Below are 64721 nucleotides of genomic sequence, written 5' to 3' on the forward strand. Positions count from 1 at the left end.
GTGAGTGAGGGGGCGAGAGGATGGGCGAGTGGACGGGCGAGCAAGCAGGTGAGTGGGGGGGTGAGTGGACTGGCGAGCAGGGGGGCATCAGATATTGGGGGAAATAGGGGGCAGGGGGGAGCAGGGAACCCTTTATTTATTTTTTTAAAAAGTTGCCTTCTCGTTGGTGCGCTCCTGCGCACATGGCCCTTTAATTTTTTAAAAAATGGCTGACGCGACGGGGCTTTCTCTTACCCTGTTGCATGTTACGTCTAGCTAGGGGCGACGGCCCACGCTAGCTGCAGCACGGTGTCACCCCTACTCCCCACCGGATTACCAGGTAGGTCTAGCAAGGCCCCCAGTTTTTCCTATGCTCCCGGAATGATCCCGAGACTGTGGGACGTGTGGCTGGACATCCCTTTTTCATCCTGGCTCCTCACAAGTAACCGTGAGGAGCTGGAAACCGGGCATGGGGCACAGAGCTCCTCAGGAGCTCCGTGCCCGTCGGGGGGCGGGGGTGGGGGGAGCAGAAGATTCTTTTTTTAAAGAAAGTACCTTTTTCATAGGAGCGCTTGAGCGCTCATCTTGAATTAAAAAAATGGCGGACATGACGTTCTTTTCCTGCCAAGACATTGCATGCTGTGTGTAGACTGAGGGAAAGGATCTCACGATCATCATATCGCGAGATCCCCGCCTCCAGCCCGATGGTCTAGCCATGCCCCTTGTCTCCCTCCCCAAGGAGAAAATTCTCTGAAATTCCCCCCCTCTCTGAAAAAGATAAAAATCAATGCCTCTTTCACAAGGAGGGGAAAGGTTCCTGAAAATAGGGCCCAGGATCCAGCATAGCACTAATTTTTAACTACTTTTCTTTTGGGGTCACCTACCTTCCTGGGTGGAGATGGTCCCTTCTGCGCAAGGAGCACAGCCATGGCAGCAAATTGGGTGTCCTTCCTGAACCACCTTGTCATATCCAGGGCGGCAGCTTTCAACACACCTTGAAGGGGGCAGCGTCTATTCATCAAGACATTGGCCATCAAGCAAAAGGTATTACTGGTCATTTATCTAGAGAAAGGAGTCTTATAGATTCTGATGGAACCTAGAGCTCCAGGTGTGCTTCAACTGCAAAGTCACTGCAGGACCTGGATGGCATCCAAAGAGAGAATGATGAGCCAAAGCACAGTGACCAGGATCAAGGAGCTGTTTGAAAAGTTATGGGACTGGGCACTACCATTCAAGGTCATCTTCAAAATATGAATATGAGCCAACAGTGTGATGTGGCTGCAAAAAAAGCAAATGCTATTTTGGGTTGCATTAATAGAAGTATACTTGAAAGGTTGTCCATTGCCATACTGCTCTAACAGTCAGAAAGTTTTTCCTGATGTCCAGCCGGAATCTAGCTTCCTGTAACTTGAGCACGTTATTCTGTGTCCTGCACTCTGGGAGGATCGAGAAGAGATCCTGGCCCTCCTCTGTGTGACAACCTTTCAAGGACTTGAAGAGTGCTCTCATGTCTCCCCTCCATCTCCTCTTCTCCAGGCTAAACATGCCCAGTTCTTTCAGTCTCTCTTCATAGGGCTTTGTTTCCAGACCCCTGATCATCCTGGTTGCCCTCCTCTGAACACGCTCCAGCTTGCCTGCGTCCTTCTTGAAGTGTGGTGTCCAGAACTGGACGCAATATTCTAGATAGGGCCGAATAGAAGGCAACCAGGACCTCACGCAATTTGGAAGCTATACTTCTATTAATGCAGCCCCAAATAGCATTTGCCTTTCTTGCAGCCATATCGCACTGTTGGCTCCTATTCAACTTGTAATCTACAACAATTCCAAGATCCTTCTCATTTGTAGTATTGTTGAGCCAAGGATCCCCCATCTTGTAACTGTACATTCGGTTTCTATTTCCTAGATGTAGAACTTGGCATTTCTCCTTCTTAAATTCATTGAAGAATGGAGAAATCAACAACAACAACATATGTGCATGTTGTTGTTATTTATTTCTGCATTCTTCAAGGAATTGAATAGGGATAAAGGCTTCCTCCATACCTTGTTGAGCCATCTAGGCCACACAATGGCATCCTGGTCGATGGAAAATGTTTGGTCTGGAGATCCCTGTTTGCCTACGCTCCCAAATTTCACCCTAACAACAGAGTTATTGGAAAACACCACCCAGTTCACGATGTCGAAGTTGCCTGCCAGTTCGCCCTTTTCATTCAAATATACTCCGTCCATGGAAGCATTGTAAAATTGGGGGTTTCTCAGGAAAGGGTGAAGCTAGAAGAAGAAGAAAACAGCAGTATTTTGAATACGGGACACTAGATTCACTATCTTAGCCCTACTTGAGATGAGGTCTCTCATCACTCCTTAAAGAACTCTACTGAGGCCTAGGCTGTGTCTACACCAGCCTGATAGTCTGGGCTGGTCACAGCCAAGTTCCTGTGCATCCTCATAGAATCATAGAACCATAGAATTGTAGAGTTGGAAGGGGTCCATAAGGCCATCGAGCCCAACCCCCTGCTCAATGCAGGAATCCACCTTGAAGCATCCCTGACAGATGGTTGTCCAGCTGCTTCTTGAAGGCCTCCAGTGTGGAAGAGCCCACAACCTCCCTAGGTCACTGGTTCCATTGTCGTACTGCTCTAACAGTCAGGAAGTTTTTCCTGATGTCCAGCTGGAATCTGGCACACTGGGACTCGCAGGGGAGTGGGCATGAGTTTTCCCAAGGATAAAGAAACTCTGGGCAAACCTGATTCTTCCCAAAGTTTCGGGACCGTCCCAAGACCGTGGGAGGTGTGGGCGCCCATCACACCTGGTGCTGCACTTACTTGTGAGTAACTGCAGCACCAGAAATGAGCATGGAGCCACGCCACTCAGCTCCGTGCCCGTCAGGAGATGGGGTGGCAGCAATTCCGCCATCCCTGCGATGGGTTTTTTTAAGGGGCACACAGTCATTTCCCCACCACCACTTTTTTCGCTGAAGCAGGGCCTCACTCTTGCACGACCAGCCCTGTTCAAGGGGGAAAAATGGTGGCTGTGATGTGCCTCTTTCCTTCTGGCATGTCACGCGCCACGTGTGGACCCAGGGGGAGGATTTCGGAATTAGGAAATCCCAAGATCCTCTCTCATCACTCCTGGAAGGTCGGGAGATGTAGAAAGGGTATTTGTCAGTTTGGGAGCTACATAAAAAGAATCATTGCTGTCAGTCAGTGGACATGGGACACACCACGAAGCCTATATTGCCACATATACATGCACAAAAGAAGCAGCGAAGCAGAGGGCTTGTGGTGGCCCCTGAAGGGATCTACACTACTGCTTTAAAGCGCTTTATAACAGTTTTGACAACGGTTGGGGCCCAGGACACACTGCATATACAGTTTTCAAAACGTTTTCAAAGTGCTTTAAAGCGCTTTAAAAGCAGTAGTGTAGATCCCCCCGAAGACTGGGCAGCCATCTGTCAGGTTTGCTTTACGATGGATTCCTGCATTGAGCAGGGGGTTGGACTCGATGGCCTTAGAGGCCCCTTCCGACTCTACTGTTCTGTGGTTAAATGATTCTAATGACAAGGAAATCCGAAAACGGCCCCCTGAAGCTGCTCATTCCAATGTGAATAAAAGCACAAAAGCACACTCAATGTCTGGCCCCCACCTTCGTGCCTCCATACAGAGAGACACAAAAGTGCCTTGTCTTCGTCACCCTCTCAAGGTTACCCTAAACCCTTCACCTGCTCATCCGCCCTGCTAATCTGACGAAAGGGAAAGGTTACAGTTTTTAAAACATATCAGAAACAAAGCCTTGAGGCTGGAAACAAGTTTCCATATTCCCCGAACATAGAGGTATCTCTATGCCTTATCAAAAAGACCACCCCCCTCCAAGTAGGCAACCAAGAAATGGCTCCCAGCTGGCTGGAGACAATTTCGGCTGAACTCGGCAAGGGTCTTATCAAAAGTACAAGGAGTTACATACCCTGGACACAGTTGTCACAACATGGGGCATTGTTTTAAGTAGAATCATAGAATAGCAGAGTTGGAAGGAGCCTACAAGGCCATCGAGTCCAACCCCCTGCTCAATGCAGGAATCCACCCTAAAGCATCTCTGACAGATGGTTGTCCAGCTGCCTCTTGAAGGCCTCTAGTGTGGGAGAGCCCACAACCTCCCTAGGTAACTGGTTCCATTGTCATACTGCTCTAACTATCAGGAAGTTTTTCCTGATGTCCATCCGGAATCTGGATTCCTTTAACTTGAGCCCGTTATTCCGTGTCCTGCACTCTGGGAGGATCGAGAAGAGATCCTGGCCCTCCTCTGTGTGACAAGTATTTGAAGAGTGCTATCAAGTCTCCCCTCAATCTTCTCTTCTCCAGGCTAAACATGCCCAGTTCTTTCAGACTCTCTTCATAGGGCTTTGTTTCCAGACCCCTGATCATCCTGGTTGCCCGCCTCTGAACACACGCCAGCTTGTCTGCGTCCTTCTTGAATTTTGGAGCCCAGAACTAGACACAATACTCTAGATGAGGCCTAACCAGGGCCGAATAGATTGGAACCAGGACTAGGGTGACCATATGACCGGTTTTGCCCGGATTTGTCCGGGTTTTTGATGGAAAATCCTGGGGGGGAGGAGAAATCCAGTTTTTTTTCAAAGAGCAGCTCTAACGGGAATTAACAAAAATGCTTATAACGCCATCATTTTTTAAGATAAAGACATGAAACTTGGCACAATGGTAGCTCTTAGGAAGGGCTTTATTCATACCAAATTTGAAACAGATCCGTTCATCCATTGATTTTTTAGGATTTTTTTAAAAACTGAGGTTTTAAAATTATTATTTTTTAAATTGTCATTTTTAAAGATAAAGAGCTGAAAGTTGGCACCATGATAGCTTTTAGGTAGAGCTTTAGCCATACCAAATTTGAAACAGATCTGGGGCCAGTAGCAAACCCTGTTAACAACAACAGCAGCTTGCAATGAGTGAAGATACAGTCTGAAAAGATATTTGAGGGAAGGGGAGAATGTAACACACAGAATATAGCAAAAGCTTCAAAGTACAGCAAAACCTACAAAAGTAGGAGTGAAGTTAATTTCAGATACATTGAATCTCTCACTTGTTCTTTATTTCAGTGATTTTAACATTATGATGTTATGTAGAACAGATTTGTCTTAAACATGTGCTGTAAAATCAGACATGTGACCAAGGCTATGTTCGGGTGGGCACGCCCCCTTGGGGGCGGCCATGTTGTCCTCCTTTTTGGTTTCCAAAATATGGTCACCCTAACCAGGACCTCACGTGATTTGGAAGCTATACTTCTATTAATGCAGCCCAAAATAGCATTTGCCTTTCTTGCAGCCATATCGCACTGTTGGCTCACAGTTTCATTTATGGAAAATGTTAAAAAATATGCAATCGATAGAAGATGGGAGTTGGGATTCTGGTATTACGTGTGGGAGGTTATAAAAGTATGCTGATGTGGATGATGGGTAGGGAGTCTTCACCATCGGTTTGTACGAGGTGAGCCTTTCTCCTACATGTGTAGTAAAATAAAGGGTCTCTGTGTCTGGACCGGCGAATTTCCCTAACACTGATATTGCAACCTCATCTGCAAGTTACTGGAAGGAGGAAGTTAGCTAGTTAATGTGTGGGAATTTGGGGGATTAGCTATGTGGTTTCCTATTCCCCCCTGCTTCCACCTTCCCGCATGGCTGGGGGCACATGGTGTGCTTCCTCGCTCTCCTGCCTCTGTAATGGAACACCAAGAAATGGACTGAACTATGAACGAACTCTTCTTGAAATCCTACACCGTGTCTGCATTTATAAATGCAAGAATATGCATGAGTGAAGCTGCTTTATTTTCTTCACTAAAAGAATAGTGTGATTTCGTGTGTGAGTGTGAGCTTTATCACACCAGCGCTATGCTGTGCAATCACTGCGAATTGCATGCAAAGGACTCAGAAGCTTTCCACCTTAAAATCTGCTTTGATTGTGAAGTACTCCCATGCATCCTGCTTTAATTTTCCTCAGCATTTGAACAGTCTATTAACTTAGTTTTAACTTTGCTGTTTTAAATTTGCATTTTAAATCTGTATTAAATTCTGTATTGTTGCTCGATTTTATCCTGGTTGTGTTTTTATACTGCATTTTATATTATGCTTTTATGCTTTTTAATATTTTGAATGATTTCCATGGTTTTAAATTTTGTAAGCCGCCAGGAGAGCTTTGGCTATTGGGCGGTGTAAAAATGCAATAAATAAATAAATAAATTGTGCTTCATTTGCAAAAGATTTGCCCTAATTTGCCCCTACTTAAGAAGCATATCTTTCGAGCGCTGCTGTGAGGGCAGGAGCAGGATTTTAAACAAATGCATACATCTGTGTAAGCTTTAAAGATAAAGACACCAAAATTGGCACAGTAATAGATATTAGGGAGAGCTTTAAACATACCAAATTTGAATTGAATTGGGTCATCTGTTGATTTTTTATGATTTTTTTTTTTACATTTCCCCCTTCAAACCCTTTGCAAAGGATCTGAGGAGCGCTAAACTAACTTCCTGGAGCCCGTCTACACTTGTCTAGATGAAACGTAACAAGTTGGCAGAGATGACGTCAGCAGTCACGTGATGCTGTTGTTGTTACGTTTCTTCTGACTTTTAAAACCGTTCCACTTTCTGTTAAAATCGTTTTAAAACTAACAATGTGCCCCAACATTTCGTTGTTTTCAATGCCGTCTTTCAAAGTCATGTCTCGTGACCATGGTCTTTGCTTCCTGATTAGGACGTGAGGGCTTTTCTAGGGGAGGGAGAGCTGGCACAACGCGACAAGGGGGAGGGGGAGAGGGAGGGAGGGCGGTGAAAGAGGGGACAGAGGCTTAATTTTTCGGGGCGCACGTGGCCCCTTTAAGACGCTGCAGGGCTTCCCTCGTCCCTACGCGTCGCCCCGCCTCCCTGCCGGCTTATCCCGGCAGGTCTAGCTCAGAGTCACCGGAAGAAGGAGGTTTACTTCAGAGCTAATGAAGAACGTTCTAAAGAAGAGTGTGCCCGGGTAAAACGATAGAAGAAAAGGTATTTCGATTGACTGGGCTCAAGTTGCATTTTGTAACGTAGCAAGGGAGGATGCAACAATGCACTTAAACAACGGTGTAATGAATAGTGTAGATCCTGCCCCGGTATACAAAGGATCGCTGTAGCTCTGTGCAGCAGCTGCAGCAGCAGCAACACAATGGCGAAAGCAGGTAGGTGTGATAAAGCTCTCTCTCTCTGTGTGTGTGTGTGTGTTTTATTATTTGAGCCTTTATTTATTTATTATTTATTTAGAATATTTATATACCGCTCCCCATTGAAAAATTTCGGAGCGGTGTACGAGGTAAAATGAAAATAAAAACAGAATAAAAACAGTTAAAACAAAATTTAAAAGAAGCAATAACAGTAATCCAAGGCTGCATGCTAAAGAAAGGCTTCTTGGAATAAAGATGTTTTCAGGAGGCGCCGAAAGGAGTACAAGGTTGGCGCCTGCCTGACCTCCAGAGGCAGGGAATTCCACAGGAGGGGGGCCACCACGCTGAAGGCTCTTCCCCTGGTGGACTCCAGTCGGAGGATGGATCTAGGTGGAACCACCAGGAGCAGGCCCTCGGATGACCTCAGTGACCGGGCAGGTTGGTAAGGGAGAAGGCGCTCTCTCAGGTATCCTGGTCCCAAGTTGTTTAGGGCTTTGTACACAAGTACAAGAACCTTCAACCTGGCCCGGTATTGAATAGGCAGCCAGTGCAGTTCCCTCAGCAGAGGAGTTACATGCTGGAAAGGGGCAGCTCCAGACAACAGCCGAGCTGCAGTATTCTGCACTAGCTCCAGCTTCCGGAACAGCTTCAAGGGCAGCCCCACGTAGAGCGCGTTGCAGTAATCTTTGTGTGGTGTGGTGTGGGAGTGGTAAAAATTCAATCCGTTTTGCCTTTCTCCACAAGCCAGGAACTCTTAAAGGTAGTTCTAGGCAAGAAGAACACCTTTTTTTTTTTAGCACAACAGCTAAAAACCAATGTGGCCCACATGGGTTATTGATCAGGGTAAGAGGCCCCAGAGATGAAACAGACCAAGACGTTTCTTTAGAGGGCTTCCCACCGAAGTGTGCACCATTTTATTCACCGCATCATCTGAAATGTTCTCAGAGTCTGATTCCAAGACCATGAGTCTGGAATGGTACAACTGTTTCTGGTTTTCATCTGAGTTACCTGTGAGGGAGAAAAAACATACCTGCCATGGCTGGACCCTTTGAGATTCCAGTTGGCTGCCACCCACCAAAAGCATCCGCTTGGATCTAGATGAATAAGCAGAGTCTAAGGCACGGGCCACAGCCCAGACAGTGTTGTAAATGATGTAGTTGTCTAGAGAGAGGCTTCTGTCATATATCTCCTGGGGTGGTAGAGTCTCCAGTTCCTCTCTCTCTTTGCATCGTGTCCAACCTTTCACAGACAACGCTTCCCTTGAATCAAAACAATGAAATGCTTTCTCCACAAACTGCACCATAGCATAGAACACTTCTAAAAAATTATGATATTTTGTTTTCTTCTTTGTCTGGATGAAGAAGGAAAAAATCCCATGGATGTTTTTGAAAGAAAGCTGGTTATACATCAACTCCAAAGTGAGGTCCCATGTAGCTGTCATGACCCAGACTTTCCCTACACTGGGATTTATCAAGGGTTCAACATAGTGTTGTATAAATAACATCCCATCTGCGAAGGATCGCGTCTCAGCATAGTAAAGAAAAACATTGACTTGTTTCCAATTGGGAAAGGAAGAAATGTGTATCAAAGGTAATTGTGTTGATGTTTCTGGGAAGCTCTGTGAGAAAGCAACACAAATACCGCCCATAATAAGAAGAGACATCAAATTCCTCATGGACCTTTCTCCGTTGTCAGTGTCTGGAGCAATGAGACCAATCCACGTCCACTCAAAATGCAGGAGCAGTTTGACAAAATCTGGATACTGGGTTTCTTCCTTGGGGACCATCCGGTAGAAAAAAGGGAACTGGGTTTCATCGTCCATAACGTGGGAAACAGAAGCGTAAGTGACCTAATAAGGAAAGTAAGAGACAGAATGAAATTTAATAGCGATAAATGCCAATTTCTACATCTAGGATAAAGAAACCAAATGCAGAGTAACAAGATGGGGGATACTTGGCTCAGCAATACTACAAACGAGAAGGATCTTGGAATTGTTGTAGATCACAAGCTGAATAGTAGCCAACAGTGCGATATGGCTGAAAGAAAGGCAAATGCTATTTTGGGCTGCATTAATAGAAGTATAGCTTCCAAATAGCATGAGGTACTGGTTCCTCTCTATTCGACCCTGGTTAGGCCACATCTTGAGTATTGCGTCCAGTTCTGGGCTCCACACTTCAAGAAGCTGTGGAACCTCTTCAAATACTTAAAAGGTTGTCACACAGAGGAGGGCCAGGATCTCTTCTCGATCCTCCCTGAGTGCAGGACATGGAATAACTTGCTCAAGTTAAAGGAAGCCAGATTCCAGCTGGACATCAGGAAAAACTTCCTGACTGTTAGAGCAGTACGACAATGGAATCAAGTTGCCTGGTGAGGTTGTGGCCTCTCCCACACTAGAGGCCTTCAAGAGGCAGCTGGACAACCATCTGTCAGGGATGCTTTGGGGTGGATTCCTGCATTGAGCAAGGGGTTGGACTCGATGGCCTTGTAGGCCCCTTCCAACTCTGCTATTCTATGATTCTATGATTCTAAGGACACAGGCCGTAGCTAGACCTAAGGTTTATCACAGGATCATCCTGGGTTCGATCTTGCCTGAGCGCTGGATGCCCTTTGTGGCACTTAGATGAACAGGTTTGACCCCAGGACAATCCTGGGATAAACCTTAGGTCTAGCTATGGCCACAGACAAGCTGGAGGGGGTTCAGAGGAGGGCAACCAGGATGATCAGGGGTCTGGAAACAAAGCCCAATGAAGAGAGACTGAAAGAACTGGGTATGTTTCGCCTGGAGAACAGAAAACTGAGGGGAGACATGATAGCACTCTTCAAATACTTAAAAGGTTGTCACACAGAGGAGGGCCAGGATCTCTTCTCGATCCTCCCAGAGTGCAGGACACGGAATAACGGGCTCAACTTAAAGGAATCCAGATTCCATCTGGACATCAGGAAAAACTTCCTGATGGTTAGAGCAGTATGACAATGGAACCAGTTCCCTAGGGAGGTTGTGGGCTCTCCCACACTAGAGGCCTTCAAGAGGCAGCTGGACAACGATCTGTCAGGGATGCTTTAGGGTGGATTCCTGCATTGAGCAGGGGGTTTGGACTCAATGGCCTTGTAGGCCCTTTCCTACTCTGTGATTCTATGATTCTACGATTCAATGGAGATTTGTCGCTCCCACCCACAGCTGCGATGTCACAGGTTTTTCAACGAACAAGTAGCAAAGCAACACCATCCTCATCTTCCTGCTTGTCTGAACACATTCGATTCCTTGTGCAGGGCAGGTTGCAGCTTTGAACTAGCTTTGCGAATTACAGCGCCTTGATGGTCCTTATCAAGGGACACAGAAATCTTGGCACCAGTTTTTGCTGAAGTTTCTAAGAGTGAATTGTTCCTGGTAGACAGTCTAGCTTATAACTACCGTACATGGGAATGAAATCTGCCAAAGGGAGAAGTGGGGGGGGGTCATTGGGATCCTTTTGAGAGGGTTTCTGAAATGTATAAAAGTTTTCCAAATACTGCAGCCAGGAAATCAGAAGACGTTTACTTCTTGGGAGGAGAGCAATGACAAATCTTGATAAAATAGTTAAGAGCAGAGACACCACACTGACAACAAAGGTCCGCATAGTTAAAGCAATGGTATTCCCTGTAGTAACCTATGGCTGCGAGAGCTGGACCATAAGGAAGGCTGAGCGAAGGAAGATAGATGCTTTTGAACTGTGGTGTTGGAGGAAAATTCTGAGAGTGCCTTGGACTGCAAGAAGATCAAACCAGTCCATACTCCAGGAAATAAAGCCAGACTGCTCACTTGAGGGAATGGTATTAAAGGCAAAACTGAAGTACTTTGGCCACATAATGAGAAGACAGGATACCCTGGAGAAGAGGCTGATGCTAGGGAAAGTGGAAGGCAAAAGGAAGAGGGGCCGACCAAGGGCAAGATGGATGGATGATATTCTGCAGGTGACAGACTTGACCTTGGGGGAGCTAGGGGTGGCAACGGCCGACAGAAAGCTCTGGCGTGGGCTGGTCCATGAAGTCACGAAGAGTCGGAAGCGACTGAACGATAAACAACAACAAGAGAGGGCCTAGTTTTCACCTTTGATAGAGGCTATTTCTCTCTCTTACATGTGTAGTTCTGAATAAAGCTTTTGTATCAGGATCTGCCTGTCTGGCTTCCTTTCAGCTCCGGTCATTTCCGTGACACTATTTATGGACCCAAGCAATGCCGGGCATATCAGGTAGGACCACTATAGAGCAGTAGTGTAGGACTATGCCTTGTTATGCCCCACTTCTCTTCACCCTACCTGTGGGATTTTGTAGATGCCCAACACGGTTGAAATCTGGATGGAGTTTTCAGAGTCAGCCCCCTCAAGGACAGCCAACAGGTTATGCTGCCTTCCACAGTAGTAGTTTGGAAGGTTTGCCTGTCCGGTAGAGAGCAGGTCTACCAAGGCATCGTAACTCATTCTTGCATCAAAATAGTTCTCATAGATGTTGTAGCCCAGAGTGATATTGGGTAAGATCCTGGGATTGTCATTGATCTCATGAACGGCAATCAGGAAAGACAGAACATTCCATTGCTTTATGATTCCTTTCCTGCAAAAATATATTGATTGCATCATCGTTTTGCATTGAATTCAACACACATTTTTACTCCTTTGATGAAGAGCTCCATCGCACCTGAACGTTTGCCCTTGTATTATCCTCCTCTGTTTACTTAACCTTTGAAAGCCTTACATTTCATTCATCTTCACACCTTTCCTCGGAATCGCTGTTTCCCCACCACCACCCGACAAATCTCATTTGTACACGCCCCGGCACATCCCTTCCCTTTCATCAGCAATGCCGCCCGCCCTCAGAACATCAGATTGGGTACGACGGGATAAAAATACATGTAAAGGGTTGAGCACATTGCTGGGAAAAAACATTCCTTCCCCACACTTGGAGCGGATCTACACAGCGCCGTGAAGGCATCCTGAAGGCGCTTGCGTGCGCCTCCAGTGCGCCTTGAAACTGATTGTGTAGATCCTGCCTACCTGCTGGCAAGAAGAGACGGAGGAGGAGGCAGCGGCGGCGGCCCAGCATCGCCCCTTGCGGGGATGGGGCAAAAAGTTCCCAGGCTTGGCGGCTTTGCTGGGGAGTCCTTGCTGCCACCGCCACCGCCGCCGCCCACCTCCCCGCCGGCCTCCTGCTGCCGGCGAAAGAGCCCCCCCCTGGGTTGGAGAGCTCGGCGGAAGAAGCCGCCTCTTCTGCCGAGCTCTCCGACCCGGGGGGGCTCTTTTGCCGGCAGCAGGAGGCCGGTGGGGAGGTGGGCGATGGCAGTGGCAAGGACTCCCAAGCGAAGCCACTGAGGCCGTAAACTTTTCGCCCCGTCCTGCCTCCTCCTCCGTCTCTTCTGGCCAGCGGGTAGGCAGGATCTACACAATCAGTTTCAAGGCACACTGGAGGCGCACGCAAGCGCCTTCAGGTCGCTGTCTAGATCTGCCCTTGGAAACCTCGCAAAGAGGGGGGGGAGAGGTAAGACCAGGGCAGGACGTGGACGGTGCCATCTGAGTCCTTTTTATGCAATGCACCGTGGCAGTGGGCTATAACGCTGGTGTGACGGAGCTCGAAACGAGCCTGTCCAGGCAATGCAGAGCTCTGGATTTAATTTCTAGTACTTTTGTCATGCTAACACTGATCGAGAGCCAAAACCAGAAGCACAAGAGTCATCCTCCCCCTTACTGGTTTGTGTGTGTTAGGGCAGCCAATGGAAGATAGGTATAGGGTGACCTTATGAAAAGGAGGACAGGGCTCCTGTATCTTTAACAGTTGCATAGAAAAGGGAATTCCATCAGGTGTCATTTGTATATATGGAGAAGCTGGTGAAATTCCCTCTTCATCACAACAGTTAAAGATGCAGGAGCTATTTATTTATTTATTTATTACATTTATATACCGCCCCACAGCCGAAGCTCTCTGGGCGTTTCACAAAAGTTAAAACAGTAAACGTTAAAAAGTATACAAAATTTAAAAACCATCAGAAACATAAAAACAACAGTAGAAAAACATCTGTATCCATTTAAAAAACAACAATTCTGGGGTCCGTTAGAAAACAAACTTAGCATTGTTAAATGCTGTTAAATGCCTGGGAGAAGAGCTATACTAGAGTGACCAGATTTAAAAGAGGACAGGGCACCTGCAGCTTCAACTGTTGTGATGAAGAGGAAATTTCACCAGGTTCTCCATATATACAAATGACAGCTGCTGAAATTCGCTTTTCAATACAACTGTTAAAGATACAGGAGCCCCGTCCTCCTTTTCATATGGTTACCCTAGATAGGTATATCTCAGTCTCGGGCCAGATTTACACCAAGCAGGATATGATGCTTTGAAAACGCTTTGAAAACTGAACATGGAGTGTGTCCTGGGACCCAACAGTTGTCACTACTGTTATAAACTCTTTTAAAGCAATAGTGTAGATCCTGCCCAGGAAACTAAACCAGTTAAAAGTAAATGTTCAAATGATTAATTAAATGAAGAGGCATTGCTCTAAGGGAAGCAAGATGTTTGGTTACCTTTGCTTCTCAAAAGAAGGTGGAAAGTGTTGAGATGTACTTGATCTAATGACATTCTGATTTAGGCTGACCACATGAAAAGGAGGACAGGGCTCCTGTATCTTTAACAGTTGCATAGAAAAGGTAATTTCAGCAGGTGTCATTTGTATGCATGTCACACCTAGTGAAATTTCCTCTTCATCACCACAGTTAAAGCTGCAGGAGCTATACTGTGACCAGATTAAAAAGAGGGCAGGGGACCTGCAGTTTTAACTGTGGTGATGAAGAGGGAATTTCCTCCAGGTTCCTCATATATACAAATGACACCTGCTGAAATTCCCTTTTCATTATTACCGTTAAAGATACAGGAGCCCTGTCCTCCTTTTCATATGGTCACCCTATCTGATTAACAAACTAGCTAAAAGTGGGCCAGATGGAACAACTGTTAGGTGGATTCGCAGTTGGCTACAGAATCGGACTCAAAGGGTACTTATCAATGGAACCTTCTCAAACTGGGGAGAGGCAACAAGTGGGGTGCCACAGGGCTCAGTCCTGGGCCCAGTGCTCTTCAACATTTTTATTAATGATTTGGAAGAGGAGGTGCAGGGAATGTTTATCAAATTTGCAGATGACACTAAATTGGGTGGGATAGATAATACACTGGAAGACAGAAACAAACTTCAAAGTGATCTTGATAGGCTGGAGTGCTGGGCTGAAAACAACAGAATGAAATTTAATAGGGATAAATGCCAAGTTCTACATTTAAGAAATAGAAATCAAATGCACAGTTACAAGATAGCGGATACTTGGCTCAGCAATACTACAAATGAGAAGGATCTTGGAACTGTTGAAATCGATCCTCCCAGAGTGCATGACACGGAATAACTGGCTCAAGTTAAAGGAAGCCAGATTTTCCTGGACATCAGAAAAAACTTCTTGACTGTTAGAGCAGTGCGACAATGAAATCAGTTACCTAGGGAGGTTGTGGGCTCTCCCACACTAGAGGCCTTCAAGAGGCAGCTGGACAACCATCTGTCGGGGATGATTTAGGATGGATTCCTGCATTGAGCAGGGGGTTGATGGCCTTGCAGGCCCCTTCCAACTCTGTGATTCTATGATTCTATGATTCTAGATCACAATCTGATTAGGAGCCAACAGTGCAATATGGCTGCAAGAAAGGCAAATGCTATTTGGGGCTGCATTAATAGAAGTATAGCTTCCAAATCACGCGAAGTACTGGTTCCTCTCTATTCAGCCCTGGTTAGGCCTCATCTAGAGTATTGCATCCAGTTCTGGGCTGCACAATTCAAGAAGGATGCAGACAAGCTGGAGTGTGTTCAGAGGAGGGCTACCAGGATGATCAGAGGTCTGGAAACAAAGCCCTTTGAAGAGGGACTGAAAGAATTGGGCATGTTTAGCCTGGAGAAGAGAAGATTGAGGGGAGACATGAGAGCACTCTTCAAATACTTAAAAGGTTGTCACACAGAGGAGGGCCAGGATCTCTTCTCGATCCTCCCAGAGTACAGGACACAGAATAACGGGCTCAAGTTCAAGGAAGCCAGATTCCAGCTGGACATCAGGAAAAACTTCCTGACTGTTAGAGCAGTACGACAATGGAACCAGTGACCTAGGGAGGTGGTGGGCTCTCCCACACTAGAGGCCTTCAAGATGCAGCTGGACAACCATCTGTCAGGGATGCTTTAGGGTTGATTCCTGCATTGAGCAGGGGGTTGGACTCGATGGCCTTGTAGGTCCCTTCCAACTCTGCTATTCTATGATTCTATGATTCTATGATTCTAATATGGATCACCCTGCCTCTAAATTAGGAAATAAATGAATGGAAAAAGTATGCCTCTGAGATAGAAGTGGGAATGTTATGCAATTTTGCTTGAGTTGTCTTCTCTTTTGTTTCCTCCAGTGAACTGCTCCATATCTCTTTTGAGATTTCTGACCTGCTCAAGTGTCTGTTGGCTGTATTCCAGGATTTTGTAAACCAATTTGTCTCGATATCTCAATGTGTGTGGTGTTTTTTTTAATAAATAAATAAATTTACTCAGTTCCATGAACTCTCAATCTCTGGGGGACAGGGATCGGGTGACATATGAAAAGCAGGGCAGGGCTCCTATATCTTTAATCTTTGTATGCATGCAGCACCTGGTAAAATTCCTTCTTCATCACAACAGTTAAAGCAGCAGGAGCCCTGCCCTTCAAGTATCCCAGGTCCTCCCAACTCTACCTTACCATTTATCATATGCCAAAAGTTATTATCCCTGTTTTTATTATTATCTGCTTAAGTGTATCTTCATAATTTGCTCAGTAGCTCAAGTTATGGACTAGGCCTATAATGTAGTGTAGGGTGACCCTATGAAAAGGAGGGCAGGGCTCCTGTATCTTTAACAGTTGTATTGAAAAGGGAATTTCAGCAGGTGTCATTTGTATATATGGAGAACCTGGTGAAATTCCCTCTTCATCACAGCAGTTAAAGCTGCAGAAGCTATACTAGAGTGACCAGATTTAAAAGAGGGCAAAGCTCCTGCAGCTTTAACTGTTGTGATGAAGATGAAATTTCACTAGGTTCTCCATATATACAAATGACACCTGCTGAAATTCCCTTTTCTATGCAACTGTTAAAGATACAGGAGCCTTGTCCTCCTTTTCATTGGGTCACCCTAATGTAGTGTAGTGTTCTTGAGCTATTGCCTGTGTATGAGTCATCCTCTTGCTGTGTTAAGAGCCAATGTAGCGTTGCTTTAAATGTTGTCCTCTGTCATTGAGCATCTCTACATTAAGGGAAATTGCATTGTTTACCTGGGGCTGTTGTGCCTCCTGGTTCTTTGGCACAATTGGTATGGGCTGTATTACACAGGAGGAGAGGGATGACAAGGGAGAAGAGTTGCTCATAGAAAGCAGAGAAATAGTTATCTTATCCAGAGACCTGCCTCTGTTCAGAGGGCTTTAAAAGGAAAGTAGGTGTCCTAAAATGACGGCAGGAAGAACCCGTGAAATAGCAGGCTCTGGTCCGTCCACAAAGCCCCACCCACTCCTGCCCACCCACAGATAAGACAGTCACTCCATCACTAAGCAAAAAAACCTATCCTGACCCCTTGCAGTTAAAGCGGTGAAATGGGAAGAGGGGTGGAAATACTGGTGACCGTATCTCTGTCAATAGTCACATAAAGATAAGTGCAATGCTTAAGATATCTTTAATATACTGAGCCACGAGAGCTATTCTGTATAGTTCAAATGAATCTGAACTATATAGTGTTACATAAAACCACTGAACTATATAGTGTTACATAAAACCACCTGGCACCAACATTGTTATCTTTTCGGCGCCAGGTCAAGACCTTTCTCTTCTCCCAGGCATTTAATAGCATTTAACAACATATGTTAAGTTTTGTTTTTTAAACCTTCTCCTCGTCTTTCATTCTCTCTCACTGTCAATGATGTTACGCTTACTCCGGTCAAGGAAGCTCGTAGTCTTGGCTTCATATTTGACTCATCGCTCTCCTTTATTCCTCATATTGAGGCAGTAGATAAATCCTGTCGTTTCTTCCTGTATAATATTGCCAGGATTCGACCATCTCTGTCTGTCTCTTCTGCCAAGATGCTTGTTCATGCTCTGGTTATTCTCGGTTGGACTACCGCAACCTTCTTCTCACATCAGTCCGTTGGTTTCTGTTCACCACTCTGCTGCTAAGATCATCTTCTTGGCTCGCCGCTCTGACCATGTTACTCCACTTCTGAAATCTCTTCATTGGCTTCCAATTCACTTCAGAATCCAATATAAACTTCTCCTGTCGACCTACAAAGCTTTTCATGGTCTAGCTCCTTCCTATCTCTCCTCTCTCATCTCACACTATTGCCCCGCTCGTGCTCTTCGCTCCTCTGATGTCATGTTTCTCACCTGCCCAAGGGTCTCTACTTCCCTTGCTCGGCTTCGTCCATTTTCCTCTGCTGCCCCTTACGCCTGGAACGCTCTTCCAGAACATCTGAGATCCACAAGTTCAATTGCAGCTTTTAAAGCTCAGCTAAAAACGTTTCTTTTTCCTAAATTTTGTTCTGACTTTATACTGTTAGTTCTACCCTACCCTGTGCCTGTTGGCATTCTCTTCCCCTCCTTATTGTTTTACTATGATTTTATTAGATTGTAAGCCTATGCGGCAGGGTCTTGCAATTTACTGTTTTACTCTGTACAGCACCATGTACATTGATGGTGCTATATAAATAAATAAATAAATAAATAAATAAATAAATAATAATAATAAAATGGATACTGTATACTGTTGTTTTTATATCTTTTTGATGGTTTTAAATTTTGTATACCTTTTTTTAATGTCCACTGTTTTTTAACGTTTGTAAACCGCCCAGAGAGCTTCGGCTATGGGGCAGTATATAATTTAATAAATAAATAAATAAATAAAACAAAACACGTTTCAACCATGCAAGATCTTCTTCAGTGGTATAATAAAATATACATAAACATAATTATGTATTTTTTTGCATTTTATGTTTATGTATATTTTATTATACCACCGAAGAAGACCTTGCAGGGTCGAAACGCGTTTGGTTTTATTGCTTTTATTGATGGTTTTAAGTAAAACTAAATAGTCACTCCATCACCACATCATGCCTTACCACAAAAATCTGCTTGAGGGAACCTTGTTGAAGGCGTGGGGCCGGAAAAAAGCAAACGTCGCAGAGAGGACCCCACTAAGAAGGTGGTCTCCTGGCCGGTACTGATTAAATGGCTCTGTGAATTCCCTGATCAAAGTCGAGGGGCATTTTGCCTTCAGGGTCTCGTAGGATGCAGAGGTCAGCAACAGCAGCCTCAGAAGCAGCAACAGGGTCATTGTGTGAAGACGCTTGGTGCAGTGACCTCCTTGCCAAAGCCTTCTTGTGAGACTTGAGTCCTCCACGGATTTCCCAGTAGAGATGGAGCCCATCCAGCCAGACCTACTCATCCCAAGGAAATGACAGGAAGTACTTCCACACAGCCCCTGCCTGTCCTAAACTCATCTCAAGTTCTCAATGGCTCTGGAGGCATTTATGCACCTGTGTTTTCAGGCTCAGGCCACAGCTAGACCTAAGGTTTATCCTGGGATCATCCAGGGTTCGCCTCTGCCTGAGCACTGGATCCCCTGTGTGTCACCTAGATGAACAGGTTTGACCCCTGGATGATCCAGAGATAAACCTTAGGTCTAGCTATGGCCTCAGATGCAAAACTTTAACTCTCGAATCTGATCGTTCACGCTAGTGGACTCAAAGGCGATCTTTGGAAAAATCCCTTGAGGTTTGGAGAGGAGAAGAAATAAATCACTATGATTTTGAAAATTACATGGGGGAGAGGCGTCACCTCTGCAATTTCCTGGACTTACTATTTGGCTTACTATTTGGTGCAGGGGAAAGCTGAAGTAAAACATGTTTATCAGAAGTCACTGATGCAATTCCATACTCTTGACATGGGCCAGTGTGAAAGTGGGGAGAATCATAGAATCATAGAGTTGGAAGGGGCCTACAAGGCCATCAAGTCCAACCCCCTGCTCAATGCAGGAATCAATGTACATGGGGTTCCCAGGTAGTCACCCCCAGGTCTAGACCCACTTAGCTTCGTCAAGGTTGCAGCCTCCCAAGCCATCACACCAAAGGCCTGATGTTTATGAAGGAAGCACCATCATAAGATTATAGCAGTGCTTTGGGATATGTATGAACAATGATGCAGCATTAGGGTGACCCTATGGAAAGGAGGACAGGGCTCCTGTATCTTTAATCGTTGTGTAGAAAAGGGAATTTCAGCAGGTGTCCTTGGTATACATGCATCACCTGGTGAAATTCCCTCTTCCTCACAACAGTAAAAGCTGCAGGTGCCCTGCCTTCTTTTGTATCTGGTCACTTTAGTATAGCCTATTAGAGTGACAGGTCACCTGTATCTTTAACAGTTGCACGGAAAAGGGAATTTCAGCAGGTGTCATTTGTATATATGCAGAGGAAGGAAAGGAACCTCTCGTGCAAAGCACTTGAGTCATTGCTGACTCCTAGAGGGACGCCTGCTCTCGCTGACGTTTTCTTGGCAGACTTTGTAGCGGGGTGGTTTGCTATTGCCTTCCCCAGTCGTAGTTACCTTTACCCCAGCTAGCTGGGTACTCATTTTACCTAGGGTGACCATATGAAAAGGAGGACAAGGCTCCTGCATCTTTAACAGTTGCACAGAGAAGGGAATTTGAGCAGGGATCATTTGTATGCCTGCAGCACCTGGTGAAATTTCCTCCTCATCACAGCATTTAAAGCTGCAGGAGCCCTGACCTCTTTTGTATCTGGTCAAAAGGGCAGGGATCCTGCAACTTTAACTTTGGAGATGAAGAGAGAATGTCACCAGGTGCTGTATGCATAACAATGACACCTGCTGAAATTCCCTTTTCTATGCAACTGTTAAAGATACAGGAGCCCTGTCCTCCTTTTCATATGGTCACCCTATTTTACCTACCTTGGAAGGATGGAAGGCTGAGTCGACCTGAGCCGACTGCCTGAGAACCAGCTTTCACTGGGATCGAACTCAGGCCGTGGGGAGAGTTTCGGCTGCAGTAACTGCTGCTTACCAATCAGTGCCACACGAGGCTCTTATATGGAGAACCTGATGAAATCCCATCTTCATCACCACAGTTAAAGCTGCAGGAGCTATACTTTATACTGTATTTATTTTGTTCTGACTTTATACTGTTAGTTTTACCCTACCCAGTGCCTGTTTACCCTACCCTGTGCCTGTTTGCATTCTCTTCCCCTCCTTATTGTTTTATTATGATTTTATTAGAATGTAAGCCTATGCGGCAGGGTCTTGATATTTACTGTTTTACTCTGTACAGCACCATGTACATTGATGGTGCTATATAAATAAAATAATAATAATAATAATAATAATAATAATAATAATAATAGAGTGACCAGATTTAAAAGAGGGCAGGGCACCTGCAGCTTTAACTGTTGTGATGAAGAGGGAATTTGACCAGGTTCCTCATATATACAAATGACACCTGCTGAAATTCCCTTTTCAATACAACTGTTAAAGCTACAGGAGCCCAGTCCTCCTTTCCATAGGGTCACCCTACACAACCCACCCACCGTCCCCACTCTTATGGTGACCATATGAAAAGGAGGACAGGGCTCCTGTATCTTTAACAGTTGCATAGAAAAGGGAATTTCAGCAGGTGTCGTTTGTATATATGGGGAACCTGGTGAAATTCCCTCTTCATCACGACAGTTAAAGCTGCAGGAGCTATACCAGAGTGACCAGATTTAAAAGAGGGCAGGGCACCTGCAGCTTTAACTGTGGTGATGAAGAGGGAATTTCACCAGGCTCCCCGTATAAACCTAGGGAGGTTGTGGGCTCTCCCACACTAGAGGCCTTCAAGAGGCAGCTGGACAACCATCTGTCAGGGATGCTTTAGGGTGGATTCCTGAATTGAGCAGGGGGTTGGACTCGATGGCCTTGTAGGCCCCTTCCAACTCTGTGATTCTATGATTTTATGATTCTATGAAATGACACCAGCTGAAATTCCCTTATCGATACAACTGTTAAAGATACAGGAGCCCTGTCCTCCTTTTCATAGGGTCACCCTAGTACAGCTAGTGTAGCTTTCACTGTTGTGATGAAGAGGGAATTTCACCAGGTGCTGCACATATACGACTGACACCAGCTGAAATCCCCTTTTCTACACAACTGTTAAAGATACAGGAGCCCTGTCCTCCTTTTCATAGGGTCACCCTAGTACAGCTAGTGTAGCTTTCACTGTTGTGATGAAGAGGGAATTTCACCAGGTGCTGCACGTATACAACTGACACCAGCTGAAATCCCCTTTTCTACACAACTGTTAAAGATACAGGAGCCCTGTCCTCCTTTTCATAGGGTCACCCTAGTACAGCTAGTGTAGCTTTCACTGTTGTGATGAAGAGGGAATTTCACCACGTGCTGCACGTATACGACTGACACCAGCTGAAATCCCCTTTTCTACACAACTGTTAAAGATACAGGAGCCCTGTCCTCCTTTTCATAGGGTCACCCTAGTACAGCTAGTGTAGCTTTCACTGTTGTGATGAAGAGGGAATTTCACCAGGTGCTGCACGTATACGACTGACACCAGCTGAAATCCCCTTTTCTACACAACTGTTAAAGATACAGGAGCCCTGTCCTCCTTTTCATAGGGTCACCCTAGTACAGCTAGTGTAGCTTTCACTGTTGTGATGAAGAGGGAATTTCACCAGGTGCTGCACGTATACAACTGACACCAGCTGAAATCCCCTTTTCTACACAACTGTTAAAGATACAGGAGCCCTGTCCTCCTTTTCATAGGGTCACCCTAGTACAGCTAGTGTAGCTTTCACTGTTGTGATGAAGAGGGAATTTCACCAGGTGCTGCACGTATACGACTGACACCAGCTGAAATCCCCTTTTCTACACAACTGTTAAAGATACAGGAGCCCTGTCCTCCTTTTCATAGGGTCACTCTATATATAGGGTCCACCCTAGCAATGACTAAATAGGCAGTGTTTATTTTTAAAACAGGGAGACACGTCCCAGGGTGTGTGTTTTTGACAAAGGCCGTGAAGATAAGGGCAGGAATTTCAGGTGATGACGAATGCTCAGCAAAGGCGGGTGGTGGGGTGGTCACTGGGGGGAGAGAAAGATGGAAATATCCTGACTTCTGAATCAGGACTGAGCAGCTCAGCGGCAGTGTTGCCATTCCAAGGGTTTAAAGTGGCCCATCCTTTGTTCAGAGGATGCAAGGCAAGGGTTAAAGCGAGGGAGGCCTGCTTCCTAGAAAGAAAAGGCCGTGAATGAAAGAAAAGGACGACTTCCTCCCCTGCGCCCCACCCCCCACCCCACCCCCACCCCCACTTTCTCATGCAAAAGTCGCTTTGCATTTTTGCACCACCGCCCCATGACTTCTAGCATCTGCCACCTAGGAGGGCATCTGGTGAGTGCAAAGAAAGGGTGGGTGGGGAATGCAACCCTGGGGCTGCAGGTTTCGGGGTTCGTAGTTTGGGGGTGCTCTTGGATCCAGCATTGTCGCCCAAAGGGACCTGGCGGCACGCCGCACCTTTTCTCCCCTTCGGCCGACACGCCGATGGCGCCCTTATCTGGACATAGACAGCCCAGCGGCTGCCATCCATGCGCTGACAACCTCTGGGTTGGATGGCTGCAATGCGTTATACGTGGGGCTGCCTTTGAAAAAAAAAATGGTCCGGAAAGACCACCCAGCCCAAAACAAGGCTGTAAGATGGTGAACGGGGACCGGCCAACCGGATCGTATTATGCCAGTCCTTTTCCGGATGCACAGGCTGCCAGTCTAGGTCCGGGCCCGATTCAAAGTGCTGGTCTGAACATTCAAAGCCGTAAAAGGCCTAGGGGCAGGTAGCTTAAAGAAGAAAAGAAGAGCCCTGCTGGGTCATAGACTCATAGAGTAGTAGAGTTGGAAGGGGCCTACAAGGCCATCAAGTCCATCCCTCTGCTCATTTGCAGGAATCAGGCCAAGGGTCCATCCAGTCCAGCATTCTAGCTTACTGCCTCTGATCCTGGAGGCTACACATATCCATCAGGACTAGTAGCCATTGCAAACCTCCCCTTGCAGGAATTTATTCCATATCTCTCAGTCACAGGGACCCCACAAGATCCCTTATGTGCACCGAGGGACTTGAACATAGCAACATAGGAAGCCGCTCTGTACTGAGGGACCGTTTTTATATTTTAGCCCTGTAAGACATAAGAAAAGCCATGCTGGATTTTATTTTTTTTATTTTATTATTGCATTTATATGTTGCCTTTTGTCCTCCAAGGTATACATAACCCTCCTCTCCATTTTTATTCTCACAACAACAACAACCCTGTGAGGTAGGTCATAGAATCATAGAATAGCAGAGTTGGAAGGGGCCTACAAGGCCATCAAGTCCAACCTCCTGCTCAATGCAGGAGTCCACCCTAAAGCATCCCTGACAGAGGGTTGTCCAGCTGCCTCTTGAAGGCTCCTAGTATTTGTGAACCACCCAGAGAGCTTCGGCTATTGGGCGGTATAGAAATGTAATAAACAAATAAATAAAATAAATAGTGTGGGAGAGCCCACAACCTCCCTAGGTAACTGATTCCATTGTCATACTGCTCTAACAGTCAGGAAGTTTTTCCTGATGTCCAGCTGGAATCTGGCTTCCTGTAACTTGAGCCCATTATTCCATGTCCTGCGCTCTGGGATGATCGAGAAGAGATCCTGGCCCTCCTCTGTGTGACAACCTTTTAAGGATTGAAGAGTGCTCTCATGTCCCCCCCTCAATCTTCTCTTCTCCAAGCTAAACATGCCCAGTTCTTTCAGTCTCTCTTCATAGGGCTTTGTTGGGCTGAGAGTCTGTGACTGGTCCAAAGGCTTCCATGGCTGAGTGGAGACTAGAACCCGGATCTCCCAACTCCCAGTCCAACACTTTAGCCACTACGCCACCCTGGGGCCTTAGCTAGACCTAAGGTTTATCCCGGGGTTGTCCCTGCCTGCTCCTGGGATATCCTCTGTGTCATTTACATGAACAGGGATGACCCCGGGATGATCCCAGGATAAACCTTAGGTCTAGCTAAATCAGACCAAGGCCATAGCTAGACCGTGTAATCTGTACAGCACCATGTACATTGATGGTGCTATATAAATTAATAATAATAATAATAATAATAATAATAATAATAATAATAATAATAATAATAATAATCCCAGGATCATCCCGGGTTCATGCCTGCCTGAGCGCTGGATGCCCTGTGTGGCACTTAGATGGACAGGTTTGACCCCAGGACAATCCTGGGATAAACCTTAGGTCTAGCTATGGTCTAAGTGTCCATCTAGTCCAGCATTCTGTTCATGCAAAGGCCAACCAGCTGCCCTTGGGGAACCCATATGTAGGACATTTTTTCAACAGCACCGTCCTGCCCATGTTCCCCAGCAATTGGTGCACATTGGCATGAGAGCCAGTGTGGTGCAGTGGTTAGAGTGTCAGACTGGGAGTTGAGAGATCCGAGTTCTAGTCCCCACTCAGCCACGGAAACCCACTGGGTGACTTTGAGCCAGTCACAGACTCTCAGCCCAACCTACCTCACAGAGTTGTTGTTGTGAGGATAAAATGGAGAGGAGGGGGATTATGTATACCGATTTGGGTTCCCTGCAGGAAATTTTATTTATTTATTTATTCATTGCATTTCTATACCACCCAATAGCTGGAGCTCTCTGGGCGGTACACAAAAATTAAAAACATTCAAAGTATAAAACAACAGTATAAAACTATAATATAAAATGCAATATAAAAGCTCAACCAGATAAAAACAGCAGCAATGCAAAATTATATATTTAAAACACCAAATTAAAATGTATTTATAGACTATTAAAATGCTGGGAGAATAAAAAGGTCTTCACCTGGCGTCTAAAGGCATATAGTGTAGGTGCCAAGTGAACCTCCTTAGGGAGCTCATTCCACAGCTGGGGTGCCACAGCGGAGAAGGCCCTGCTCCTGGTAGCCACCTGCTTCACTTCCTTTGGCAGGGGCTCACGGAGAAGGACCCCTGAGGATGACCTTAGGATATAAATGCAATAAATAAATCATAATAATAAAAATACTGTCTCCATATGTACATGTGCACATGAACATGTTTTTATTTCCCTAGGGCATTTTAGCCTTTCCATTTCTGCCATTTTAAATCTCTGACTGTATTTTAAATCTTTGCCCTTCTGAGAGGTTTTACTTTGGCTTTTTTATATATATTCTGCTGTAGTTTTGAACTTTTATCTTGTATTTTATCATGTCGGATTTGATGGCCTTAATTGTTGTGAAACCCTCCCTGCCAGAGAGCTTCAGCTGTTGGGTGGTATAGAAAAGTAATAAATAAAAGAGAAAATAAAAGAAATAAACCCAGCCAGTGAATGGGTACCAAAGGCAGGAAGGCATCACTGAGGTGAAGAGGGAAGGTCCCTCCTCTTCCTCAGTTTCACCCCAACAGGAGGTAGAATGTGTGGGGTCCCCCTGCCCCTATGGGCAGAGTTCCTCCACAGCACCCTCATCCGGGGTCTTCTTTCCACCTATAACATCACCCAAAGTATGACCCACTTCTCTAGATCCAACTAGAAAGATGAGGTCTGCTGGTGTGGTGTAGTGGTTAGAGTAGAGCTTTCCAAACTCTTCATGTTGGTGACACACTTTTTAGACATGCATCATTTCGCGACACAGTAATTCAGTTTTACTAGCAAACCGGAGGTTAAACTAACCCCTTATAAGAGATACGGAGACGTACATGAATTGCAATACGTTCGCGCGACACACCTACACACTGCAGCCGACACACTAACGTGTCGTGACACACAGTTTGGAAAGCTCTGGGTTAGAGTGTTGGACTGCGAAGTCGGGAGACCTGGGTTCTAGTCTCCACTCGGCCATGGAAGAAGCTCACTGGGTGACTTTGGGCCAGTCTCAGACTCTCAGCCCAGCCTACCTCACAGGGCTGTGGTTGTGAGGATAAAATGGAGAGGAGGAGGAGGATTATGTATGCCGCCTTGGGTTCCCTGGGGGTACCACGCCTCCCTCTCTCAAAACACTTCGGCTATGGGGTGGTATATAAATGTAATAAATAAATACTAGAACCCAATGGGGTCATCCCAGGAAGCTGATTTGTGGGAGATCCAGGACAAATAAGAGGGAGTACTCCCTATGAAGAGAGACTGAAAGAACTGGGCATGTTTAACCTGGAGAAGAGAAGATTGAGGGGAGACATGATACTATTTATTTATTTATTTATTTATTGCACTTATATACCACTCCCATAGCCAGGGTTTTCTGGGCGGTTTACAGAAATTCTAAAATTAAGATAATGAGTATACAAAATTTAAAATTCTAAAACACAGAATATATACACTTCTCGATCCTCCCAGAGTGCAGGACACGGAATAACGGGCTCAAGTTAAAGGAAGCCAGATTCCAGCTGGACATCAGGAAAAACTTCCTGACTGTTAGAGCAGTACGACAATGGAATCAGTTGCCTGGTGAGGTTGTGGCCTCTCCCACACTAGAGGCCTTCAAGAGGCAGCTGGACAACCATCTGTCAGGGATGCTTTAGAGTGTATTCCTGCATTGAGCAGGGGGTTGGTCTTGATGGCCTTGTAGGCACCTTCCAACTCTGTTATTCTATGAGTCTATGATTCTATAAAGCATTAAAACCATTAAAAAAACTGAACATGTGGGTGACTAAGATTTGCCACCATATGCCTGGGCAAAGAGGAAAGTCTTAACCTGGCGCCGGAAAGATAGCAGCGTTGGTGCCAGGCGAGCCTTGTCAGGGAGATCATTCCATAGTCTGGGGGCCACCACTGAAAAGGCCCTGTCCCTTGTTGCCACACTCCGAGCCTCTCCCAGAGTAGGCACACGGAGAAGGATCTTAGATGTTGAACATAGGGACCGTGTGTATTCACGTCGGGAGAGGCGTTCCATCAGGTATTGTGGTCCCAAGCCATGTAAGGCTTTATAGGTCAAAACCAGCACCTTGAATTGGGCTCGGAAACATACAGGCAGCCAGTGCAAGCGGACCAGAGCAGGTGTTATATGGTCGAACCTTCTGGTTCCCGAAATCAATCTGGCTGCTGCATTTTGCAAGAGCTGCAGCTTCCGAACCATCTTCAAAGGCAGCCCTACGTAGAGTGCATTGCAACCTTTTAAATACTTAACCTTTTAAATACTTAAAAGGTTGTCACACAGAGGAAAGCCAGGATCTCTTCTCGATTCTCCCAGAGTGCAGGACACGGAATAATGGGCTCAAATTACAGGAAGCCAGATTCCAGTTGGACATCAGGAAAAACTGCCTGACTGTTAGAGCAGTACAACAATGGAACCAGTGACCTAGGGAGGTTGTGGGCTCTCCCACACTAGAGGCCTTCAAGAGGCAGCTGGACAACCATCTGTCAGGGATGCTTTAGGGTAGATTCCTGTGTTGAGCAGGGGGTTGGACTCAATGGCCTTGTAGGACCCTTCCAACTCTGTTATTTTATGATTCTATGATTCACACAGCGCATTGTTAAATTATGGAACTCACTACCACAAGATGTAGTGATGGCCACCCATTTGGATGGCTTTAAAAGAGGGTTGGATAAATTCCTGGAGGCAAAGGCTACGAGCCCTGATGGTTGTGTGCTATCTCCAGTATTCGAGGCAATAAGCCCGTGTGCACCAGTTGCTGGGGAACATGGGTGGGAGGGTGCTGTTGCACCATGTCCTGCTTGGTGTGTAGATGGCTGGTTGGCCACTGTGTGAACAGAGTGCTGGACTAAATGAACCCTTGGTCTGAACCAGCAGGATACTTGTTAGGTTCTTAAGAAAGGCAGGATATAAATGTGATCATAGATAAAAAATAAATAAATTAACCAGGCTAAAATAGTGGAGGGGGGAGATGTATTGGTCCCGGTGGGGGACATTTTTGAATTGGGGCAATGGAAATCCCGTTGGGAGCTACCCCAAGCTACCTAGGGAGGTTGTGGGCTCTCCCACACTAGAGGCATTCAAGAATCATCGATTCTATGATTCTATGATCTGGTTGACCCCCATGTGAAGAGAAAGCCCTTCAGGAGAAAGACAAGAATTTCAGGGGCAAAGGAATGCTTGCGGAGGGGGGGGGGTTGAGAGAGGGGGGGAACACATTTTGGGGACAAAAGACAGGAGGAATCTCTTTGAGTGAATCCGGAGTGAGGTTTCATTCCAGTGTAAAGTTCATTGTTATGCATGCATTTTCCCTTGCAGGGGTAAAAAAAGATAAGGGTAAAAGAGGCCCTCTGTATTTCCTTGGGACATTCAATCTCAAAGTTAAATTGAGAGCATCCTGATTCCTGGGGTAGGTGGGGAGGACTTTGAATGGGAACATCCCAAATCCTTCCTTGCTTCCTCCCCATGGAAAAGTAGGTTTTGGGGGAGGGGACAGAGCTCAGTGGTACAGCACAGGCTTGCAAGCAGAAAGGTCGCAGGAAAACCGCCTGGCTGAAGCCCTGGAGACCCATTGCTCTGCAAGTCAGCGTCAAAAATACTGAGATAGATGACCAATGACCTGATCCAGTATACAGCTGTTTCCTTGCGTGTGGCCTTCGAGGAGATTGCGTGAGTGTGAAGTGTGTCTTGGTGAAGGGGTAAGATGGCTGGGGTGACCCTATGAAAAGGAGGACAGGGCTCCTGTATCTTTAATAGTTGCATAGAAAAGGGAATTTCAGCAGGTGTCATTTCTATATATGGAGAACCTGGTGAAATTCCCTCTTCATCACAGCACTTAAAGTTGCAGGAGCTGTACTAGAGTGACCAGATTTAAAAGAGGGCAGGGCTCCTGCAGCTTTAACTGTTGTGATGAAGAGGGAATTTCACCAGGTTCTCCATATATACAAATGACCCCTGCTGAAATTTCCCTTTCAATACCGCTGTTAAAGATACAGGAGCCCTGTCCTCCTTTTCATGTGGTCACCCTATGAAAAGGAAGGCAGGGCTCCTGTAGCAGTGGCATAGAAAAGGAGATTTCAGCAGGGGTCATTTGTATGCATGCAGCACCTGGTGTAATGCCCTCTTATAGAATCATAGACTCATAGAATAGTAGAGTTGGAAGGGGCCTATAAGGCCATCAAGTCCAACCCCCTTCTCAATGCAGGGATACCCTAAAGCATACCTGACAGAAGGTTGTCCAGCTGCCTCTTGAAGGCCTATAGCGTGGGAGAGCCCACAACCTTCCTAGGTCACTGGTTCCATTGTCGTACTGCTCTAACAGTCAGGAAGTTTTTCCTGATGTCCAGCTGGAATCTGGCTTCCTGTAACTTGAGTCCGTTATTCCATGTCCTGCACTCTAGGAGGATCGAGAAGAGATCCTGGCCCTCCTGTGTGTGACAACCTTTTAAGTATTTGAAGAGTGCTCTCATGTCTCCCCTCAATCTCCTCTTCTCCAGGCTAAACATGCCCAATTGTTTCAGTCTCTCTTAATAGGGACCCCTGATCATCCTCTTTATCACAACCATGAAAGCTGCAGGAGCCCTGCCCTCCTTTGAATCTGGTCACTCTAGTATACACCCTGCAGCTTTAACGGTTGTGACGAAGAGGGGATTTCACCAGGGGCTGCATGCACACAAATGACACCTGTGGAAATTCCGCCCTGTCCTCCTTTCCATAGGGTCATCCTAATCCTGGAGTGGGACCCAAGGCATGGGTAGAAGAGAAGATGTTTGTGGAAGGGCCCAGATGGAGACCATAAATGGAAGTGAAAGGCAGAGGGGCAGCCAGCCACTGATAGGGTGTCAGGGAAGAGAAAGAGAGAGCCCTCCCCCCCTTTCACCCCTGTGAGAAATGCATTTTGTATCTGACCCCTTCATGCAGGGTCCCAGCACTACATCCACAAAGGAAGAAAGGAAAGGAACCTCTCGTGCAAGCACTGAGTCATTACTGACTCTTGGAGGGACGCTGGCGTTTTCTTGGCACGCCTTATAGCAGGGTGGTTTGCCGTTGCCTTCCCCGGCCGTTATTTCCTTTCCCCCAGCTAACTGGGTACTCATTTTACTGACCTCGGGGAACTTCTTATTCGCCTCTTGGTGAATTCAGGAAGGCCTGACCAGTATATCTTAAGAACTTTTGGAGAGGTTCTTCTTTCGAGATGGCTGCCTTCAGAGGCATGTCTGGTGGCAATCTTAAGACAGGGCCTTGTAAGTGGTTGCTCGCCAGGTGTGCAGCTCCCTTCCAAGGGAGGCTAGCATTAGGGTGACCCTATGAAAAGGAGGACAGGGTGCCTGTATCTTTAACAGTTGGGTAGAAAAGGGAATTTCAGCAGGTGTCATTTGTATATATGGGGAACCTGGTGAAATCCCCTCTTCGTCACAACAGTTAAAGTTGCAAGAGCCCTGCCCTCTTTTGTATCTGGTCAGGAGGGCAGGGCTCCTGCAGCTTTAACTGTTGTAATGAAGAGGGGATTTCACCAAGTGTTGCATGCATACAAATGACACCTACTGAAATTCCCTTTTTAATACAGTTGTTAAAGATGCAGGAGCCCTGTCCTCCTTTTCATATGGTCACTCTAGGCTAGCTTGGCTCTCTCTCTCTCTTTTGGTTTTTCTGCTGAGAGGCAGAGAACACTTTATTTAAGAAGGCCTTTAGCCTCTTAAGTCAGTGTGGAGAGTTGTGCGCTGTTTGTAACAATACCTTATTCCCGTGATGGTTACGTTTTTGTCATATTTGAATGTGTTAGTTCTGTAAGCTGCCTTGAGAGCTAATTCGTTTGGGTAGAAAAGCAGGGTATAAATAAAATAAATAAATATCAATATTCCTAGGGTGACCATATGAAAAGGAGGACAGGGCTCCTGTATCTTTAACAGTTGTATTGAAGGGAGAATTTCAGCAGGTGTCATTTGCATGCATGCAGCACCTGGTGAAATTCCCCCTTCATCACCACAGTTAAAGCTGCAGAAGCTATACAGGTACTAAAGAGGACAGGGCTCCTTCAGCTTTAACTGTGGTGATGAAGGGGGAATTTCGCCAGGTGCTGCATGCATGCAAATGACGCCTGCTGAAATTCCCTTTCTACACAACTGTTAAAGATACAGAAGCCCTGTCCTTCTTCTCGTATGGTCACCCTAACTATTCCTAGGGGCAGAACTCAAGACCCCGCCCTGTGAATCTCGATACACTGGGTAAAATCCAATGAAAGCCCTACAAAGATTAGACTCACTGAAATGAATGAGACTTACATTTGTCGTGACTAACGTAACCCCCATTTGTTTCAATGGGTCTACTCTTAAATAGGACTTAAGGTGGATTTTACCTACTGAAACCGGTTTCAAACCAATTTTCATTTGTACAGTGTGTTGAAGGAGAGAGGATCCATCTGGTGTTTTTAGGCTTAGAGAGGTATTTCCGCAGGAGAAACAGAGAAAGAAGAGAGAAGATTGAGGGGAGACGTGATAGCAATCTTCAAATATCTGAAAGGCTGCCATGGAGATTTATTTATTTATTTATTTATTACGTTTTTATACCGCCCCACAGCCAAAACTCTCTGGGCGGTTTACAAAAGTTACAGAAGACAGAGCAGAACTATTCTCTGTCACTTACGAGCGTAAGACTAGAACGAATGGATAGAGAATGGAAGTAGGCAGATTTGGGCTGTTTAGCAGTGGAAGAGTTTCTCTTTTGTTAAACAGAGGCTAGACAGCCGTCTGACAGGGATTTTGCAGTTGCACGGTCCCTTTATTTATTTATTTATTTATTATTAACCTTTATATACCACCTTATTTGTCAAAATGTCATCAAGGTGGTGAACAGCCATTTAAGAGCATCAGAAGTAGGGTGACCATATGAAAAGGAGGACAGGGCTCCTGTATCTTTAACAGTTGTATTGAAAAAGGAATTTCAGCAGGTGTCATTTGTATATATGGAGAACCTGCTGAAATTTCCTCTTCATCACAACAGTTAAAGCTGCAGGTGCCCTGCCCTCTTTTAAATCTGGTCACTTCAGTATAGCTCCTGCACTTTAACTGTTGTGATGAAGAGGAATTTTCACCAGGTTCTCCATATATACAAATGACACCTGCTCAAATTTCCTTGTCTATACAACTGTTAAAGATACAGGAGCCCAGTCCTCCTTTTCATATGGTCACCCTAATCAGAAGAGCCCTCCTGGGTCAGACCAAGGGTCCATCTAGTGCAGCATTCTGTTCACACAGTGGTCAACCAGTTGTCAGCCAAGGACCCACAAGCAGGACATGGTGCAACAGCACCCTCCCACCCATGTTCCCCAGCAACTGATGCACACAGGCTTACTGCCTCGAATACTGGAGGTAGCACATAACCATCAGGGCTAGGAGCTATGGATAGGCTTTGCCTCCAGGAGTTTATCCAACCCCCTTTTCAAGTCACCCCACTTGGTGGCCCTCAAGCAGGTGGTTGAAGAAGATGATCTCCAAGGTGCCGTCCAACTCTATGATCCTTTAGCAACTTGGGATCGTGGTGAACAGCTCGATGAAAATGTCCACCCAGTGTGCGGTCGCTGTAAAGAAGGAAGGAATTGAGAATAAAACGGCCAGTATTGTACTGCCCTTATACAAATCTATGGTGCGACCACACTTAGAGTACTGTGTACAGTTCTGGTCACCACACCAAAAAAATGGATATTATAGAGCTAGGAAAAGGGCAGAAAAGGGCAACTAAAATGATTAAGGGGCTGGAGCATCTCCCCTATGAGGAAAGGTTACATCAACTGGGATTGTTTAGCTTGGAAAACAGGAGGCTAAGGGGAGACATGATAGAGGTGTACAAAATCATGCATGGTGTGGAGAATGTGGATAGGAAGACATTCTTCTCCCTCTCTCAAAATACTAGAACCCAATGGGGTCATCCCATGAAGCTGATGGGTGGGAGATCCAGGACAAATAAAAGGAAGGACTTCTTCACACAACACAGTTAAATTATGGAACTCACTACCGATGTCATGATGGCCACCCATTTGGATGGCTTTAAAAGGGGGTTGGATAAATTCCTGGAGGAGAAGGCTTTCCATGGCTACTAGCTCTGATGGTTGTGTGCTACCTCCAGCATTTGAGGCGATAAGCCTGTGTGCACCAGTTGCTGGGGAACATGGGTGGGAGGGTGCTGTTGCACCATGTCCTGCTTGTTCATCCCTGGCCGATGTCTGGTTGGCCACTGTGTGAACAGAGTGCTGGACTAGGTGGACCCTTGGTCTGATCCAGCATGACACTTCCGTTCTTAACTTTCTCCAAGCTGTGGCATCTATTTTAAACCTCTCCTTCACTGCCACCACCCTATTCTTTATTATCCTCTAAAACAGCCTTTCTCAACCTGGGGCGCTCCAGATGTGTTGGACTACAACTCCCAGAATGCCCCAGCCAGCTCTGCTGGCTGGGGCATTCTGGGAGATGCAGTCCAACACATCTGGAGTGCCCCAGGTTGAGAACCACTGCTCTAAAAGAACGAGGGAATACGAAACCTTTGTGCATGGGGTAGGATCTTCACTAATGCTTTAAAACTGTTGATGCCCAGGACACACTCCCTAAAACCATTTTCAAAGTGTCATATCCTGCTTGGTGGAGATCTGGCCCGAGTGTGTGAGTGTGTGTGTATATTGTCCACCTGAAGTAACACCTGTGACAGAGCAGATAAAACAAAATAAGAATGAAGTTTATTCATATAGGAAAAGATTTTAAAAGACACTTGTAAGTTTGTTCTACTTTATCCACATACCTTTACCTCCCTCAACCTCCCAGGGAATACTACATCCACCTCCAAATCCTATAACCTTACTTTTATTATTTATTAATTAATTTATTATTGCATTTATATCCCGCCTTTTTATCCTCCAAGGAACCCAAGGCGGCGTACATAATCCCCATCCTCTCCATGTTATCTTCACAACAACAACCCTGTACGGTATAGAGAATGAAGATAGGGAGACATTTTTCTCCCTTTCTCAAAATACTAGAACCCAATGGGGTCATCCCATGAAACTGATTGGTGGGAGACCCAGGACAAATAAAAGGAAGGACTCCTTCACACAGCACGTAGTTAAATTATGGAACTCACTACCACAAGATGAAGTGTTGGCCGCCAATCTGGATGGCTTTAAAAGGGGGTGGGATAAATTTCTTGAGGAGAAGGCTACCCATGGCTACTAGCCCAAATCTTGAGCATGCATAGGAACGTGCGGTGAAAATCCAGTCCTGATGCCTATCAACTCTATGGGTTTCTCCCAATTGAAGACATTCTAACCACTGCACCACACTGGCTCTACTTTCCTAATACTATCCTGAAACAAGCTTCTACAAAACTCCACTCATGGCTACCCTCACTCATTCACTAACTCTCTCTAACTGCCAAAAACTTCACAACTGTCTCTTACAACTGTCTCTCTTGCCATTCAAATCAACCAACCAATCAGACGCTGCTTACTTTTCTAACTTCCCCCTCCCACTTACTTACCATTTCCGGAAAAGAAAAGAATTATTATTATTATTATTATTATTATTATTATTATTATTATTTATTGCATTTTTATACCGCCCAACAACCGAAGTGCCCTTAGGTGGTTCACGAAAATTTAAACCATTCAAAGACCTTTTTATTCTCTCAGTATTTTAACACTTAATTTTAACTTAAATTTAAATTTTACTGTTCTAACTCTGTATTTTAATTTTATATCAATTTTGCTGCGTGGTTTTTATCCTGGTTGTGCTTTTTATACTGTATTTTGTATTTGTGCTTTTAACCTGTTGGTTGTTTTATTATGGTTTTAATTTTTGTGAACCGCCCAGAGAGCTTCGGCTATTGGGCGGTATAAAAATGTAATAAATAAATAAATAAATAAATAATACAAAACAAACAGTATAAAAACATGATATAAAATACACGTTAAAAAGTGATTAAAAACATACAACACATGATTAAAACATCTTTAAAACATCCTTAAAACATGCTAAAATTTCACTGGATAGGTCTGCCGGAATTGGCCACAGCAAATCCTAACCTGAACCAAACACTTAAATATACACATATAAACAATAACATACAAAGGCTGTTTCTACAGCAGCCCCAAAATACGGGCTGGTCATGGCTGAGTCCCTGTGCATCCAAGACTCCTAGGGACAAGCATGGGTTTTCCCAGGGATAAATAATCCCTGGGAAAACCTGATTCTTCCCGCGGTCTCAGGATTGTCCAAAGATTGCATTTATATCCCACCATTTTTCCTCCAAGAAACCCAAGGCACCATACATAACCCTCCTCCTCCTCTCCATGTTATCCTCACAACAACAACCCTGTGAGGTGGGTTGGGCTGAGAGTCTGCGACTGGCCCAAAGTCATCCAGTGGGTTTCCATGGCTGAGTGGGGACTAGAACCCGGATCTCCCGACTCCCAGTCCAACACTTTAGCCGCTACACCACAACTGGCTACACCCTTATGGTTGAGGAAGGGCCAAAATATTGTTTTGTCACACTCCTTCCCAATGTTTTGGACTTCAGCTCCCACCGGCCTTAGCCAGCATGGCCAACGGTCAGGAATTCTGGGACTTGTAGCCCAAAATGTCTGGAAGGTACTAGAGTCAGGAAGGGTGTTCTAAGAGACGTTGGATGTGGACCAGGTGCTGTTGCGTTGTGATTCTCAACCTGATGTAGGTTTTTGTTCTGTGCGGCTGCGATGAAGGGATCCACCTTTGCTTCTCCTTGACCTTCGACTGCCTTTCTTACAGAGAGAAACCCGGGTGCTGCGCACAAACACCTGCTTTTCCTTTCCAAATATCTTCCGGCCTTGAGAGCACCATCGTTCTGGCCCAATACTTGCCCACCCACCCCATTCGCCGTAAGAAAGAAATTGGCTACGGAACAAAGACATTGAAAGCAGAGGGAAGATGGAAGAGCTACCAGGAAGAAGCCTTGATGCTACGGAGGCGCGGAGCAGCGGGGAATTCTGGGAAAGAACGGTGCAGACGATTGTGGGTGGGAGCAACACGAGCTGCGCGGAACAGCACAAGCGCTTCAGGACGTTCTGCTACCAGGAGTCTGAGGGCCCCCGAGAGGTTTGCAGCCGAATCCACCAACTTTGCCACCAGTGGTTGAAGCCTCAAAAGCACACGAAAGCTCAGATCCTGGACCTGGTGGTCCTGGAACAGTTCCTGAAAGTCTTGCCCCCAGCGATGGAGAACTGGGTCAGGGAGTACGAGCCGGAGACCAGCTCCCAGGCGGTGTCCCTGGCAGAACGCTTCCTTCTCAGCCAGGTGGATGAAGAGCAGGTGAGTGCGTTTTGTCCTTGGGGCTGTCTTGACGTCTTCTTTGCCCCGGGGTTGCTCCGAATCTGCGTGGTGTTGGTTAAATGAAGCAGCCGCAGATTCGAAGCCGCCCCGGGGGCAAAGTGCCAAAGATGTACGGCTAAAAAGTCAGGGAGTTACCCTGACTTTTCCAGCCAAAATGAGGGCAGCCCAGCTCTTCCACTGGTCGGTCCTCACTCTGGAGCCAGTCCGGGGGGCGTTCCCGGCAGATGGCGACTTCTAATTGTTTGATTGTCCGCCTGGGCAGAGGGCAGGGTGCAGGCTGGTGAGTGGAATGGAGGCCAGATTGCCCCATAAACCTGAAAGTGTGGGATTTTGGGAAGATAGCCCCCTGGTCTCAGGAAGGGCCAGATGTTTTCAACAAAAAATCCCCATCAATAGCTCATCTTTTTCGGGATTTGACCCTAGGAAGGAGTGAGTCATTGGCCGTGTTAAGACGGGAAGTTGTGGGCTCTCCCACACTAGAGGCCTTCAAGAGGCAGCTGGACAACCACCTGTCAGGGATACTTTAGGGTGGATTCCTGCACTGAGCAGGGGGTTGGACTCGATGGCCTTGTAGGCCCCTTCCAACACTGCTATTCTATGATTCTATGATTCTAAGACACCTTAAACCATGCTTTATCCGCAGCAAATAAGGCTTTTTGCTTTATTCACCATGGTTGAAGCCGTGGTTTAAGGTGTCTTCTGAACACAGCCGTTGTTTCTGAATGGGTAGAGTAGGCCTTCCCAGGGCAAGACAACTGAACAGGGGTTGTGAAGTTCCCAGGAAGGAAGGGATCCTTCCTTCCCAGCGATACAGACTGATGGGATTATTTAGTCATGATTGTCTTTCCTGTTAGAAAGACAATCAGCAGAAAAAAACAGAAAAGTAAAACAGAATGAGCATTTACCATCATTTACCATTCACAAGCTATCTTGTGACCACACTCTTCTTCAGTGAAGGAAAGAGAAACAGCTTACTCACAATATTCTTGCATATACAATGCAGGTACAGCAATCTAATTCTTTAAAAAGAGTTTGTTCAGTCCCTTTAGTGTTCCATTATACAGGCAGGAATGAGAGAGCAAACACACCTATGATGGTGGAAGGTCAGAGAGAGAAAAGGGGGGACAAAGGGAGGAGCAAAAGAAAAAAATCACAGGAAACCACACTGTTAGCTATAGAGTTCCTAAGGCTAGCTGTGGTCAAAATGCACATGAATATACTAATTGCAACACTGCCCCCTTCTGGTAACTTGCAGATGAGGTTGCAATATCCCCAACGCACTCATCGCAGCTGAGCAGGATTTATTTATTTTATTTTATTTATTACATTTTTATACCGCCCAATAGCCGAAGCTCTCTGGGCGGTTCACAAAAATTAAAACCATCATAAAACAACCAACAAGTTAAAAATACAAATACAAAATACAATATAAAAAGCACAACCAGGATAAAACCACGCAGCACAATTGATATAAGGTTAAAATACAGAGTTAAAACAGTATAATTTAAATTTGAGTTAAAATTAGGTGTTAAAATACTGAGTGAATAAAAAGGTCTTCAGCTGGCGACGAAAGCAGTACAGTGTAGGCGCCAGGCGGACCTCTCTGGGGAGCTCCTTCCACAACCGGGGTGCCACAGCGGAGAAAGCCCTCCTCCTAGTAGCCACCTGCCTCACTTCCTTTGGCAGGGGCTCATGGAGAAGGGCCCCTGTAGATGATCTTAAGGTCCGGGTAGGTACATATGGGAGGAGGCGTTCCTTCAGATAACCTGGCCCCAAACCGTTTAGGGCTTTAAATGTCAATACCAGCACTTTGAATCGGGCCCGGACCTGGACTGGCAGCCAATGAATTTGTAAAAGGACTGGCGTAATGTGATCTCGCCAGCCAGTCCCTGTTAGTAAATGGGCTGCCCTGTTTTGTACCAGTTGAAGCTTCCGGACCGTTTTCAAAGGCAGCCCCATGTATAACGCATTGCAGTAATCCAAACGAGAGGTTATCAGAGCATGGATAACTGTAGCTAGGCTATCACTGTCCAGATAAGGGCGCAGTTGGTATATCAGCCTAAGCTGATAAAAGGTGCTCTTTGCCACTGAGTTCACCTGTGCCTCAAGTGACAGTTCTGGATCCAAGAGCACCCCCAAACTACGGACCCGATCCTTTAGGGAGAGTGCAACCCCGTCCAGGACAGGGCAAACATCACCTCGCCGGACAGATGAACCACCCGCTAACAGTACCTCCGTCTTGTCTGGATTGAGTCTCAGTTTGTTAGCCCTCATCCAGTCCATTACCGTGCCCAGGCACTGGTTCAGAACAGTCACTGCCTCACCTGGGTTTGATGAAAAGGAAAGGTAGAGCTGGGTATCATCCGCATATTGATGACACCTCAGTTCACATCTCCAGATAACCTCCCCCAGCGGCTTCATATATATGTTAAACAGCATAGGGGATAAGATAGAGCCCTGTGGAACCCCCATGGATTAGGAGCCACGGCACAGAGCAATAATCCCCCAGCACCACCTTCTGGAATCGGCCATCCAAGTAGGAGCGGAACCACTGCAATGCAGTACCTCCAACTCCCAGCTCAGACAACCCAGCTCAGATTAGCGGTTGTGGACACCAAAATGGCTGTGCTAGCGATAGAAATTCCACGCTCTGGGAAATTCTCCCTCGCCTCCCAGTTGTTTTAGAAGGGAGTTTAAAATGTCTCGTTCTACTCCTTTCCTTTCCTTATTAGGCCCACCCCACAAATCCCTATGTGAACGCCTGTGGATGGGTTAAGGTTTGGGGAAGAAGTTGCCTGAGTCAGGATTGGGGAAGGCTGCTTTACCTAATACCTTTTCCCCCTTCCTTGCATGGACTCCTCACTCTTTTACAGGTGCAGGGGATGGTAGCCCAGGTGGCCACAGACTTCCCTGAGGCACAGAAGGCTCCATCGGACACCACACAAATGCCGCCCTTCAGAGGGATCATGCACGAAGGTGGTGGAGGCCCCATCTTACTGGGTAAGGATGAGTGGGTCATCTTTCAATACTGTCTCCCTCTCTCAGTTATACCTGAGGTCCATCCGCTGCTTTTCTATTCCCCTTGAGCTGGTGTGTGAGGAGGAGATTCAGTGGAGACATGATAGCACTCTTCAAATACTTGAAAGGTCATCACACAGAAGACGGCCAGGATCTCTTCTCGATTCTCCCAGGGTGCAGGACACGGAATAATGGGCTCAAGTTACACGAAGCCAGATTCCGGCTGGACATCAGGAAAAACTTCCTGACTGTTAAAGCAGTAAGACAATGGAACCAGTTACCTAGGGAGGTGGTGGGTACTCCCACACTAGAGGCCTTCAAGAGGCAGCTGGACAACCCTCTGTCAGGGATGCTTTAGGGTGGATTCCTGCATTGAGCAGGGGGTTGGACTCGATGGCCTTGTAGGCCCCTTCCAACTCTACTATTCTATTATTTTATGTGAAGCATGACTTAGCGTGTCATGTGAAGCATTGTTAACCACGGTGGCTATATAACCACGGTTTAAACATGCCCACTAACCCTATGAGGAGAGACTGAAAGAACTGGGCATGTTTAGCCTGGAGAAGAGAAGATTGAGGGGAGACATGATAGCACTCTTCAAATACTTGGAAGGTTGTCACACAGAGGAGGGCCAGGATCTCTTCTCGATCCTCCCAGAGTGCAGGAGATGGAATCAGGGGCTGAAGTTACAGGAAGCCAGATTCTGGCTGGACATCAGAAAAAGCTTCCTGACTGTTAGAGCAGTATGACAATGGAACCAGTGACCTAGGAAGGTGGAGGGCTATTCCACACTAGAGGCCTTCAAGAGGCGGCTGGACAGCCATCTGTCAGGTATGCTTTAAGGTGGATTCCTGCACTCTATGGCTTTATAGGTCCCTTCCAAATCTACTATTCTATGATTCTCTAACATATTTAAAAGGGAGTTTTGTTTCAATAGATTAAGATGTTGTATAAATATGAACCAACACTTCGAATGAAGCCCAAAAGCAACATGTAGAAATCTTGATTTCACTCATGGAACTAAACTGCAAGACGTGTATCAAGTATAACATCTCTTCCCGCCTTCTTGGTCTTCCTTGCAGGTATTGGAACGGCATCCAGAGAGAGAGGAATGGGACTGGGGGCTCCTTCTAGGCCTTCTTCTCTTGCCAGTGGATTAGACACGGTTGCTGTGAAGCCAGGACAGGTGAAAGAGGGATCATAATTTATTTATTTATGACATTTATATACCACCCCCATAGCCGAAGCTCTCTGGGCGGTTTACAAAGAGTGAACATTAAAAGTATACAAAATAGTAAACCATCAAGAATATAAAAAGAGTATAAAACAACAATATCCATTTAAACAACAACAGCTCTGGGGTCCATTAAAAAATTTTTTTAGAATATGTTGTTAAATGCTGTTAAATGCCTGGGAGAAGAGAAAAGTCTTGATCTGGCACCTAAAAGATAACAATGTTGGCTCCAGGCAAGCCTCATTGGGGACATCACTCCATAATTGGGGGGCTGCCACGACACAGGCCCTGAACACCAGACCTCCCGTCTGCCACCACTTATTATGGGGCAACGCAGGCTCTGAACAACAGACCTGGCTGAGGCTACTCCCTGCTCAAGCCAAGCACCAACACTTGATACGCTTGAGGCAAGGGATAAAGCCCACCTTCCTCCAAACTATGTGGAGAAAGGGGTTTAAAATGGAGAAGGATTTAATATATATAATAAGGCGCTGTGAGTTATATCTGCTGAGGTGAATGATTGTCAGAGTGGGTGCTGAATGATGTAAACTTAAGATGATAAATGCCAAACAGACACGTGGGATTTTTGTGGTAGTTTTAAAACAAGCAATCAAAATTTATTTTTAAAAGTTCATAAGCTTTGATTTAAATAACAACATTTAAACCCCTTTTTGAAACCTTCCATACAATCCTGTCACTCTCACATTCGCACTTTCCTTTTTCTCACACAATCACTCTTGAACTTTCTTTATTCTCAGTATTGATTAATATACTTCCACTACGTGCACACCACACTCTAAAGACACCACTCACTACACTGACTCTCAAATTTCCCAGAACTTAAGTACCATAAATACAGAGAGCACTACAGACTCTAAGAGTACCTAACAAGTCTCCCTGGAAAGAACATCTGCCAAGAACTAGAACAGAACAGAACTCACAATCCCCTCAGTCATTCCCTTATATATCACTCCTCCCCACTCCCAAGACATTCTAACTCCGCCCACTCAGACCAACATTCTACAAACCACAGACTTACAAACAGCAGACATACCTTTGGGAATTGACTTGTGGGGTGTAACGCCACAGGGGCCACCACTGAAAAGGCCCTCTCCCTTGTTGCCATCCTCTGAGCTTCCCTCAGAGTAGGCAATCAGAGGAGGACCTTAGATGTTGAGCGCAGTGTACGGGTAGTTTCATGTCGGGAGAGGTGTTCCGTCAGGTCAGGTATTGTGGTCCCAAGCCATGTAAGGCTTTGTAGGTTAAAACCAGCACCTTGAATTGGGCTTGGAAACGTATAGGCAGCCAATGCAAGCGGGCCAGAATCAGTGCTATGTGTTCGAACCTTCTAGTTCCAGTTATCAATCTGGCCACTGCTTTTTGCACAAGCTTCAGCTTCCGAACTGTCATCAAAGGCTGCCCCACGTAGAAGACATTGCAGTAACCTAATTTGGAGGTTACCAGAGCATGGATGACTGAAGCTAGGTTATCCTTGTCCAGATAGGGGCGTAGCTGGACCACCAAACCGAATTGGTAGAAGCCACTCCGTGCCACCAAGGCCACCTGGGCCTCAAGTGACAGAGATGGTTCTAGGAGAACCCCCAAGCTACGAACCTGCTCCTTCAGGGGAAGTGCAACCCCATCCAGAACAGGTTGAACACCCATCATCCGGCCAGAAGAACCACCCACCAACAACATCTCAGTCTTGAGATGAGGGAGGGGTCATAGGGAAAGGGACTATAGGTCAGTGGTAGAGCACCCACCTTGCTGCCAGTCAGTATTGACAATTCAGAGGTAGATGGACCAAGGGTCTGACTCAGTATAAGAATGTAAGTATCTGATGTTCCTATGGTTGGGGTTTTCCACTGCAAACCTTCCTGACATGGGTGGGGAAAAAACCCCTGTCTTTGCTTCAGTCAAAGCTGTGCAGCCAAGAAGCTTTTGCACATGACCAAAGAAGCTTTGGATCCTGTTACTGTCTTCTTGGGTTGTTACATTCTCTGCTAGGATGAAATGTCGTCTTCTTTCAGAATCCGATGGCCTTTGAGAAGGTGGCTGGGTATCCCAGAGAGGAGGAGTGGGCTCTGCTGGATCCAGGCCAGAGAGCCTTGCACAGGGGAGTGATGGAGGAAATCTGTGGGAATATGGCCCCATTAGGTAAGGTTTCGTCTTTCCTTCGGTTGATGGATCCTGAAAGCAGGAACTGCTGCAGTTTCTTGTACCTTGACAAAGGGCTTCAAAGGGGATGAGAATAAAAATGGCTGGTCTGTGTTCCTGGGAAATCCAATTATTCGAAAATGTATTCATTGCTATTCCAGCTGGAGCCCGCAAGGCCGTGTACATAAAACCATAAAGACAAAAAGAAGAAGAGTCTTGTGGCACCATAAAGACTAACACATTTATTCCTGCATAAGCTTTTGTGGACACCGTCCACCTCATCAGATGATACACGGAGGGTTAACCTCAACCTGAAATGCCTGTCCACGAAAGCTTACGCGAGAATAAAAGGGAGAGTCCTGAATTTATTTATTTATTACATTTATATACCGCCCCATAGCCAAAGCTCTCTGGGCTGTTTACAGAAGTTAAAAACAGTAAACATTAAAAAGTTTACAAAGTTTTAAACCATCATAATATAAAACAACAGTATAAAACAGCAGTATCCATTAAACAACAACGGTTCTGGGGTCCATTAAAAACAAACAAACTTAGCATATGTTGTTATATGCTGTTATATGCCTGGGAGAAGAGAAAAGTCTTGACCTGGTGCCGAAAAGATAACAATGTTGGTGCCAGGCGAGCCTCATCGGGGAGATCATTCCATAATTGGAGGGCCACCACTGAATGCCCTCCATAATTGGTTGTCCATAACTGGTTGTCCTCCATAATTGGAGGGCAACCAGGATGATCAGGGGTCTGGAAACAAAGCCCTATGAAGAGAGACTGAAAGAACTGGGCATGTTTCGCCTGGAGAAGAGAAGATTGAAGGGAGACATGATAGCACTCTTCAAACACTTAAAAGGCTGTCACAAAGAGGAGGGCCAGGATCTCTTCTCGATCCTCCCAGAGTGCAGGACACGGAATAATGGGCTGAAGTTAAAGGAAGCCAGATTCCAGCTGGACATCAGGAAAAACGTCTTGACTGTTTGAGCAGTATGACAATGGAATCAGTTACCTAGGGAGGTTGTGGGCTCTCCCACACTAGAGGCATTCAAGAGGCAGCTGGACAACCATCTGTCAGGGATGCTTTAGGGTGGATTCCTGCATTGAGCAGGGGGTTGGACTCAATGGCCTTATAGGCCCCTTCCAACTCTGCTATTCTATGATTCTGTGAAAAGTCCCTCTCCATTGTTCCCATCCCCCGAGCTTCCCTTGGAGTAGGCACTTGGAGGAGGACCTTAGATGTTGAGCGATGTATATGGGTAGGTTCATGTCGAGAGAGGTGTTCCATCAGGTATTGTGGTCCCAAGCCGTGTAAGGCTTTATAGGTTAAAACCAGCACCTTGAATTGGGCTCGGAAACACATAGGCAGCCAATACAAGCAGGCCAGAATCAGTGCTACAAGGCTCTTTACTGGTTTTGCTGCAGTGGGCGGACATGGCTACCCTGGATAAACCCATAACAGAGCTGGCAGATTTGTGGATTCTCCGCAACTCTTCCCTGATGGCCTTTTTAATAGCCACTGTCGATGGACTCAGACTATCCATGGAGACGTATGATTCAACTTTGTTCTAGAGAGGCCATTTGTCCCAGACTGTCCTTCATTTATCGATGATGTAGCTGAGAAGCAGACTGAAGGATGCTTCTTCTCCCAAGCCATCAACCTTCCTTCTCCATTCCTACGTGCAGGAGTTACCAGCCTCATGCCATCCTTCCGTTGAGCTTTAGGGACTGTTGGGGAGGCTGTTTTTGACGCTCTGTATCTTTTGTTATAGTTGGAACTGCCCAAAATGATTTCTCTATTGCTGTCCTCTTTAAAAGGGCTTCTGATTCCAAGATCTGACCACCACTCCTGGCAGGAAGGAGGAGAACATCCACGTGTCGAGGGTACCATGGAACGGGAGAGATCAGGAGGTATTTGCTTAAATTTGGTGGGATCATTTATCACGCGTATCGGGCTGTGCATTCTTCTGGTGGACGTTCCTCCTGGCAAAATGTGACTCTTTCTTTTTTTTAGTTTAAATTTTATTTCAAAACAACACCAACTTACAAACACGATACAGAAAGAAGGAAAAAATACAAAAAGATAAAAAACACAGAATAATAATAATAATAATAATAATAATAATAATAATAATGGAACGCTCTTCCAGAACATTTGAGAACTACAAGTTCAATCGCAGCTTTTAAAGCTCAACTAAAAACTTTTCTTTTTCCTAAAGCTTTTAAAACTTGATGTTGTGCAGACTTTATACTGTTAGTTTTACCCTCCCCTGTGCCTGTTTGCATTCTCTTCCCCTCCTTATTGTTTTACTATGATTTTATTAGATTGTAAGCCTATGCGGCAGGGTCTTGCTATTTACTGTTTTACTCTGTACAGCACCATGTACATTGATGGTGCTATATAAAATAATAATAATAATAATAATAATAATAATAATAATAATAATAATAATAATAATATCATCTTTCTAACCCGGCTCTCCGACTGGATCGAGTCGGCGAACAACAGCAATCATAAAATACATAAAATATTGATTAAAAACATAGCATATACTGTTAAAACATCCTAAAAGCGTCCTAAAAGCATCTTAAAAGTATCCTAAAATTCTACTGTATAGGCCTGTTAGAAGAGATCAGTCTTGATAGCTTTCTTGAATGCTAAAAGACTGTTAAGTTGACGAGTCTCCTCCGGCCGGCCATTCCACAGTCTGGGAGCAGCAGAAGAGAAGGTCCTCTGGGTAATGGTTGTCAGCCTGACTGAAGTAGATTCTTCCCAGAGGACCTGAGGGTCAAAATGTCACCCTTTTGAGAGATCTGTTGGAGAAACCACCAGGGAATCGTTGGAGGGACAACTGGAATAAGAGTGTTTCCTGTCAGAAATAGAGTGGTGTATTACCTGCTGAATATCAGGTACTGAAGACCAATGTCTCCAAATGTGTTGCTGAAGAACCTTCATCTGGAGATGCTAGAAATCAAACCTGTGGGCTTAGGCATGCAAAGTGTCCCAAGCTACATATGCCACGCCGGTTGTCAGCTCTACTGATCATCCGAGGCTATTTTTATATTTGAGGCACCGTACATGTAATACTTTCCCACAGACTATCTAGTTGTCCCTTTCGGAGAATACTATGTACAGTTCTGGTCACCACACCTAAAAAAGGATATTATATAGCTGGAAAAAGTGCAGGAAAGGACAACTAAAATGATGAAGGGGCTGGAGCATCTCCCCTATGAGGAAAGGTTACATCAACTGGGATTGTTTAGCTTGGAAAAAAGAAGGCTAAGGGGAGACATGATAAGAGGTGTACAAAATCATGCATGTTGCGGAGAATGTGGAGAGGGGGATAATTTTCTTCCTCTCCCATAATACTAGAACCCAACAGGGTCATCCCATGAAGCTGATGGGTGGGAGATTCAGGACAGGCTGGGGAACATGGGTGGGAGGGTGCTGTTGCACGCGTGTCCTGCCTGTGAACAGAATGCTGGACTGGAAGGACTCTTGCTCTGATCCAGGATGGCTCTTTTTAAGTTTAAATGTAAATAATTACTGGGATGTAAACCGGCAACAAACATCTGGTATTGTTTCATACATATCCTCCGCCCAATTTTCCTTTTTTTCTTTCTCCCACCCCACCTCCTCTCACTATTTTGGAACTCCAGTTCCCTTGGAATCTTAATACCCTCCCTGCCTTTGGGAAGGTGGTATCTTTTTAAAGGGTTACAGGAAGATATGATTATGATTATTATTATGATTATTATTATTATGATTATTATCTCTTTCCCGCTCATGGCATTTTTTTCTAAACGGACATGATGGGCATTGCCAAGTCATGCTGTCTTTTACAGATTCAGGGATTTCCTGACAATTGAGCATGTTTTAAGTATGACTGCTTTCTGGATGTTGGTGTGGATGTATTTTGGTAGGCCCTGTTTCTGAAGGTTTTCTGCATAGGGTTTTTTTATGTGATGCCAGTGACTGATGTGTCTAACAGAATAATTGTGACATTTTCCTGTTGCCATAGTTCTTTGCCTTCTATGGCCAGTGGTATATATTTTCCTCTCTTTTCCTCATCCTTTTCAACAACATTTTTGTTATTCGGTATTGCTATGTCTATGAGGTATGTGTGCTTTTCTTTTTTGTCTTTGGCCATTATGTCTGGCCAGTTGCAAGGTATTGTTTTGTCAGTATGAATTGTTCTGTCCCAGTATATTATATGATCTGCATTTTCCAAGATTGTTTCGGGTGAGTGTGTATAGTATGGTGTAGGTTGTTTGATAAGGTTGAATTTGATGGCCAGTTGTTGGTGAATTATTTTTGCAGCTGTATTGTGTCTGTCTGTATAGTCCATTCCTGCCAAAATTTTACACCATTATTATTATTATTATTATTATTATTATTATTAAAGCTGGCTTTGATATTATTCAAAACTGCAATGCACTGGGTTTATTCCCTGATTTGAGGATTTCATCTTCTCTGATCAGAATTCTCTTTTGATTCCTTCAGCTGATGGAAGGGAGATCATCAAAGAGGATGAAGAGCAGAGAAGGAAAACTGAAGGAGATCTGAAGTGGGGGATTAGATCCTTTCCTCCTGAAGGACCTGACTTCCGTGAAATGCCCATGCTGGGAGAATGCCTTGAAGGAAACAAGAATATCATTTACAACAGGAAGGAACCGTTGAAATCACCTGAGTGTGGAAGAAGCTTCAGTCCGCACCTCTACTTTACCAAACGTCAAAGAATCTATACAGGAGAGAAGCCCTATAAATGCTCAGAGTGTGGGAACAGCTTCAGTAATAACGGAAACCTTAAATCTCATCAGAGAATCCACACAGGGGAGAAGCCCTACGAATGCTCAGAGTGTGGGAAAAGTTTCAGTCATAGCATGAACCTCAAATCCCATCTTAGAATCCACACAGGGGAGAAGCCCTATCAATGCTCAGAATGTGGGAAGAGTTTCAGTCACAGTATGAACCTTAAATCTCATCACAGGGTCCACACAGGGGAGAAGCCCTATCAGTGCACAGAATGCGGGAAACGTTTCAGCCACAGCATGAACCTTAAGTCGCATCAAAGAGTTCACACGGGGGAGAAGCCCTACGAATGCACAGAATGCGGGAAGCGTTTCAGCCACAGCATGAATCTTAAATCGCATCAAAGGGTTCACACGGGGGAGAAGCCCTACAAATGCTCTCAGTGTGGAATAAGTTTCAGTCACAGCATGAGCCTTAAATTGCATCAGAGAATCCACACAGGGGAAAAGCAATAGAAAAGTGGCAGAAGCATGAAACGGAATCAGGGAGGGATTAAGTCTTAAGAATGACTGGAATGTGGGAAGATCAACATAGCCCTTCCTTTTAAAAGTTTCAAAAAAAAAAAACACCAAGGGAAGTGTATAAACAATTAAAGTTTTGTTTCTTTGTTTTTTGGATCAGCCAACCTTACTAACCAACAGAAATTCAAACAACTTTGAAACTTTGGTCGACATGACTGAGTTGTCAATTCTACTTGGGGCAATTGAACTCCCGTTGCAGACAGCATCTTCCAAAGTTTCCAGGTAGTCTTATGATTAGCCTTGTGATGTATTAAGAATTTAGAATTAAGAATTAACCCACAGACTGTCACGAGGAGAGTGCCAGAAGTCCCTCTGTCTGTCTGAGGTGTATTTTGTTAGCCAAAGGACTTACATAGTAGCCTAATAATATGTGCGTGTTGCTTTTCAAAATCCTGTTCTGAGAGCATTTTTTTTACCTCTGTTACTGCTGCCCACTTTCTGCAATAATGTCTAATTAAACAATGTTATGTTGGACCCTCGTTGTCATCTCTTTGTCAATAACCGCTCCTCTGCCTCTCATGACCTTTGAGCTCCAGACCTTGGTCCCAGCCTCTCAGCAGTCCATATCAAAGAAAGGAAGAATCATAGAATCATAGAATAGCAGAGTTGGAAGGGGCCTACAAGGCCATCGAGTCCAACCCCCTGCTCAATGCATGAATCCACCCTAAAGCATCCCTGACAGATGGTTGTCCAGCTGCCTCTTTAAGGCCTCTAGTGTGGGAGAGCCCACAACCTCCCCAGGTAACCATTCGTCCCTCTCGCATAATACTGGATTATCATAGAATCATAGAATAGTAGAGTTGGATGGGGCCTTCAAGGCCATCGAGTCCAACCCCCTGCTCAGTGCAGGATTACTTGAATAGATTTCTTCTCCACTCATAATATTAGAACCCAGTGGGGTCACCCATGAAGCTGATTGGTGTTCAATTAGAGTTCAATCAGAACTCTAAAGGTGCTCCTTTAGATTTCTGACTGTAACACCCTCTACACTGTACAGTGTCCAATGCACATTGCATACTGCTGTTTCCTTGACAGGATTCAGGCCTGATTTCAAAGGGGCAATCCACTATGGCCTTTCCAAACCCAGGTTTCCCATACTTCCAACTGGGGAAACTACTTCACTACGTAAGTGATTAATTAAGTTCCCACCCCCATCCCCCGAGGCTGTTTATGCCTATTTATTCAGGACACACACTGATCTGGTTTGCTCAGAACAGACAGCAGTGCAGCCAGGTAAGTTGTAGACCTTGGACTTATGGGAACCCCATGAAGATTTGTCTGGCAGGATTTGTCAGGAACAAATCCTGTCAGACTAATCTGATCTCATTTTTTTATCAGGTAACCTCCCTTGTGGACTGTGGGAATGCTGTGGACATCATATATCTTGATTTCAGCAAAGCTTTTGACAAAGTGCCCCATGATATTCTGATTAACAAAATAGCTTAAAGTGGGCTAGATCGAACAACTATTAGGTGGAACAACTATTAGGCATCTAAGAAGTCACACTGGGGAGAAGCCCTATGAATGCTTAGAGTGCAGAAAGGGCTTTTGTAGGAGTGGAAATCTAAAGCAACATCAAAAAAATCACACTACAGAGAAGCCCTACAAATGCTCTGAGTGTGGGAAAGGTTTCACCTATAGCCTCAGGCTTAAACGGCATCAAAGTATTCACACTGGGGAGAAGCCCTATAAATGCTTAGAGTGTGGAAAGAGCTTTGCTCAGAGTGCAAACCTTAAGCTACATCAAAGAATTCACACTGGGGAGAAGCCCTACAAATGCTCAGAGTGTGGGAAAGATTTCACCTATAGCTCCAGCCTTAAATGGTCTCAAAGAATTCACACTGCATAGAAACCCTACAAATGCTTAAAGTGCTTAAAGGGTTTTGCTCACAGGACAAGCCTAAATCAACATTAAAGAATTCTCACTGGGGAAAAGCCCTATAAACGCTTAGAGTGTGGAAAGAGCTTTTCTCACAGCACAAAATGCTGAGAGTGCAAAAAGAGCTTTGCTCACAGCAGACACCTTAAGCAACATCAGATAATTCACACTGGGGAGAAGCCCTATAAATGCCTAGAGTGCAGAAAGGGCTTTGTGAACAGCACACATCTTAAGCAAAATCAAAGAATTCACACAGGTGAGAAGCCCAATGAATGCTTAAGAGTGTGGAAATAGCTTCAGTCAGAGCTGTACTCTTCAGACACATCAAAGAATTCACACAGGAGAGAAGCCCTATGAATGCTTAGAGTGCAAAAAGGGCTTTGCTCAGAGCACACAGCTTCAGCATCATCAAAGAATTCACACAAAGAAGAAGCCATAAGATTGCTCATTGTTTGGAGCACAATTCAATGTCGTGGTTGCACCTTGCCTCCCACCAAACGATCTGTTCAGGTGAGAAGCGCTGTGAATGATTTTTTTTGTGGAAAGCACTTCGTTGGAACAAACACTGTAAATTGCATCCAAGAACTGGCCCAGGAGACAAGGCCTTCCCTGGTGAGATTTGAACTCACTGCATTTCTTTCTTCCTGTAGTGGTGGGGACTGATGGAATCCAACGGATTTCTGAATGCTCTTGGGAATGGTTCAGTGGAGAGAGCTGGTGATCCAGCCAAGGCTGTAGCCTCTCTGTGGGACAGTGAGATGCAGTGGGCCACCAACGTGATTGCCTCTGAGGGCCCTCTCCAGCCCTGAAGAGCCAGCTCTGCTCCTTGGCATACTGGGGAGCTGTGGTCAGTGAAATAGGCTGGACGTCATCTAGAGCACAAATGACCTAAGACTCCAAGCGAAGATGACCGAGCACACCCTAGAGCGCATGATCCTCCCTATTACATTGCAGTGCAGCCAGCAAAGACGGCTGATTTTGCTGCCTCTGTTGTGTGATTGTGTAGCCTTCCAGCGGAGCTCCAGGGTGGTCCATGGGGTGTTTTCACTCTCTCTAGCAAATGGGGTCCCGGACCCGTCGAGCTTCTGCTATGACCTTTTTGCATCCTAGTCCAAGTCGATCCCCGCTATGTACTGAGCCAACCACTGGGAAGGGGAGATATAAGCTGGCTGACTGAGGCGGAGCGTCCGCCATGAAGGGCAATGGCCCTACCCTCTTCTCAAGCAAACTCTCTCTGTGTTATTGTGTGTGTGTTGTGTGTATGAGCTATCGTAGGCTGAGAGCGTAGCATAGCTCGTGTGACTGAGATCCAACCATCCCTCGGGTGACATCTGAGGGGTGGGGGCAACGGGCTAGTGGGAGAGGGTGGCCATAGCCTGGGTGGCATCCTTGGGTGACCGTGTAGAACTCTGCTTGAAGAGGGTGGGATATTAGGCCTGTTTTCATTTGAATTTCCACCTCCTTACTGGCTTATCATCCCTGCCTGACATTATACTGTTAGTTTTTCCCTACCCTGTGCCTGCTTACCCTACCCTGTACCTGTTTGCATTCTCTTCCCCTCCTTATTGTTTTACTATGATTTTATTAGATTGTAAGCCTATGCGGCAGAGTCTTGCTATTTACTGTTTTACTCTGTACAGCACCATGTATATTGATGGTGCTATATAAATAATAATAATAATAATAATAATAATAATAATAATAATAATACTGGCTTTGTGTGTGCGTATCTTGTATTTTGTTGTTGTGAGCATGGTCTTAATTGTGTTGTTATAGATACGCAGTAGCCATTTTGCATCTTTTAAAATCTATTTTAAAGTGTTTTATTCTGTTTTTATTTTATTTTATCTTGTACACCGCTCTGAAGTTTTCAATGGGGAGCAGCATATAAAAATTGCAAATAAATAAAATAAAAATGACAGAACATACTGTGTAAGGGAAAGGGGGCGGCAATACGAGGGCAGGGCGGAGTGCCTTTAAAGGTAGATATTTAACACCCATCTTACCTTCCAGTTGCTCTGCCACCCTGGGGATCATGGAGAACGGCCCCGGCCACCCACAGATGCTCTCCTTGCTCCTATACAATGCCAGGTCGGTTAAAACAAAGCAAATATCATCTATGACCTCCTTCTAGATGAAGAAGCTGACCTGGCCTGCTCCACAGAGACCTGGCTGGGAGATGACAGTGGCCCGATTTGGGCCCAGCCCACCCCCTCCAGCTGGGTACTGTGTTAGTGAGCAGGTAAGGGTGGTGGGGTGGTGGAGTAGCTATGGTCTACAAACACAATCTCAACTTGACCAAAATTCATGTCTGGGAATTGAATCACATGGAGTGTGTGTACTTGAGTTTGAAGACCAGGGATAGACTGGGGATTCTGTTAGTGTACGAGCCGCCCCGCTGCCTATGAAACTCCCTGGCCAAGTTCACGGAACTGGTGTCAGAGTTGGTGTTGGAGTCACCCTGGCTTTTGGTCCTGGGCAACTTCAACATCCCATTCAATACCAGTTTGTCAGGTGTAGCTCAGTTCATGGCATGGGCCTATCTCAACTGGTCTCTGGACCTGCACATTCAGAAGGTCACACCTTCGATGCTGTTTTCAGTTCTGAACAGATGGATCTATGGTGGAGTTGATAGATACCTCTGCAATGTCATGGACAAGAGGGTTTCTGGTCAGGGTTAGTATCATGGCTACCATCCACCCCTACAGGGGTGGTGGACCTATTAAGATGGTCCTCCCTCAAAGGCTGATGGATCCTCTTGGATTCCAGAGAGCCTTAGAGGGTTCTTTGGCTGGTATTGTTGACATCCTGTTGAAGCCCTGGTCAATAGATGGAATCAAGACCAACTAGGGCTATCAACATAAGCGCCCCCATGCATCCTCTCTGACCCCCGTCTAACCCGGCAACTTGGTATCCTGAAGATCTCAGGGCATTGAAGCGGAAAGGATGACGACTAGAGGGCCGATGGCTGGAAATAATAACAAAAATAATATACTTATTTATTACCTCCCCCTTATCATCTCCCTCTGGATCGAGGCAGGGAACAAAACCAAATAAAATTTAATACATAAAATTTGTGATTTTAGAATGTAAGCCATATGGCAGGGTGCTTTATATTCAGTTTTATTTTGTTCTGTACAGCACCATGAGTATTGATGGCACTATATAAATAAATATTATTATTAATAATAATAGTTAAGAGGATATAAAATCAATTCAGTATTAAAATAACAATCACAGCATCTTCAAATTCTTAGGTTTAAAATTCATCTGGGTAGATTTACATCCGACAAGTCACAACATAGAGAACATCTTCGTTCCTATGGGGTGGCAAAACGTGCAGCGAAGAAAGCTTTCTCCTCTACATACGTTGCATCTGTGAATTTGTGTCCAGCGTAACCGTTCAGGGTGGTGAGGGGTCTAACGCTGACACCTCCCCACTTGAACCTGGTTTTAGAGCCTTCAGTAGTTCCTTCAGTCCCTATGAAGAGAGACTGAAAGAACTGGGCATGTTTAGCCTGGAGAAGAGAAGATTGAGGAGAGGCATGATACTATTTATTTATTTATTTATTTATTTATTGCACTTATATACCGCTCCCATAGCCAGGGTTCTCTGGGCGGTTTACAGAAATTCTAAAATTAAGATAAAAATGAGTATACAAAATTTAAAATTCTAAAACACAGAACATATACACTTCTCAATCCTCCCAGAGTGCAGGACACGGAATAACGGTCTCAAGTTAAAGGAAGCCAGATTCCGGCTGGACATGAGGAAAAACTTCCTGACTGTTAGAGCAGTACGACAATGCAATCAGTTGCCTGGTGAGATTGTGGCCTCTCCCACACTAGAGGCCTTCAAGAGGCAACTGGACAACCATCTGTCCGGGATGCTTTAGGGTGGATTCCTGCATTGAGCAGGGGGTTGGGCTTGATGGCCTTGTAGGCACCTTCCAACTCTGTTATTCTATGATTCTATGATTCTATGATCTCTCCCCTTCCAATTCCAGTGTTTACAGCTCCCCATTGGTTCGGCCTTTGCCATTAGCACCAACAAGAGCCAGGGGTGGACTTTGGACCACGTTGGCCTCTACCTGTCTACATCTGTATTTTTAAATTACAAAGCTAGGGTATCCACCCTCCAATCACTATTGAGAACAATAATTAATCACAATATTATGTAAATCTTTTATATAACCTCTGTAATAACAATTAACAATTCTATATCCACATTCCAATAACTGCAGCATTGCATCTATGCATGGACTCAGTCTTTGCACCAATTTTACAACATACACTAATCACCATTCAAACACACTAATTGCATGTCATATATACATAGACATAATCTGTGGCATCAGTTTTACCATATAGACTGATCACAACGCATTTCACCAATCCAATAATTACAATAATTACAATTTTACATACATGTAAACATATATAGTGAGAATTACTCACTATATATTTTAAAGACAGCACAATTTGGTCATGTAATGGGATGAATGGGATACTGTGTGTTGTTGTTAGTAATAATTGTATAATATATGTTTCAGAAATTATGTATTATGGGAGACTATTATGAAAGGCCTTGGCATACAGTCTGAGAGAAGGTATGTTTAACAAAGTTTAACATTGGGGATGGTTTGTTCATTTTGAATAAGTATGTTAAGGATGGGTGCTGTCTTTAAAATATATAGTGAGTAATTCTGTATTACATATATGTTTATGTCTTAGAGCGTTCCTGAAGAAGCAATATCTCACGAAACAGGTTAATGTACCGGACTCCTGTTGGTGCAATGAAGCTACCACGCTAAAGGTGTAATGAAACTTCTATACAAAAAATTGGTGCATACAGATATGGAAATTGTAAATTGTTAAATGACTTATGTTTACATGTATGTAAAATTGTAATTACTGTATTGGAATGGTGAAATGCATTGTGATCAGTCTATATTGTAAAATTGATGCCACAGATTATGTCTATGTATATATAACATTAAATTAGTGTGTTTGAATGGTGATTAGTGGACTGAGTCCATGCATAGATGCAATGCTGCAGTTATTGGAATGTGGATATAGAATTGTTAATAATAGCAAAGGAGCTCTGCTGTGAACTAAGGCCATCCACCCCAATCAGCATCCCAAGTGTGCAATATGAGGACAATGACTTACATCTCAGAGTTACTGTAGGAATGACTACATAAAAGCCTCATCTGGATACAACCAAGGCCTTAGCTAGACCTAACTGAAAGTCCGGGGGAGAGGAGAGGAGACCTCGCATTGTGAATAACACGAGATCTTACCCTCGTTTACCTAGGATGACCATATGAAAAGGAGGACAGGGCTCCTGTATCTTTAACAGTTGTATTGAAAAGGGAATTTCAGCAGGTGTCATTTGTATATATGGGGAACCTGGTGAAATTCCCTCTCCATCACAACAGTTAAAGCTGCAGGTGCCCTGCCCTCTTTTAAATCTGGTCACTCTAGTATAGCTCCTGCACTTTAACTGTTGTGATGAAGAGGGAATTTCACCAGGTTCTCTATATATACAAATGACACCTGCTGAAATTCCCTTTTCTATGCAACTGTTAAAGATACAGGAGCCCTGTCCTCCTTTTCATATGGTCACCCTAGTTTACCCTCAAGGCACGACGACCTGAAGAAGAGAGGCGTCATGCCCGCCATTTAATTTTTTTTTTAAAGAGACAGGAGCGCTCCAGCGACAACTGGTGAGTGTTTTTTTTTTAAATGATTTCCTGACACACCCCACCCTAACCCCGATGGGCGCAGCACCCAGCTTCACGCGGAAACGGGCCACACGCTTGCGGTTTCTGGCTCCCAAGACCGTGGGGAGAAACGGGGCCAAAGGGTAGGGCTGTATCCCGGGGCAAGGGAGGGATGATCCCTCCCTCATCCCGGGATCCCCTGTGCGTCATCTGGATACACAGGGACAATCCCGAGTATCAGCCCAGGATATAGCCTGGTCTAGCAAAGGCCCAAGAATCCTTCCCTCTTACGAAATTTAAACAATGCTGATGTTTCTTTAAACCCCTTCTTCCAAGGAGGAATCCCAATTCTATTGCTGGAGAGCATCTCTACTCTTATCTTATATATATAATTCAAACTCGGGAGTCAACCCTTTTTCGTCATCCTTTTTTGACTGCCTTCCCATTGACCGATTCTCATGAAACACTTCATTGGAAAGCTCTTGATTCCACAAATAACAACAGTTTTCACTATAATTCAAAGCTGGGAGTTTATTCATGTCCTTAAACCTTTCTTTTTTTAAAATAAAATAGGCTATGTTCTATAACAATGTATTATAAAGTTATTTTAATATTAAATTGTCAAGTATAATTAATGGTTCCTCTCTATTCGTCCCTGGTTAGGCCTCATCTAGAGTATTGCGTCCAGTTCTGGGCTCCACAATTCAAGAAGGACGCAGACAAGCTGGAGCATGTTCAGAGGAAGGCAACCAGGATGATCAGGGGTCTGGAAACAAAGCCCTATAAAGAAATGGGCATGTTTAGCCTGGAGAAGAGAAGATTGAGGGGTGACATGATAGCACTCTTCAAAGACTTAAATGGTTGTCACACAGAGGAGGGCCAGGATCTATTCTCAATCCTCCCAGAGTGCAGGACACGGAATAACAGGCTCAAGTTAAAGGCACCTGGACAACCATCTGTCAGGGATGCTTTAGGGTGGATTCCTGCATTGAGCAGGGTGTTGGACTCGATGGCCTTGTAGGCCCCTTCTAACTCTGATTTTCTATGATTCTATAAACAAACACCATTAATTGCAAACTGGTGCAAAGTGAAATATGAACACTAAAAGTCTCTGTACACTTTTATGAACCCAGGTTCAGGCGAAAGTACAGTGATATGCCAGTAAAATAATGGCCTGTAAAGAAATCGTGAAAGGATTAAGAAACACCTAGAGTTAGAAGTTATCCAGTCAAAGTTTAGTGATTGCTCAGACAGGAAATCTCTAGCTGTTAAATTTAACAAAATAACATGTCTAGATGTCAAATGCTTACTGACAATAGTAACTGGCAGGTGAACTGCAAGTTTAAGCACGCCTCACTCCCCCTGCACTCATACTACCCCTCCAGTGCCTAGAGAAGAAGCTTGATGCATTCGCCTGGGCGTTGCTGTGCTCGCCTCGAGAAGGTGGCATAGGCAGGCAACCCAGCTGCCTTCTGATGATAACAAAGCTATGGCAGGTGTTGCCTTGAATTGCGTGCGTTCATTGGCCAACCACGACATTCACGTTGCTGATGGACCAGAACGGTGGCCGCCCTGGAGTCTATAACAAGAACATTGTATTGAAGGAAGTTTTATAAAGAAAAAAAATATAACACCTTGAATGTTTCGATAAACGCAATTAGTTAAGTTAAACCTTTCATTAGATTTGATTTTTCTCCTTGAACGGTGTTTGCAGGTAACCAACTGGTTTTTAAATATTTGAATCACAGCTAGGGATGTCAGAGGAATCCACAATGGAGTCAAATTAGGGTGACCATATGACCGGATTTGCCCGAATTTGTCCGGGCTTTTGATGACAAATCCGGGAGGGGGAAGGGAAATCCGGATTTTCCCAAAGAACAGCTCTAATGGGAATTAACAAAAATGCTTATAACTCCATCATTTTTAAAGATAAAGACATGAAACTTGGTACGATGGTAGCTCTTAGGAAGGGCTTTAGTCATACCAAATTTGAAACAGATCCGTTCATCCATTGATTTTTTAGGAATGTTTTTAAAATTGAGGTTTTAAAATTATTATTTTTTAAATCGTCATTTTTAAAGATAAAGAGATGAAAGTTGGCACCATGATAGTTTTTAGGTAGAGTTTTAGCCAAACCAAATTTGAAACAGATCTGTTCATCCATTGATTTTTAGGATTTTTAAAAAATTTGAGGATTTAATTTTTATATATATATATATATATATATATATATATATATATGTGTGTGTGTGTGTGTGTGTGTGTGTGTGTGTGTGTGTGTGTGTTATTTTTAAAGATAGATGAAACTTGGCACCATGATTGCTCTTAACAAGGACTTAGCTATGCCAAGTTTGAAACAGATCTGTCCATCCATTGAGTTTTAGGATTTTTTTTTAAAGTTTGAGGTTTTCAAATAATTTTTTAAAAATAATTTTAACATGGCGACCATGTTGTCCTCCTTATTGGTTTCTAAAATATGGTCACCCTATTGTTATTACAGAGGTTATATAAAAGGTTTAAATAATATTGTGATTAATTATTGTTCTCAATAATTAGTTGAGAGGGTGGATACCCTAGCTTTGTCATTTATAAATCCAACCACTGCCTCCAATTTCCTTGATACGTCTGTTTTGCCATGGAAATCTCTATGTTAGGGTGACCCTATGAAAAGGAGGACAGGGCCCCTGTATCCTTAACAGTGGCATTGAAAAGGGAATTTCAGCAGGTGTCATTTGTGTATATGGAGAACCTGATGAAATTCCTGCTTCATCACAACATTTAAAGCTGCAGGTGCCCTGCCCTCTTTTAAATCCGGTCACTTCTACAGCTTTAACTGTGGGACTTTTCTTCCACATTTTGAGCACTCCATGCTTGTGTGAATTTTCTATGGGCAATGTTTGAAATAGAAATAAATGCTTTTGGCACCAACGTCATTTGAAAGGCTACTAAACTTTTTATTCTCTCAGTATTTTAACACTTAATTTTAACTTAAATTTAAATTTTACTGTTTTAACTCTGTATTTTAATCTTATATCAATTTTGCTGTGTGGTTTTATCCTGGTTGTGCTTTTTATGCTGTATTTTGTAATTGTGCTTTTAACCTGTTGGTTGTTTTATTGTGGTTTTAATTTTTACGAACTGCCCAGAGAGCTTCGGCTATTGGGCAGTATAAAAATGTAATAAATAAATAAATAAACAATCCTTAAGGCCTAACTGTTGCTTCTTCCACTTCCTAGCGGTTTTTGAGTAGCACCCCTTGCTTGCTGATGAAAATGTAAACATGAGCATCACTTTCCACCCTCTGAGTAAATTTTCATTCTAAGCATCTATAGGGCTTCTCCCCTGTGTGCATTCTTCAATGTCACTTAAGGTGTGCGCACTGAGCACAGTTTTTTCCACCCTTCTGAGCCGGAACGGTAGCTTACAAGTGAACCAACTCAACCATACCCACCAGACACACATTATTATTATTATTATTATTATTATTATTAATTTATTTCATTTTTATACCACCCCATAGCCAAAGCTCTCTGGGCAGTTTACATCAGATAAAAACACTTACAAACAATGTACAAACAATGTAAATCACAAAAACATACAATTTAAAACCATGAAAACATACAAAAACAAACCCAGGCTAATTACATATTGCTTAGAGAAAAATCTTGACCTAGCGCCGAAAAAATGACAATTTTGGGGTCAGGCGGGACTTGTCAGGGAGTTTGTTCCACAATTGGGGGCCACCACAGAAAAAGGCCCTCTCTCTTGTTGCTGTCCTCCAAGCTAGGTGGGACAGATATAAAAAAACCCAAAACTTCCACCACAACCACATTCCGGTACCCGTTCCGGGCCATAGTCCGCATTGCACAAAACGCGCTGGAATGGTAGCTTCCAATTGAGTCAACTCAACCAAATTCACCCGTCACACAGTACTAGGTGAGCCTGACATAATAAGCTCCAAGTATTCCACCAAAACCACGTTCTGATACATGTGGTTTACAAAAACAGAGTGATAACTGAATGGTTGCATTTCTGCTTGGTTACCGTTTGTGCTCGGTTACTGTTAACAACTTATTTAGTTTTGTAAAGTATTTATGCTCGATTATTGTGAAACAATTTTAGGGTAACCATATGAAAAGGAAGAGAGGGCTCCTGTATCTTTAACAGTTGCATAGAAAAGGGAATTTCAGCCGGTGTCATTTGTATATATGGAGAACCTGGTCAAATTCCCTCTTCATCACAACAGTTAAATCTGGTCACAGTATAGCAGCTTTAACTGTTTTGATGGAGAGGGAATTTCATCAGGTTCCCCATATATACAAATGACACCTGCTGAAATTCCCTTTTCTATGCAACTGTTAAAGATACAAGAGCCCTGTCCTCCTTTTCATAGGGTCACCCTAAACAATTTATGTTTGATATATGATGAGGTACAATTAATAAGCTATATAAAATGTTTGTTCACCCCAGTTGTTTGAATATCATTTAATATTCTAGCAGTTGTGTGCTGGTTAGCATTCTTCTATTTTGTCATTTCCAACTGCTGCCTTCTGCGTTGCTGTATTAATCCTGATACACAGCTGGTCATTCGCTGTGTGAAGAGAGCTCTGGACAAGGCGGACCCTTGGTCTGATCCAGCCTCAGAGCTCTTTAGTATTTATTTAGAATATTTATATACCGCTCCCCATTGAAAATTTGTGGAGCGGTGTACAAGATAAAATGAAAATAAAAACAGAACAAAACAGTTAAAACAAAAACAGAGATTCAGGGCTGCATATTAAGGAATGATATTTTTCTTATGTGTTCACGTGCACACAAGTGGGAGAAGAGGTACTGCTTGCTTTGACAGGGGCAATACTGCCTTGGGGAGAGGAGGGAGGAGAGAGACGACCTCCGAAGTGTTGCCTCCATCTAAGGGTTAAAGAGAGCGAGCGTGTTCAGTCCTAGAGAGGCCTGTGAAGAGCCCAGGCTGATTGAATGCACTCACTTCCTCCTCCTCCCCCCACCCTTGGAAAAGCAGCCTGGGAGGTTTAGCATTGTGGGTCCCACCTGCAGCCCCTTTTCCCCTGCAGAGCAGCAGGTGAGTGCAGAATGCAAGGGGGTCCCAGGGGGTGGAGGGGAGGGGTGGAAAGAGGGACAGACCCCTTTGCCCCCAAGTTGGCTGACCCACTTGGGGCCCCTCCAGGAGACCCCCCCGCCTTGCACCGCCTTCCCTCCCCATAACTAGGGGATCCTGGAAGGGAAGGCTGGAGAAAGGGAGGCTGGTAGGGACACAAGAGGAAAGGTCCCGGGTGGGGAGGAGGAATGTCCCACCTGTGGGAAAAAGGCTGCCCAGGTGTCCTCTTTGCATTGCATTTTTGTTTTGTTTCCTCTGCCTGATTTAAACCTAGTGAATAAGCAAAATTAACAAGTCACTTTGGTCATGAAGCCTTCGAAATAAAACCTGGGGTGCTTTTGTTGATTAAGAAGGGAGCCTGCTGTTGGTTTTAGTACGTCCCTCTTTGAAGTATTAAGTGAGCCCAATGTTCACATCCTGAGAGTGGGGAGAAATCGGTGTTACTCTGGTGCAATTTTGGGGTTCAAGTGTTGGTTGCAGAGAAGGCATTGAAGGGAGCCTTGGGACGGATTGGGAGAGACACTCTGGTTCATCAGCAGACCTGGTTTGTTTTTTGTTTTTTTGAGGACTGAAGGTTTTGCTGCCTGGACCTTCAGATGGAGGCCATCCTGCTCTCAAAGCACAGGCGAACAAATGAGAAGAAGTTGCAATGTGTGTTTTACTCCTCACGGCTAGCGGCTCTGCAACATGCAGAATGTTCCTTCTGTCCTGATACGACCGAACGTAACTTCAGCTGCCTAAAACCATGCAATTGTAGACTATACTGTTATGTGGTTGAAAGCTTTTATCATTGCATCTAACTACTTTGGACTGGTGGAAGTTTAACTAGAGCTCAGTAGCAATTCGACTCCTGCTAGTTGGGCCTGGAACTCTTTTCACGTTGTTTTCTGACACGCTTTAGGAGGAGTTAAACTGCAGTGTGTTTTGCAGAGTGTACAGATGTATTTCATTGTAAATCATTGCGTGTTTCACATTTTGCTTCCGTATGTGACATCCTTTTGCATTTCATTCCCTTATAAACCATTCATCTCTTAAGGCTTCTTAATGGCATATTTCATTTGTTTAACAAGCTGATAAAATATTCACCATTTTCTTGATTAACTTTTAATGGCATTTATTCAGCTCTGGTTTCTCTCTCTCTCTCTCTCTCTCTCCCTCTCCCTCTCTCTCTCTCTCTCCCCCCCATTGGGGCAGAGTCAGACCTTCATTTTCAACCACAAATCTGGTTCCTTTGGGACGGGGATCACGGAGCCCCCTTTGAGACAGGTGCTATCTCTTACAAACAAGGAGGGGGCGTCTGTTCTTCTCAGCTGCACCCTGTCAAGGAATTCAAGCAAACAGGTATGTGGGCTTCCCCTGTGCCCACCCTGTGCTAATATAATTGCTTTGGGCCTGTTCTCTACAAATCAAAGTATCTATCCTTCCGCAGTAACTGGAAAACGTATTAAGAATGCAACCATGACACCAACTCTTGTGAAGAGTGTTGAAACACTAGTTTCACAAGACTATGTGCCTCCTAGGACTGTTAGAGGGTGTCGTGGCTTGCTTTAGAAACAGCTAACTGTGAAATGAACAGATGGGCACAAGTTTCTCAACAATCATTGACATGTTGTTGTTTTGTCCTTGAAAAGATTGCACTCTGCACATGCATAAAATCCTTGCTTATAACTGGCTGAGAAGCTTACCTGTTACTGTTTTATGATTGTATGGAGAGGTTCTGCCTTATTTCTAAGGGGACTGAACCTATAAGGAGGCTAAGCCTTTCCTGAAAATAGCAGGCAATTCCTTGGGTCCTCTGAGAGCTTCCACCGTGCAGTGTTAAGCGCTTCTTGTAATAAACTTTCTCAAAAGAGAGAACCGTGTCTTAGAGTCTTTGAGCACCACACAGTGATCCCACTTAGAGGAGACGCACCTTTCCAGGGTTCCTCGACACCTGCTTAGTTGGGGGGATAAGTTAGTTAATTTCCAGTTTATGGTCTCTGTTCATTTGGGGAAGGGTCATGCAGCTCAGTGCCCCTAAGGGTGGCGAAGGGACCCCCATGCTGTCAGGTATTAGATAGTCAGGATTTCTTGTCTCTCTTTGGGTGGCTCTGACTCAATGGCTTGCCATGATGTGGCTTTTACTGCTCTTTTAAAGTTGTTTGATTGCTGCTGTGGCTTTTTAGTTTCATTGTAACTTTTAGACTGTTTCCCCACACACACCCTCCACTGTCTCCTGTTAATTGTACGTACACTCAGGGCCTTACTCTGATATAATAAATTGCCTGAAGCCTTGGTGAAGTGTGGTTATTTTCAGGTGAACTGGCACCAGTTCCATTGTTTCACTGGGAACCAGTGGGAAAGGGGCAGCTGGGTTGGAACGTGAACCCAGGTGTACCTTGTGTGCCTCCTTCATAATCTCCATTTTAATTCCTACAGCGCAGTCCCTGCTTCAAAGGAGAAATTGGCAGCCAAGGCAGGAGACTGTTTTGAGTCCTGGTGGGAGCAGAGATGGAGAAGAGTGTGAAGATGGAAGAGGAAACCTTTGCAGGCTCTGAACCAGAAACTGTCTCCTGCAACATCCAGGAAGGGAGCCGTGCAGAGCCCTGGGAAGGAAGAGTGCAGCAGGACCAGCCTGGGAGCAACATCAGCTCAGATGTACAGCTCCAGCCCTTCAGGGACTTCTGCTACCAGGAGGCCGTGGGGCCCCGAGGGGTTTGCAGCCGTCTCCACCACCTTTGCTGCCAGTGGCTGAAGCCAGAAAAGCACACAAAAGCTCAGATGCTGGACCTGGTGGTCCTGGAGAAGTTCCTGGCTGTCCTGCCCCAGGAGATGGTGAGCTGGGTCAGAGAATGTGGAGCGGAGACCAGTTCCCAGGCAGTGGCCCTGGCAGAAGGCTTCCTCCTGAGCCAGGCAGAGGACCAAGAGCAGGTGAGAGCATTTCATCTTGATAACTAACAGGAACTGTGTTCTTAATACTTATCTCAACTTTATTTTGCATGTTCTTCAAGGAAGGGATGCCCCAATTTCCAATGGTCCAACCCCCAAGTATAGTTGCTCTTCATGTGTAGAGCAGGCCCTCATTGGACGATAGTTAAGCTAATACTGCATAGTTAAAATATGCAATTCCCTACCAGAGGATGTAGTGATGTCCACCAATTCACATGGTTTAAAGTGGGGGTTAGACAAATTCCTGGAAGAGAAGGCTGTGAATGGCTACTAGTCTTGATGGCTATATCCTACCTCCAGTATCAGAACCACTACGTCTTTGTAGAGCAGTAAGACAATGGAACCAGTTAACTAGGGAGGTTGTGGGCTCTCCCACGCTAGAGGCTTTTAAGAGGCAGCTGGACAACCATCTGCCAGGGATGCTTTAGGGTGGATTCCTTCATTGAGCAGGGGGTTGGACTCTATGGCTTTGTAGGCCCCTTCCAACTCTATGATTCTATGTACACCAGTTTCTGGGGAACGTGGGCAGGAAGGTGCTGTTGCACTTATGTCCTGCTTGTGCTCTTGTTAGATTTTTACGATCACAGGAGAAATGAATGGGTTTATGAGGTTCTGGGGAAGGAGGGGATCCTTCTTCAGCCAGTGGCAGAGTCTCCCCAACAGGACAGGAGTAGCATTTGTAGATGCCAAACTGCTGTGTTTACAGTGGAAAATGCTGGATATCAGGGTTGAACTCTTAGCCCCCTGACAAAGAAACAAGTTCCTGTGCTGTGTGGCTTGGATGGTAGATCAACTTTAGAATGA

The 64721-nt window shown here is 44.9% G+C and overlaps 1 protein-coding gene across 1 annotated transcript; it reads left to right on the top strand.

Annotated features, from left to right (window-relative positions):
* Positions 1-22582: 22582 nt before the first annotated feature.
* Positions 22583-48640, top strand: LOC134396391 (zinc finger protein with KRAB and SCAN domains 7-like). Its single transcript, XM_063122873.1, has 7 exons — positions 22583-22665; positions 35959-36498; positions 39393-39519; positions 40620-40723; positions 42802-42928; positions 44753-44845; positions 47439-48640. The coding sequence occupies exons 2-7, from the start codon at positions 36118-36120 to the stop codon at positions 48200-48202; spliced, it is 1596 nt and encodes a 531-aa protein (XP_062978943.1). The 5' UTR covers positions 22583-22665; positions 35959-36117; the 3' UTR covers positions 48203-48640.
* Positions 48641-64721: the final 16081 nt, after the last annotated feature.

The sequence above is a fragment of the Elgaria multicarinata genome, chromosome 3 (assembly GCF_023053635.1).
Source record: "Elgaria multicarinata webbii isolate HBS135686 ecotype San Diego chromosome 3, rElgMul1.1.pri, whole genome shotgun sequence".
NCBI classification, from domain to species: Eukaryota; Metazoa; Chordata; class Lepidosauria; order Squamata; family Anguidae; genus Elgaria; species Elgaria multicarinata.

Excerpts from the sequence above, each read along its gene's own strand:
- LOC134396391 (XM_063122873.1), top strand. The coding sequence starts at position 36,118 with ATGGAAGAGCTACCAGGAAGAAGCCTTGATGCTACGGAGGCGCGGAGC. Across the intron at positions 40,724-42,801 it reads TTGCTGTGAAGCCAGGACAG|AATCCGATGGCCTTTGAGAA; the intron begins GTGAAAGAGGGA and ends GTCTTCTTTCAG. Across the intron at positions 42,929-44,752 it reads TGGGAATATGGCCCCATTAG|GGCTTCTGATTCCAAGATCT; the intron begins GTAAGGTTTCGT and ends CCTCTTTAAAAG.